Below are 70543 nucleotides of genomic sequence, written 5' to 3'. Positions count from 1 at the left end.
GTTCTGATGGCCTTTGTATCAACAGTTCCGCTAATCATCTATACCTCCTTCACCTTATTACTTTGTTTGTGGTAAATGTGCCTATCCGTGGCTACCAAAAGGCTCCCATGGTGTATGTATGATTGCTAAATTGCTTCATCCCACCTGGTATATGGAAGCTAAAGATATTAAGATAGCTCAGATTCCAGCACACTTCCTAATGAAGCGTGCATCTTTAAAGGTAAGGCAAGAGCTCTCTTTAACTTCCCCTGAGGTAAATAGATGTTGCATTAAGAAAGCCTTTAGCCTTATGTCTAGTATGTTGTTGCTTGATAACATTACTAATGAATATGACAACAGTTTGAAGATAGTAAGTCATGAACTCCAACAATTGAAGAAGGAAGTTCTGCCGCATTGTTTAGTGTTAGATTATCTTCCAGCTAGTCAAGGAGGGTTACGTACAGTTGTAATTACATTGATGACAAGCACCTGGTAAAGGTTTAGCAGAGGAAGGACACCTTTTTAACCAATCACAAGGAACAATCCATCTTCCCCTGGTTGGACCCATCCACATGGTTCCAAGATCCTCGTTTGTGTTGGTGTCATCCTTCTAGTCATCTATTGTCTACCTAACATCATTTGTTGCTGTTGTTCTTGCTGTGCCTCCTTATTGTCTCACTCTTTTCTAAAGGCAAGTTCTTCTAAAACCTGTTCTGGTCTATCCTAAGAACACTAAAAGTCTAAAATTGACTTCAATGAACCACCACAGTGTATGACTATTATATACCAGATGTATTCTCATATAGGTTGTATGCATTGCATTTATAAGGTTTGCTATGTTTAATTGTTTGTTTTGTATTACTGACAAAAGGGAGGTGTTGTAGGGGAAAAGTCTTGCAGGCCTTGCTTGGTCCCCCTTAATGGAGTGAACAGTTTCTAGGTGCCCATGAGGCCCTTCTAGAAACTGTTCAAGGTTATGTGTAACATCTGTGAGAAGGTTCGTATTACTGTTATGTTTTTGTTCTCAGTAACAAGGTGCAATATCTTTGAAGCTCGCACATAGTGGTACTCCCTTTATTTTCACATAACTAGCTAATCACACTGACTTGTACTCCTCCTCACTCCCTATACTCCTTTCCGTACTCCTTTCACATACCATTCCCATGAAGTTCCCCACCAGAGAGTATATAATGTGTGGTCAATCTTTTGTTTCTCAGTTCTGACCTACTTGTGTATCAGAACCCACGGAGCTCGTGTATGTTTATTATATAAATAATAAACTTGGATTATTCCTTTTACCTCGGTGATCTCCGGTCTTTGGATTATTCCCTAACACTATAGACACATCTCTCCCTACTATACCTGCTATCCCACAGTCACACTACCTTCCCAGAGACTATTATCCACTGTTACTATAGGCACCATCTCTCCCTACTATACCTGCTATCCCACAGTCACACTCCCTTCCCAGAGACTATTATCCACTGTTACTATAGACACCATCTTTCCCTACTATACCTGCTATCCCACAGTCACACTCCCTTCCCAGAGACTATTATCCACTGTTACTATAGACACCATCTCTCCCTACTATACCTGCTATCCCACAGTCACACTCCCTTCCCAGAGACTATTATCCACTGTTACTATAGGCACCATCTCTCCCTACTATACCTGCTATCCCACAGTCACACTCCCTTCCCAGAGACTATTATCCACTGTTACTATAGACACCATCTCTCCCTACTATACCTGCTATCCCACAGTCACACTCCCTTCCCAGAGACTATTATCCACTGTTACTATAGACACATCTCTCCCTACTATACCTGCTATCCCACAGTCACACTCCCTTCCCAGAGACTATTATCCACTGTTACTATAGACACATCTCTCCCTACTATACCTGCTATCCCACAGTCACACTACCTTCCCAGAGACTATTATCCACTGTTACTATAGGCACCATCTCTCCCTACTATACCTGCTATCCCACAGTCACACTCCCTTCCCAGAGACTATTATCCACTGTTACTATAGACACCATCTTTCCCTACTATACCTGCTATCCCACAGTCACACTCCCTTCCCAGAGACTATTATCCACTGTTACTATAGACACCATCTCTCCCTACTATACCTGCTATCCCACAGTCACACTCCCTTCCCAGAGACTATTATCCACTGTTACTATAGGCACCATCTCTCCCTACTATACCTGCTATCCCACAGTCACACTCCCTTCCCAGAGACTATTATCCACTGTTACTATAGACACCATCTCTCCCTACTATACCTGCTATCCCACAGCCACACCCCCTTCTCAGAGACGATTATACTCTCGAACTGAGTGGTCGTGTGTCTAGTGTGCTGTGTAAGTGAGGTTTCTCCCAGGCCCTTGCGGGTCTGGGGGGTTTAGTTCAGGGTTGTTACCCTTCCTTTCTCTCTTCCCTTAATTGGGAGTTGTTTTTTTTTGTTTGCTTTGTTTATTTTTCCTTTTTTTTTACTTTTGGCTTAAACATTTCCTTCTTTCCTCAATAATGAGGAAGAAGAGAAATAATACCCCTGGTGATAGCCAGAGATCCTGTTTTGGATATGGAAGGAGGGCTGCTGAAGCCAGTATGGCAGCTCCCTCTGAGCGTAGAAGGAGAAGTACGAGAGCAAAGTCTCCAAAGAAAGAGCCAGCGGGAAATGAGCTGTCCTCATGCAGTGAAGCCGAAGAGAGTAAGAGCTGCGTCTTGGATCAGGCTCCAGAAGTCAGTGTTACTGCGGGGAGCTGCGGTGCAGTGATGGAGGAGCTAGACCTGGAAGTGCGTGAAGTCTCGGCAGCAAGAGGACAGGAGGTACCGCAAGATTTAGAGGCTACTGTGGCAATGGAGACAACGGCTGGAGCAATAGCGCGAAAAGTAGCTGAAACAGCGCTGATGGAATCTTCTGGCCAGAATAATGAAATCCTAACTTCTGAATGTTTGGTGAGTTCTAATATGGAGGAGGCTGGTGAGAACACTGGTGTTACAGAGACTGAGGGGGAAGGGAGCCCTGGGACTGATACAGCTCCAAATGGGGGGCGAGTAGACAATTTTTCTTTTTTTGGAAAGGACACTGCATGTAAGACTGTGAAATCCAACCCTAAATTGGGTCTATCTAACCCTCTGGAGAAAGACTCTGTGTGTGGTGCAGTAATTGAATATGATAAGATTATTACGGCATTGAATGATTTAAAATGCTTAGAGACCAAACAATCTGCACTCACCAAAGGAATTGACGTACTTATAAAAGATCTTAATTTGCTAAAGGGGCAAAAGAGAACAGAGACTATAAGAGACCTGGCGTACTTAAACAAAGATTTAGAGGAGGTTGATATTCAGATTAAATCTATTTTGGAGGTTATTGAGCCATGGAAAGAACTATATTATAACAAAAAACGGTTTGAGGAAATGAAAAGGGGGGGAGGGGATATAGCATCAGAAAGACTATGTAAGATCGCTGAATTACTTAAAGAAAATGAATGTGAAAATGTTTTTTGTGAACAGTCCCAAAATGCAAAAGCAAAGTTATCAGAGGAGAAAGGTGCCTTGTCCATTTCTAAACGAGCCACTAATCCCTCTGCTGCAAATGCAAATGTTCCTAATTGCTCACCTGAGCAGGTAACTGCTGCTGCTTCTCTGGCAATGGGGGGAGGGGCTGATTTGTCTCTCAGTCAATCTGCTAGTGATCTTTCAGCAAAGGAAAATGGGGCTGTTTCTTCTTCTGGGACAAAAGGTAATGTTTCTGTGTCAAAAGGAAAGGTTTCTGATCTCTCAAAGCAGCTGGATAATGTTTGTGAGCAGGCAGGCAATGCTTTTCCTATGAGAGGGGCAGTTTGTGAACAAACAGAAAGTGTCATAACAGAAAGTGTTTCTTCTGAGCAAACTGCTAACATTCCTATGGCAGGTGGGGAGGCTTCTGTGTCTTTTTCTAAAATTGTAGGAAGCAAAATGTCTTTTTCAAAAGTTGTTGCGTCATCCACAAACAAAAGTGATGTTGTATCTTCAAACAGCGAGGCAGGGAATACACAAGCAGGGGGTGTTTGGGGGAAAAAGAATCTGTTTGAGGAGGTAGAGGATGGAGCAGAAGAAGAATATGGCAAGAGAAAAAATGTGGTTAAAATCAAATGGGTAGGTGAAAGGGAGTAGAGATGTCGCGAACTGTTCGCCGGCGAACTTGTTCGCGCGAACATCGGGTGTTCGCGCTCGCCGGAAGTTCGCGAACGTCGCGCGACGTTCGCCATTTTGGGTTCGCCATTGTTGGCGCTTTTTTTTGCCCTCTCACCCCAGACCAGCAGGTACATGGCAGCCAATCAGGAAGCTCTCCCCTGGACCACTCCCCTTCCCTATAAAAACCGAAGCCCTGCAGCGTTTTTTCACTCTGCCTGTGTGTGCTGAAGAGATAGTGTAGGGAGAGAGCTGCTGCCTGTTAGTGATTTCAGGGACAGTTGAAAGTTTGCTGGCTAGTAATCGTTTTGATACTGCTCTGTTATTGGAGGGACAGAAGTCTGCAGGGGTTTGAGGGACATTTTAGCTTAGGTAGCTTTGCTGGCTAGTAATCTACCTTCTACTGCAGTGCTCTGTATGTAGCTGCAGTGGGCAGCTGTCCTGCTTCTGATCTCATCTGCTGACTGCTGCAATAACAGGCAGATTTTTCAGATACATTTTTGCCCTTGATCCCCCTCTGGCATGCCACTGTCCAGGTCGTTGCACCCTTTAAACAACTTTAAAATCATTTTTCTGGCCAGAAATGTCTTTTCTAGATGTTAAAGTTCGCCTTCCCATTGAAGTCTATGGGGTTCGCGAACCGTTCGCGAACCGCTCGCATTTTTGCGCAAGTTCGCGAATATGTTCGCGAACTTTTTTTCCGACGTTCGCTACATCCCTAAAAGGGAGGACTTTCCAGGTAGGAGATTTGTGGCTAGGAATTTGGTCAAACAAGTTCTAGGTTTCACTGCCGATGATATTTATGCATTGATTGGCATTACTGATATAGAATTTGACTTAAACTTTAATCTGTCACATGGGTTAGAGGAATTTTGGAGGCAATATAATTTAAAGAAAAATGCTAAGGAATGGCATAATTTTAAAGTGATTCCAATATCCAAACCAGAGCTCAAGAATGTAACAATAATAATAAAAAATGAGACTGTGCATGCAGAGGACATTCTTATTTGGTTAAGAAGGCAATGCACAGTATTATCTCCTTTGGTAAAAATATATGATGAGGAAGATCTGTGGGTAGGAGGGTATAAGGTACAGGTTAAACTTAATACGGAAGGTTATTCTCAAAAGCACCTACCCACTTCTTTCTTTATTGGCAAGGATAGAGGAGTATGCTATTATGTCGGTCAGCCTAAACTCTGTTTCAAGTGCGGTGCCAGAACTCATTTAGCAGGGAAATGCAGCATAAAGAAGTGTGCTTTTTGTGGGGAAATTGGTCACACTGGTAAAGAATGTGACAAACAGATCATGTGCAATCTCTGCCTTAAAACTGGCCATGCCTACAGGAATTGCCCAGAGGCCTGGCGCAATGTTAAAAAATCAGTTCCCAACATAGAGGAACAATTAATGGAGGACATGGCTGGTGATGTTACAGACTTGCAGGAGGTGCAACAGGTTAATCAAATACATGGTAATGATATAGCCCAGAAGAAAGTGACAACTGTTTCTAGTAAGGAGAAAAAAGCTGAGGAAAAAACAGAGGAATGGAAGACAGTGAGGGAAAGCAGGAAAAGGAGATTCAAGAAAAAAAATGTAGTGGGTAAAATGACTGTTGAGAATCAGAACAGGTACGAAGTACTAGGGGGAAAGTCATGGGCAGAGGAGGTGGAAGAATCAGAGGAGGTGGAAAGGATGGAGGAGGAAGAAGAAGAGAGTGAAAAAAGGAAAAACCAGGTCCAGGACACTAGCAGAAAAAAAAGCAAAAAAGAACTAGATGATGTGTCATTGGATCTAGAATGGGAATCTTTAGACGAACACGAAATGGAAACTGACTTAGGACCTAGGGTTCAAGTGAAGAGATCAGGGGACGGTAGTGTGGTTTCTGGCAAAAAGAGAAATGGATCTGTCAATTAATTTCTCACCATTAATGTGTGTAGTATCAAGAACAGAAAGTCCCGGTTTGTTGCTTACGAATTTTTTAAGGAATTGACAGCTGATATTATCTTTTTGCAGGAGACTAGACTATCATCTCTAAATGAAATCAGGATAGCAAGGAGGGAGTTGAGGGAGGGTCTCTCTTACTGGTCCATAGCCACAGAACCTGCAGGGGGAGTTGCCATACTGTTCAAAGGTGATAAGCAATTTGTGGTCAAGAAGATGGTAGATGTTCAATTAGGCAGGTGTTTACTGCTGGACATATTGATAGAAGGGCAGTTGGTGAGGCTTATTAATATATATGGGCCCCAGGCAATCCCTGAGAGAAGGTCTCTATTGAATGACATTAAACCATTCCTTTTCACTTCAGTACCTATTATTTTCGCTGGTGATTTTAACCAGGTATTATGTGAGAAGGACAGGACAGGGAAGATAAAAAAATATGAATGTTTATTTTTTAGGGAACTAATCAAAGATACTGGTTTGAGGGATTTAGCAACCTGTGAAGGTAGAGAAGGCCATCACACATACAGGTGCGGTCCTAGAAGCAGCAGAATTGATTTTATTTTTGTTAAAAAAGAAGCTTTGTCTTCAAACTTTAAAGAGATAGTGGTTGAGTTTTCAGACCATTTAGGTCTTTTCTTTCATTTTGGTAGGTTGGGAGGTTCAGGCTCTGGTAAGGGTTTATGGCGTATTAGTAAAGGGGTATTAGAAGATGAAGAAGTAAAGATGCGTTTTGGTGTTTTTTTAAAATCACAGATATCAAAAGTGGACTTCTTTGATTCTATTGCAGATTGGTGGGACTCGGCTAAGGATTCTTTCCGGACCTTTTTCACTTCTGCCTCTTTTAAAAAGGGGAGGGCTAAAGAGAAAGAGAGCCAGTCTTTGAGAAGGAGACTTGAAATCTGTGTTTCGAAAAGGGGAGGAGGGGGAAAAATTAAACCGGCTTAAGTATTTGTTGAGACAGTATCAGTACAACCGGCTTAAGTCCCTGGTTCTGGAGAGGGACTATGGAGCCTCGTGCTCTCCGGACCCTTGTCAGAACTGTAAAGAGACTATTAAGAGAAAGCGGGTTGATGGTCTTTACAACCTGCAGGGTAATTTAGAAGAATCTAGGGAGGGTATCCTGGAGGTTGTGGGGTCTTACTATGCTGACCTTTACAAAGAACAGGCTTTGGATGGGGAAAAGATTCAAGCTTTCCTAAAGCCGACCCCTATTTCTAACACTGCAAATTTGGACTTTTCCCCTTTGGTGTCAGAGATAACAGAGGAGGAAGTGCGGCAGGCAATTGATAAACAGCAGAAGAAGAAGGCTCCTGGACCAGATGGTTTAACAGCTGAGTTTTACATCACTTTTAGGGAAGATCTGGTTCCAGTGTTAACCCAAGTCTTTAATGCCTGCCTGTTTGAAAGACATATCTCACCATCTATGCAGTACTCCTCTTTAGTTCTGATATCAAAGGGGAAGGATTCGAGGCACATTGGGAATTGGAGGCCGATTGCCCTTCTCAATTGTGATAGGAAGATTCTGGCAAGGGTGCTTTCACAGAGGTTGGGTATGGTGGCAGGTTTTCTTCTCTCTGCATCTCAGTTCTGCTCAGTGGAAGGTAGAAGTATCTTTGGAGCAGTTCTTTCACTAAGGGAAGCACTAGAAAGGTGTAAGGCTTGGCAGTGGGGAAAATACTTTCTGTCTCTAGATCAGGCAAAAGCCTTTGATAAAGTCAATCATGAGTATCTATGGGCTGTTTTGCTTAATACGGCATTCCGGTTGAATTTATAGATTGGATCAGAGTTTTGTATGAAGGGGCAAAGAGCTTCCCATTGATTAATGGTTGGAAAGGCAAGGACTTCTGGGTGAAATCTGGCGTGAGACAGGGATGTCCCTTGAGTCCGCTCCTGTATGTTTTCTCATTGGACCCATTTCTGAGGAAGCTGCAGGATTGTGGGCTTGAGGGTGTTCCATTTCCACTTGGTCAATCCTTCAAGTCTATAGCATACGCGGATGATGTCACTCTGGTATTATCAAAACCTGAGGAGGAGGGAAAGGTTTTGGAGTGCATCAGAAGTTACTCTGAGGCCTCAGGGTCTCAGATCAACCATGAAAAGTCGGAAGCTTTTTGGGCTTTAGATAAAGAACCAGTATTTAAACTTGAGAATTTTCCAATAGCCCCAGGTGTAGTTAGAATCTTGGGGATCAAATTTGGGAAGGGTGATCTGGCAAAGGTAAATTGGGAAGATAAACTGAATGCAGGTCTGGCAAAGGTTCAGCGTTGGAAATCATGGAAGCTGACCTATAGAGAGAGGATTGACATTATCAAGACTTTTCTGGTTCCACTTTTTCTCTTTGTTTATGTCTTCTTGCTGCCAGAATCTTTCTATGCCTGGATCCAGAGCCTGTTCTTCCAAATGCTTTGGGGGAATAGGCTCAACCCAGTAAAAAGGGGGATCACTTTCCTGCAGAGGAAAAGGGGAGGGTTGGACATGCCTTGTCCTGTGGTTTTCTTTTGCACCATCTTTCTGAAGTTTAACTTTTTGGTGGTGCAGGGGAGAGAGTCTCTGTGGGAAGTCAGTGTTAAGGTGGCCATACACGGATAGATCCGCTCGTTTGGCGATGTCGCCAAACGAGCGGATCTCCCTCCGATATGCCCACCTTGAGGTGGGCAATATCGGGCAGATCCGATCGTGGGCCCTAGGGCCCAACGATCGGATCCTAGCATTCACAAACGGGCGGTCGGATCGCGGGACCGCATCAACGAACAGATGCGGCCGCGATCCGACGGGGTTTTTAAACCCATCCGATCGAGATCTGGCCGACTTTCGGCCAGATCTCGATCGGGGAAGCCCGTCGGGGGCCCCCATACACGGGCCAATAAGCTGCCGACACGGTCTGTCGGCAGCTTTTATCGGCCCGTGTATGGCCACCTTTAGAGATTGGGCATCGCCTTTTATCAAAGACTGGTTACTCGGTGGCAGAGGGAAAGAGGTAAGGATAAGAGGAGGCCTTGTACCCACCTATTTGCGACAAGCAATAAAAATTCTGAAAAAATGGAGTGTCAGCTCTGAGGACCTAAGATCTCTTCAAAGGAAAATTTTGTATTGGAAGATATTAGATTTGCATTTTGTGTCCTCAATAAATATCAGAGATTGCCCGGAGGAGATGTTACAAGAGAGTATCAGATTTCTGAATGATAGGAGAATGCCTAGAAAATTGTGGGACATCACATGGCTGTCATTACAAGGCAAATTATTTGTGAGGAGAAATCTGAGTTATTTGAATATTGTAGACAGGGAATGTCCTTGGGGATGCAAAACAGAGGAGTCACAAGAACACTTCTTACTGGATTGTCAAGTTTCACGCTCCCTGAGAGAAAGTGTGGCTAACCGGCTCAGTCTGAACCTGATTAAAAGTTTAAGTTTTCCTATGGAATCATTGCAAGTCACAGAACTGGGAATCAAGATAGGATGACCCTGTATATTATTATAGCGATTATACGATACCATCTATGGCACATGAGATGCAGGTTGACTACTAGTCAAATTCATCTGTCAGTTGAGACTGTAACCGAGGCGATATACAGAGACATTATGTTTATTAAGACAAGAGAATGTAGATCTTCAGAAACATTTAAAATAATGTGGGAAGGTCTTTAATTTTTGTGATGTTTTGATTTTTTTTTTCTGTATTTGATTGTAACAGTCTGACTGATTGTTTATGTTCATTGTAATTTGAATATTTTAAATAGAATTCTCTCCCTACTATACCTGCTATCCCACAGTCACACTCCCTTCCCAGAGACTATTATCCCACTGTTACTATAGGCACCATCTCTCCCTACTATACCTGCTATCCCACAGTCACACTCCCTTCCCAGAGACTATTATCCACTGTTACTATAGACACCATCTCTCCCTACTATACCTGCTATCCCACAGTCACACTCCCTTCCCAGAGACTATTATCCACTGTTACTATAGGCACATCTCTCTCTACTATACCTGCTATCCCACAGTCACACTCCCTTCCCAGAGACTATTATCCACTGTTATTATAGACACCATCTCTCCCTACTATACCTGCTATCCCACAGTCACACTCCCTTCCCAGAGACTATTATCCACTGTTACTATAGACACATCTCTCTCTACTATACCTGCTATCCCACAGTCACACTCCCTTCCCAGAGACTATTATCCACTGTTACTATAGACACATCTCTCCCTACTATACCTGCTATCCCACAGTCACACTCCCTTCCCAGAGACTATTATCCACTGTTACTATAGACACATCTCTCCCTACTATACCTGCTATCCCACAGTCACACTCTCTTCCCAGAGACTATTATCCACTGTTATTATAGGCACCATCTCTCCCTACTATACCTGCTATCCCACAGTCACACTCCCTTCCCAGAGACTATTATCCACTGTTACTATAGGCACATCTCTCTCTACTATACCTGCTATCCCACAGTCACACTCCCTTCCCAGAGACTATTATCCACTGTTATTATAGACACCATCTCTCCCTACTATACCTGCTATCCCACAGTCACACTCCCTTCCCAGAGACTATTATCCACTGTTACTATAGACACATCTCTCTCTACTATACCTGCTATCCCACAGTCACACTCCCTTCCCAGAGACTATTATCCACTGTTACTATAGACACATCTCTCCCTACTATACCTGCTATCCCACAGTCACACTCCCTTCCCAGAGACTATTATCCACTGTTACTATAGACACATCTCTCCCTACTATACCTGCTATCCCACAGTCACACTCTCTTCCCAGAGACTATTATCCACTGTTATTATAGGCACCATCTCTCCCTACTATACCTGCTATCCCACAGTCACACTCCCTTCCCAGAGACTATTATCCACTGTTACTATAGGCACCATCTCTCCCTACTATACCTGCTATCCCACAGTCACACTCCCTTCCCAGAGACTATTATCCACTGTTACTATAGGCACCATCTCACCCTACTATACCTGCTATCCCACAGTCACACTCCCTTCCCAGAGACTATTATCCACTGTTACTATAGACACCATCTCTCCCTACTATACCTGCTATCCCACAGTCACACTCCCTTCCCAGAGACTATTATCCCACTGTTACTATAGACACATCTCTCCCTACTATACTTACTATCCCACAGTCAGTTCCAATGCTGAAAAGTTGACGCACATAAATGACAATCACTTGGCTGTTGCAGAAAACACAGAGGCTACAGTAGAAGAGAAGGAATGTCAGACAGAAGAACATGAGAGAATCAGTATTTACCCATAAGAAGGTTTAGTTTGTATAATTCCTTCCTGTTTCATAGGAACAGCCGCAGAACAACAAGCAGCCAGTGTTACACACAGTACGACACACAGTACGACACACAGTACAGTATCAGATGTACGAAGTAAAAAGAGTGCGCAGTGAAGGTTTTTATAGCCAGTAGGCGGGCGAAAACTAAGCGCCCAAATAAATGATTGGCTCCGATACCAGAGGGGCGGGTTTGATTATTGAACAACTTGACAGACTTGAGCCTTTATTGGGTTGAGAGACAGGGTGAAGACTGAACGAAGAGGGAATGGGTTTGAAAAGGCATGGAACGCACACTGCGGAAGTGAAACTGATAGAAAAGTCTGCGCGCGCACTATAAATCCGCCTCCAGTCCATCTCTCCCACATTCTGAACTTCCGGAAAAGTCCATAGCTCCTTCCTGTTGCGGAAACGAAGTCTAAGGTCACGTGACGGTTCCTTTGGCCGATCCTTTACAGCGACGAGAGCGAGCGCTTGGCCGGACTATCTGCGATATATTTGTGTGTGAGGTTAGTGATAGATTGTAACAGACTGTACCATTCAGTGTTGTCATAGGGGCGGTCACTGGGAACCTGAATGAGAAAATGTCTCTCAGTAAAATATTTGTGTAAAGTCTGACAGAAAAGATGAATAATGAGTTAATTGTATGAGAACAGGCCTCTCCCTATACTGGGGAATCCTCATACTAAGCCTACAAATTCTGTGTCTCTATTCAGTGTTCCTATTGAAGAACATTAGAGAGCACTGGGCAGGGTGTGCTGGGAACAGTGTAATTAGGATATAATTATAGCAGCAGTGTCACTGATCAGACTAACAGTAATAATGAGTATGGAGTGTTCTACTTGTGTTATTGTGCCAATAATCCTCTATACTAACGTCTTGTAGAAATAATTCATTCCAGCTCAGTCCCTCCCACACGTTCCCCTCTGTAATTCTATTGGGGGATATTGCTGGGAATAATCCTGTATAGAAATGTGTAAGTGCTTAATTCCAGGGTCACTTCCAGGTCAGTCCCTCCCACGAGGAGCCAATGGGAATGTGGGAGGAAGCGAGTGACACAGGGATGAAGGGGAAGGTGGATAAAAACAAGCGGAACAAGAGAATCCTGAATCTGACACTGGAGATGATCTATCTGCTGACTGGAGAGGTGAGGGGCACTGTGACTGGCACACTGACAAGAGACTGTCTGTCTGTACAAAGGGGGTCTCTCTGCAGCTCAAACACCATTCTCTCTTCCTTTCAATATTTAGCACTACATCCCTAGGAAGAAGTCAGATGATGGGGGGGCCCTGCATGCCCCTGGCTCCGTCATACAGAAGGAAAATAACAAGAATGACAAGAAGATCCTGGAACTCATGTCCAACATCATCCAGCTGCTGACTGGAGAGGTGGGTACAGCGGCCCCTTATTGTTTAGTAACAGTGGATGATAATCCCTTTCTCTGGCTGGGGGATGACTGGAACATTGTGTGTGACAGGTTGCCATAAGGACTCATCATGTTTCCATCTATTTTTCCTTGGACGAGTGGGACTATATAAAAGGAAACAAGGACCTTTATGAGGAAGGGATGAAGGAGGATCCACGGCAGCTCCCACCACTGGGTGAGTAATGGGAGCAGGGCAAAAATATCAGAAGCTGGTGTGTAGGGGAACTTATTAAGAGGAACTGTACAAGGGCTGTCTGGGAATAATAGAAAAGAAACAAGGAGGTTAATCCTTGGAGCCACTGCAGTGTATATAGGATTTCTATAAATACTCAAATACAGCTTTAACCAACAGTATTGGCACCTTTGCACTTATTTTCAGATAATGCACCAATGACTCTAAAATGATTAAATAACATTGCTTTAAAGAGATTATACAGTAGGACCCAGTTTTTACATATCTCAAGGGAAATTCAGAAAACATAAAATCCAGGAAGGAATTAATGGAGCACACAAGCTCAGAACTGCAAATAATTAGCAAATCATCTGGGAAAATGTATTATTTGGGGGCTGTAAAATCAAGGTCCCACTGTGTAACTTTCACATAGGTCCCTGCCCAGTGGAGTTACCACACTATATGGTTGATTTTATCAGGAACATTCTGACTGTTGTGCCTCTCTACCTTCCCGTAGATCTGGCCCTGGATCTATATATATGTTTGGAGTGTGGGAACAAAACTGGAGTAAACCCACTCAAGCTTAGAAAGAACATACACACTCCTTGAAGATAGTGCCCTAGCGAATAGAACCTAGAATGCTCGCTGCAAAATTAATTTGTTGTTGACAAAACTTGATTTCCACAATTCCTTATTATTAAGAAGATACAACTTTGAGGATCTAGAAAGGATCTAAGGTCTGTGACCGGGACCCAAATCCTATTTGGAGCTGTTACACTGGATTCAATACGGCATTTAGGAATTGAGTGTTTTCCTTGAAGTCTTACATTTTTCACTGTAAACAGAGAGCTGTTGTGGTTTCCCCAAATGATCTGGTTAAGTCTCAACTGTTCATATAACATTTTCCTAGAAGGATTTTGGGCTTCTTCAGGGATGTTCTGGGGGGACTACATTTTGGCTTTCTTATGTTTCACATGCCAATATTTCTTGTCTTAGATGTATTTATACATTACACTGATACAAACACTCGAGTTGTGTATTTTAGTGATACACATATATTTATATGACTCCATGGGTATCAGGACAGCCTGTCACAGGGCACCTTTCCAAGTGCAAGTTTCACCTGTTACATCTCTAGGTCATGTGATCAATACAGCTCACATAAGTTCAATCATAAGTTGTTAGTGGAGTACCGCAGGGCTCTGTACTAGGTCCTTTGCTTTTCAACTTGTTTATTAATGACCTGGAGGTGGCCATTGAAAGTACTGTTTCTATTTTTGCAGATGAGACTAAATTGTGCAGAACTATAGGTTCCATGCAGGATGCTGACACTTTGCACAGTGATTTGTATAAGTTGGGAAACTGGGCAGCAAACTGGAAAATGAGGTTCAATGTTGATAAATGCAGGTTATGCACTTTGGCAAAAATAATATAAATGCAAGTTATACACTAAATGGCAGTGTGTTGGGAGTTTCCTTAAATGAGAAGGATCTTGTGGTCTTTGTAGATAGCAATTTGTCTAATTCTGGGCAGTGTCATTCTGTGTCTACTGCAGCAAATAAAGTTCTTGTATAAAAAAGGGCATTAACTCAAGGGATGAAAACATAATTATGTCTCTTTATAGGTCCCTGGTGAGGCCTCATCTGGAGTATTGGGGCAGTTTTGGACTCCAGTCCTTAAGAGGGATATGAATGAGCTGGAGAGAGTGCAGAGACTAAGTGCAACTAAACTGGTTAGAGGGAGGGAAGAGTTAAATTATGAGGGGAGACTGACAAGGTTGGGGTTGTTTTCTCTGGGTGATGTTCTGTTGCTGATTCAGTTATTCAGACTATAAGAGGGACTTGGATGATTTCTTGGACAGACATAATATCAAAGGCTATTGTGATACTAAACTCTATGGGGCAAATGCACTAAAGCGCAAAGTGGCTAGCGCAAATATGCCTGTGTGACGTAATTTTGTTACTTCGTCGATTTACTAATGGGTGCTGGTGTAAATACATAAGCGAAGTGGACCTACTCTATCGCTACTTCGCACCCTTACGCCAGACGAAGTTGCGCTATGGCGAAGGGACGCAACTACGCTAATTCACTAACTTGCGGATTTTAGTTAACGTTACCTCTTGCGCCAGACTTGACTTTGCCACCTTAGACCAGGCAAAGTGCAATAACGCTGGCGTCTTTCACTTTTTTAAGGGTGATAGGCTGAAAAAGATTGTAAATTTTTTTGGGGGTTCCTTCCTTCCCCCCTTACATTTCCTAACATATGGCACCTAAACTATATAGTGGGGACATGTGTAGGCCAAATAACAACTCTATTTTATTTTAGGAAATTTTCCCAGGCTTGTGTAATGTTGCTGCTACATATACATTCATTGTGCTTTAACTTGGCCCAGTATGCAATAGAAAACTTCGCTTTGGTTGACGAATTAACGGTAGTGCAACTCTGGAATTAGCGGCGCCCTAGCGAAACTTTGCCTGGCAAAGTGCGGCGAAGACCACGCTGGCGCAACTTCGGAGGAAAGTAAATTTGACCCTATACTTTGTATAGATATGTGTATGGATGCTGGGTTTTCATTTGGAGGGATTGAACTTGATGGACTTTGTCTTTTTTCAACCCTATGTAACTATGTGTCACTATCAGGTTAGCATACAATGTGCGTGTGTATTCATACCAGAATATTCTTTACACTTGTGTTTTTGCCAGATAATGATGAAGAGATTGTTATTAAACCTAATGTGGAAGTTACGTTATGCTGTGATAATGAGCCAAGCAAGACTGGGACTGAAGGAGCAGATTTTTGTGCCAACGGAAATCTCACATACCCTGAAATTCCTCCAATGGAACAGCCCCCACCAGCCAATGGAATTAAAGAGGAAGTGGCTTCACATGAAGAGGGAAACCAATCAGATTGCAGCATTAAGCCACTTACAGAACAGATACAGGGAACAGATACACCTGGATGCAGTCTTAGTGATACTTTGCCAGAAGCCCAAAACTATGGAAGAATATATAATAATAGAAAAAGAACGTTTAAGTTCCAGGGGAAATATGAATATTCCAAGTGTCACAGAAAGTTTAGTAGTAAAAAAACATTTACCAGGCATCAAAGAAGAAACTACAACAAAGAAAAAGGGGTTTCTTCATCTAGTGATGGGAAATTAATGGCAGATCCCTCAAATCTTACGGGACATAAAAGCAGTGGAGACCAATCATTTACTTGTGCCGAATGTGGGAAAAGTTTTACTCGTAAGGGTAGTCTTAAGGTCCATCTTCGGAGTCACACAGGAGAGACTCCATTTTCTTGTTCTCAGTGTGGGAAACACTTTAAGCGACTATCACACCTTACAGTACATAACAGAATTCACACGGGAGAGAAACCATTTACTTGTACTGAGTGCGGGAAACACTTTAAGCGACTATCAAACCTTACAGTACATAATAGAATTCACACGGGAGAGAAACCATTTACTTGTGCCAAATGTGGAAAATGTTTTAATCATAACTGTAATCTTAAGGTCCATCTTCAGAGTCACACAGGAGAGATTCCATTTTCTTGTAGTGAGTGCGGGAAACACTTTAAGTGGCTATCACACCTTAACGTACATAACAGAATTCACACTGGAGAGAAACCATTTACTTGTGCCGAATGTGGAAAAAGTTTTACTCGTAACTATAGTCTTAAGGTACATCTTCAGCGTCACACAGGAGAGACTCCATTTTCTTGTAGGGAGTGTGGGAAACACTTTAGGCAACTGTCAGACCTCACCAGACATAACAGAACTCACACAGGAGAGAAACCATTTTCATGTTCTGAATGTGGAAAATGTTTCACACAGCGTTCAAAACTTCATCGACATTTGAAAACTCACACGGGGATAAGCCACATTCCTGTTCTAAATGCGGGAAATCGTTCAGACAACACTCATGCCTTTGTAAGCATTACAAATGTCACACTGGAGAGAACCTTGGACCTTCAAGTACATAGCAGGATTCACAGTGGGGAAAAAGGTTTCGTGTCCTGAATGTACATAGATCACACCTTAAAAGACCTACCGTATATACTCGAGTATAAGCCGACCCGAGTATAAGCCGAGGTACCTAATTTTACCTACGAAAACTGGCAAAACTTATTGACTCTAGTATAAGCCTAGACACAACTACAGCCCTGTCTCCCAGCAGCGCACATTCTGCCAAAGCGACCCCCCCCAGCGATCAACCGGACTTCTTTGCAAAGTTGATGGTGACAGAGAATTGCCAAACGGATTACTGTGTGCATTGTCCCACTGTCCCACTACCATGTGCAGAGGGTGCTGTTTGATATTGCCACCACTGTTAATCTTTCGTATAACCAACAGAGGGCGATGTGTGATATTGCAGTCACTGTTATTCTTCCATATAACCAACAGATGGCGCTGTGTGATATTGCAGTCACTGTTATTCTTTCATATAACCAACAGAGGGCGCACTGTTACTCTTTCATATAACCAACAGAGGGTATTGTGGGATATTGCAGTCTCTTCCCCAAGTGTACTGTTGGTATAGGAATGATTAAAAGTGACTGAAATCTTAGCGGGTCGGGTACCGCTGACCCGAGTATAAGCCGAGGTAGACTTTTTCAGCACATTTTGGATGCTGAAAAACTTGGCTTATACTCGGGTATATACGGTAACAGAATTCACATGTTAAAAGGGTGGGAAAGCTGTAAATCAGGCCGTAACAGGCATGAAAAATGTCACTTGGGACAGAAACCGTATTCTTATTCTCAGTGTGGGAAATGTTTTACATGTCGATCAGACCTCAGGAGACATTGCATGCGTCACACAGGAGGGAGCTGCCTTTCTTGTTCTTAAAGGAGACATATTGTGTAAAAACTAAGAATGTACCAGTGCATTATACTCTTTTAGATATAGAAGAATTGTGCGTGAAAAAGTTGTGTGAAATTTCAGCAAAAACCCTACTAGTCCTGCCCATTTGTTCCACTTGTTGTTGCCTCCATTCCCAGGCTGTGCAGGGATGCCGGTGGCTCTCGGCTCACTGCACTGTAGGACAGGAACCAATCAGCAGCTAGCAGGACCGGATAGGGAACTGAAGTCTGTCTGTGCTTGTGTGACTGCAGGGCTGTGATTGGCTGTCCCCTCCTACTGTGCTTCTGGCAGGGACACACCCACCCCTCATTTGAAACACAGACAGGGACCAGAGAACATCTATAGGGAGCTCCAATAAAGGGGCTATTTTTAAAGACAATATTAATTTACAGCCAAAAGTAAAAACAACACCATATAGTATATATTATCGTCTACACAATAAGGGGGTTTTGTTTATTCTGTATGTCTCCTTTAAAATTAAATACAAAACTTTGCCAAGTAAAATTTGTCAGTGTCCTATAGAAGTCAATGGCAGGTGCTCTGATCCTATTAGACCATCTTAATTCAATTGAGAATTGTAGAGGTTTTCGGATATCGATTTTCGCTAGAAATTGTCCAAAAAAGGTTTCTGAGATATTCGTTCAGCAATTTTTTTTTTTTCCGTTTTTACTTTTTATAATGGGATCTTTTAATAAATTCAAATGACATTCGTGGTTTTATAGTTTGTGAGTTTAATCATATTTTCAAAAACCCCTTGAAACCACTAAAATTCAACCTCTAATAAATAAGCCTCCACATGATCAAATATTCAATATTTGTTGCTCCTTTTTTTTTTTTAAGCTGGTTGGCACAAAGGAAAAGGTAAAATAAAATGTGGGTTTAGGGGAATATTTAGACATATCTGCCACTTAATAATGGTCATTAGCAACCACTATTGAGATTATTTGCCTACTATAAATTGCCCTTGTTGCCCATTTAAATTTTAGTATTCCCTATTCCTAGTAAATTTGCAAAGGGTACTCATTATGTTGTGTAGCTTTTTCATTCTTTACTTTCATTTTTTAGCTTTCAGATGGGGGTCACTGACCGCAGAACAAAAAAACTTTTGCTACCATTATACTGTTATTGTTACTTTGCATTACTTATCTTACTGTTCAGTCCTTTTCACAGTCATATTCCAGTGTCTCATTTACCCTAGCAACTATGAGGTGACTTGAATAAGACCCTAGCAACCAGATAGCTGCTGCAATACTAAAATGGAGAGCTGCATGACAAAAAAGCAAATAACTGAAAAATCACAAAAAACAAAAACTGAAGACCAATTGCAAATTGTCTCAGACTATCACTGCCCAGAGCATACTCAAAGTTGATTTTGGTGAAAAAACAAATCAGTAGGGTGTTGTTTTTTTCATTTGTATGAGAAGAAATCTGGTTATAACATTTTTATGTCATGTTTGCACTTTATTATTTGACCTTGGTACAGGCCACTCTCTGCTCCAGGTACCAACCAAACAATAGTGTGTGCTTGGAATTATTTTTTTTTTTACACAAAAGAAAATCTGGACTTTTTGTGTACAACCCCCAACTCTGTTAGTCTCTTTGACGTCCCCTAGTCCAATCATAATCCCCTACAGGATTCTATAGCCAATAATGGAGCATGTCCTGCCCCCCCTGTACTGCTAGTTAGTGGTAGGGTAGTTAGCCGAGCAGCTGAGACTCCACCGGGGAGAAAGGAAGGGACCAGTGGAAGAGGGACTAGGTTAGGTAGGGCCTAGTGTGCCTTGAAAGCAAGTCTGACCGCTGTACTGAAGAGAGAAAGAAGAAGGGAAGTAGGAATCAGGGTGGGGCCCCGTGGCCTGGGATACCTTATCTTGGACATATTCTGGTGATGTTTATAGTAACGGGAGCTCCAGAACTGTATTGGCATGTGTAACTAAGTGATTCTGAGTTATTTGCAACATGATGCGGATGGTTTATTCAATAGTAAGGTGTGTTACAAGTTCCCCTGGTTTGTGACAGTGGTGCAAACACCAGACAGTCAAGTGCTTCATGAAGTTATAAGTCACCACCTTACACACGTTGGATTGGATATTATCAATTTACAGGTAATACTGGCCCCAGCTGGTATTTTGTAGGGTAGGCCAGTGAAGTACTGGCTGGGTGACAACCCTATCTGTGCCGATATCTGTTCAGTGTAGCTCCACAAAGACAGGAGGAATGTGGCTCTGCCCTAGGGGTTCAAGGGGTTACAAACATAATGGTTCAGCAGAGCTGTCAACATGCGGGGCAAAAAATACCAGGGGACCAAGTGTGGTGTGTAGTGCGCCACAGATAATTTTCTCAAAACCAGGAAGTGATTTCATGCCTGATGGGGTGCCCCCATAAGTGACATCATGTGCTAATTGCTCCCCTAAAGCCACTGATTTCTATCAATGCACACACTACCAATGGTGCCACTAAATGCTTACTGCGCTTGTGTGCTTGGACTTTAAAGAGAACAAGCACAAAAAAATCGGCAGAATGCTTCAAATAGGGAAATTAGGTAAGATGGTTGGAGACTGGGGTTGGGGGGTTGGTTGAGAGAGCCAAAATTGGGTAACTCCCCAAAAATATAGAGGAGGGATTGACAGATCTGGGGTCTGGTTGGAAGAGGGTAACCTTAAACGTTTACACCGCCACACAGATTGACCTGCTGTACAGTACAGACTGTCAGCCTCTGGTACCAGCCAATCTCTAATGAGTTACTCCATACATCCACTCAAATTAAAAACCAAGCATTTGCCTACAGCCCCCTACTCTATCCATCCCTCCCCTCTGTCCATTCATTCAATAATTCTCCTCTAATGTTTTAATGAGTTCCGTCCCTTCCTGCACCTCAAAATCTCATTGTTTCCCTTAGAGAACCTGCAAGAATAGAAGCTGGGCTGACACTTTCAGGTTTGATTAGACTGCAGGCTCCATACTTGTATAGGAGGTATTTGTCTGAGCCAATAAGTGACTGTTTCCTGCGAACAATATTGATATCTTTGCGCTTCTTTTTCAGATAATGCACAAATGACTCCAAAATTATAATCCACATTTTTTTACAGAAATAATATAGAATTAACATCAGTCCCTGCCCCAGCAGAGCTTGCAATCTAAAGTAATATTTACACACACTATAGGGTCCGTTTTATCAGGAGTCCGATATCCTGACCGTACATGATCTTGTGGAGAGAACATACAAAGTCCTTTCAGGTAGTGCCCTGTATGGAATTGCACTTAGTACCATGTTCTAACAATTTCTCATTTCAGAATTTTGTTATTCTATTTAAAACGTAATATATTCTTTCAGATTTGAAAACAATGACATTGGCAATAGTGCTGTAAACCCGACCTGCAACCGACCCTAACCCGCACTTCACCAACCGTCTCGAGCCGGACTTCCGTTTTAAGGCCTGTGCTGCCCCGCCAATGACGCCACAAAAGGGGTGGGGCAGGAGGAGCAGGCAGTTCCAGGTGGCCGGCGGGGAGAGCAAGAGGAGGTGCAAATGGAGGTGTCTGACCCGTGGGTATCGGGCCTACACATCACTAATTGACAATATAATTGCCCCCCCTCCTTGTGACTTAATATTTGGTAGAAACGTTTTTTGGGAAGAATACCTGATATTCCCATAGCCATGAATGAGCTTTTTAACTTTAATTTTTAGAAAAACTAATTTGAGTCTATTGGGTTGACGGAATAGAAGTGGTGGGGAAGATATCAACTTCATCCTGTGTTCGGTTACCTCTCTCTTCTCGGCTACTAAAGCTCACAAGAGCCCATGGATTTGTGTTTTTTTAGGTTTATACAGCTCTTCTCAGAATAGGATTTAGATTAAAAATCGAGACCACAGTCCCGGATACTCTGCCTCCTTTGTCTTTGTGGTATCCCAGGGATAGAAATCAATTTAGGTAGCAGTTTTGGGACAACTCCACCTCCTCCAATTTTCTATTTCTTGCTTAAAACTTTTAACCTGAGCATTGTGTGTTTTTTTTTAAATGTATCCTATTGATTGTGGTCCTCTTTATATCAACTACCTTATTTATTATTAACTGTTCAGCACTGTTAAGCACTTTATATTTAATGAATTAATCTTTAAGCGGGTATGAATTCATGGTAATTGCCAGTCACTAGTAATTAAACCAGCACTTGAGCACTTTATTTAATCGAGAGACTGCTGAACGAGTGGGAAGCAAGTGGGGTTCTTTTTTTCTCCTTCCAGAATCAATTTAAACTTACTGACTTAGGTCAGACCTCTGCTTCTGCTGCAGGATAAATTTAAGTTTAAGGGATCACCTTGTTTGTGTAAACTGTCTACATCTCACTCTTCTTTTGCAAACTGCTCCAGGTCTCCCAGTTTTATGGATTCCCGTATGCAGTTTCCTAATCAAATTGGTTTAGATACGGAATCATTGCTGCCACTTCAGAACAGTCCATTGTTTTGCCTTTAAAGAAGAAATATTAGATATGTAAAAATTAATGAACAATAATACACAGTGCTGGTTTTACTTGGGGCTAAAAATAGCCCCTTTATTGGAGCTCCCCGTGGATGTTCTCTGGTCCCTGTTTCAAATGAGGGGTGGGCGTGTCCTAATGGTCCCTGTCAGAAGCACAGTAGGAGGGGGATAGCCAATCACAGCCCTGCAGTCACACAAGCACAGAGAGGCTTGGTTCCCTATCAGGTCCTGCTATATCCTTTAAAAGTTAAAAATAGAATATGTGGCCAGAGGCCCCATAGAATATGAAAAAATACATTTGTGTTCAGTGGAACTTACTTCAGGTTCTTTTTCCTTGTCCTTGGTGATGACAGCTTCTTCGCTTTCCTTCGGCTCCTTTTGTGGCGTCAGCGGGACATCGGGTTCAGCTTGAGCACTGTTAAGGGGGGGACCGGTTAATTCAGAAGAAGCAGCACAGCCAGGCCCCCCTTTAGGCCCGGTACAACTGTACCCCCTGTACTCCTCTCACATGGTGCCCCAGGGTTACCTTAAAAAAAGCTGTGAGTATGGCTGCTGGGCAGAGTCAGACTGGGCTGCTGAGACATTAGAAACAATCCCGGTGGGCTCCGTCTCTCCATGTTGAGAATTGTAGGTGCTGGTACCCCCCCACCCTGATGTTGGGCACAAGGAGGAAGTGTAAGGTACACACTGGGTGTCAGAGGGGAGGGAGTGGCACTTTGATGAGGTGAAGCAAATGACTGGGGTGGAAAACCTAGTGGGTCCTTCTGGGAAACACAGACACCCTTAGGGTTCCCACAATTTTGCCAGTGACTAAACCTGAACAAAGGGGCGGAGCAGATAGTATTGGGGGTGTGGCAATGATGCTGAGTGGGTATGATGACATCAGAGTCTGCTGGAATGATGTCAGTGGAGTTATGTTAAAGTTTGGATCCAGATAGAAAGTTTTGAATGGAAATAAGGGAGACACACAAGTGAAAACCACGTCGCTTTTCTCAATTGAACATGACACATTAAACATGAACCAGTTTGTTACACTGCCAGTCTGCCACAGCTTTACCCCTTGTACAGCACAAACCATCAGCCTTAGGTACAGACCTATTTTACACTCACCATAAAACTGAGCATTTGTCAACATTCCCTTACTTCATCTGACCCGCCCCTCGGCCCAGTGAGCCAATAATTACTCTATACAGCTCTCTGCAGCCAGTCAGTCCCGCCCCTTCCTGTACTAAAGAAGAACAGAGAAAGCGCTGACATGTTCAGGTTATGTTGGCCTTGCAGTATGCTTGTTAGTCCCGCCCTCCCTCTCTCAGCCAATCAATATGTGTCAAGCCCCCATTGCGCAACTACAGGAAGCACAACACTTCTCTCACTGGGAATGAGATCTGGGGAGCAGGTCAGGAAGGGACAGAGGCTTTATTATTTGTGTCCTCCTTGTCTGTAATTATGTATGTAACTCGTATGAGTGTGGCTGTAAAGTCTCATTGTCTCCCCACAACAAAGATCTCTGCCATTTCTCTTAAACAGGGGAATTTCATTACTAAATACAGAACTTGTGATTGTGAGTCAATCCATTCCGTGTCGGGTATTTCCCATATGTTCTTAGACATAACAATATACAGAATGCTCTGTTATAAACACATAGTCAATGTTGTCCTGCTGTTTCCTACATACCACAAGGTGACACAGAATTCTGTCCTCTCTGACACTGTCTCACCAAAAGAAGGAAAAGGGCCCCTTCAATGACAGAGACATTTGGGAGACTTAATGGGGGTTCTAAGGATCTGGGCTCCTGTAATTCTATTGGGATATATTGCTGGGAATAATCCTGTATAGAAATGTGTAAGTGCTTAATTCCAGGGTCACTTCCAGGTCAGTCCCTCCCACGAGGAGCCAATGGGAATGTGGGAGGAAGCGAGTGACACAGGGATGAAGGGGAAGAAGAAGAAGAAGGATAAAAATGAGGAGGAGGAGGAGCGGGGGAAGAAGGAGAGAATGGTGAATCTGACACTGGAGATGATCTATCTGCTGACTGGAGAGGTGAGGGGCACTGTGACTGGCACACTGACAAGAGACTGTCTGTCTGTACAAAGGGGGTCTCTCTGCAGCTCAAACACCATTCTCTCTTCCTTTCAATATTTAGCACTACATCCCTAGGAAGAAGTCAGATGATGGGGGGGCCCTGCATGCCCCTGGCTCCGTCATACAGAAGGAAAATAACAAGAATGACAAGAAGATCCTGGAACTCATGTCCAACATCATCCAGCTGCTGACTGGAGAGGTGGGTACAGCGGCCCCTTATTGTTTAGTAACAGTGGATGATAATCCCTTTCTCTGGCTGGGGGATGACTGGAACATTGTGTGTGACAGGTTGCCATAAGGACTCATCATGTTTCCATCTATTTTTCCTTGCAGAGGTTGGAAATTTTAATAAAGGACACTGCCCTTATTACAGAAGAAATGAAGGAGAAACCACAGCAGCTCAGGTGAGTAATGTTTGTAGGTATATAAAATAGGGATGCACCGAATCCACTTTTTTCGATTCGGCCGAACCCCGAATCTTCCACGAAGGATTCGGCCGAATACCGAACCGAATCCGAACCCTAATTTGCATATGCAAATTAGGGGTGGGAAGGGGAAAACATTTTTTACTTCCTTGTTTTCTGACAAAAAGTCAAGCAATTTCCCTCCCTGCCCCTAATTTGCATATGCAAATTAGGATTCGGATTCGGTTCGGCCAGGCAGAAGGATTCGGCCGAATCCGAATCCTGCTGAAAAAGGCCGAATCCCGAACCGAATCCTGGATTCGGTGCATCCCTAATATAAAACATGAACAAGGAACAGGTGAAAATGATAGAAAAGAAACTCTAAAAATAACTATTACGGTGCCTGTGTTATGTGAATCTATTCGCCAGGGGACTTATTTTGTATTATTATCCTATCAGAACAGAGAAGTAGAAGGGACCTGTAACTGTATGAAAAGAAATGTATATTGGAAAACAGAGATTTATATTTGCGGATGAATTGGATGAATTGAATAGGGTCTGTTTAATAACAATAGCAACACAAGAGCTTGGGGGACCATGCCATAGCCCCTTACATTGAAGCGGCCCCTTCAGTATTTAATACAAATTTTTAACTAGATGGATCCGAGGGCATTAATAATAAGTAAACCTTTTAAAATAAGTGAATGAAAAATAGATGAGGGGACTATTCTAAGCACTTTTGCAACTCAAATTCATTTATTTTGTTTTTATTCCTAGATATGTACCAGTGCATTTAACATGTACTGTTAAAGGAGACATATTGTGTAAAAAAATAAGAACGTACCAGTGCATTATACTCATTTAGATATAGAAGAATTGTGAATATTTCTGCAAAAACCCTAATAATCCCTCCCTTCCACTTGCTGCTCCCTGAATTCCCAGGCTGTGCACTCAGCTCACTTCACTGTAGGACAGGAACCAATCAGCAGCTAGTAGGACCTGATAGGGAACTGAAGCCTGTCTGTGCTTGTGTGACTGCAGGGCTGTGATTGGCTGTCCCCCTCCTACTGGGCTTCTGGCAGGGACCGTTAGGACTCGCCCACCCCTCATCTGAAACACAGACAGGGACCAGAGAACATATATAGGGAGCTCCGAAAAAGTGGCTATTTTTAAAGATAATAATTTAAAGCACCATGTAAAGGCAACACCACATATTACTAATAACTGCCTACAAACTTAGGGTTTTTCATTTAAGCTATAATATCTTGGAATAAAAAAATAATTATGTAAATGACAAAAATGCTTAGAATAGCCCCCTCATTCATTTTACATTCACTTATTTTAAATGGTTACTTATCCTTTAAGTGCACCAGAATGACCTTCTTTGCGTCTTTCCTTTTCAGATGGTGAAACTGAAGATAAGGACGATGTTATGGCCAATGCGCAAGCAACGATGCCTCGTAATTATGAGCCAAGCAAGGCTGTGAGTTCTGCTCCAAAAACTTGTGTTTCTTCATCCACAAATACTGAGAATTATCCAGCATGTGATATTAAAGATGAATCAGATTCATGGGAAGAGGGAAACCAATCAGATTGCAGCATTCGCCCAGTTAGAGAACAGATACAGGGAACAGATACACCTGCTCCAATGTTGGAAAGCAGCCTGAATAACAGCTCGGCAGCCGATGCTCTATTAGATAGTATTAAGGAGAAGCTGGCTGATTGGGAAGACAAAAAACTTTCAGGCTACAAAATTGTTACATTTGCAGAACAGCAGGAAACCTATTCAGCAAGTGTCATCATGGGATGCAACCTAAATAACTTGTTAGATGATTTTAAAGAAGAGCCTATTTCATGGGAAGGGGGAAACCATTCAGAGGGTAACATGAATCCTCTGGTACAAGGTATTAATATCTTGGCGCCTCTCGTGGCATGGTCAGAAATTAATGAATATGGCATTAGTATCAATACCAAGTCTACATTTACATCTCCATCAAGTACAGATTTCATGCAGGGGATGTATAACTGCCACAAACCTTTTCATAGTAAGATGTTGCTTCATGAGCATCAGAGAAAGAGCCCTAAAACTGAAGATCCATTGTCTCCTGATTGCGGAAAATCTCCTCTACATGGACCAGATCATAAGTTACCCCAAAAAGGTCACAATGGAGACAGACGTTTCACTTGTTCCGACTGCGGGAAGTGTTTCAAACAACGCTCCAAGCTTTATATACACTGCAGGACTCACACGGGGGAGAAACCATACGCCTGCTTTGTGTGTGGGAAGCGTTTCATACAGGTGCCGGAGCTTAATATTCATTATAGAATCCACACAGGAGAGAAACCGTTTTCTTGTTCCGAATGCGGCAAATGTTTTACGCAGCGCTCACACCTTAGTATGCACCGCAGAGTCCACTCAGGAGACAAACCCTTTTCCTGCACTGAATGCGGCAAATGCTTTAAGCAAAGGTCAGACCTTCACAAACACCACAGAAGTCACACCGGAGAGAAACCGTTTGCTTGCACCGAATGTGGAAAGCGATTTGTACATCGCTCCGATCTCACGGCTCACAATTGGATTCACACGGGAGAAAAACCGTTTCCTTGTTCCGAGTGCGGGAAGTGTTTTGCCTATCGCTCAGCTCTAAAGACACACAAGAGAAGCCACGAGGGACTGAAACTGTTCTCTTGTTCAGAATGTGGGAAATTTTTTAGATCTCTGTCCGACCTTCACAGGCATTACAGATGTCACTCCGGAGAGAAACCATTTTCTTGTTCTGTTTGCGGGAAAAGTTTTAGACGATGCTCTGACCTCACTTCCCATCTCAGGAAACACACTGAGCAGGAGACTGACTCACCTAATACATAATGTAAATATGTTCAACAAAGCTGCTTCCTGGACACTACAAACATCACTGAGAAATAGCCATTCTAAAGGTCCCCATACACGAGCAGATGTAAACTGCCCACAGATTAAGATGGCTGCTTATTGGGTAGTGTATGGGGCTCTCAGACGGGCTTACCTGATCAATATATGGCTGAAAGTCGGGCAGATGTCAATTGGGCAAGTTAAAAAATCCCATTGGATCGATGACCCCATTGGATCCTCGATTCTACTCGTTGTGATCGAATCGTTGGGCCCTAGGGTCCACATTCAGATCAGGCCGATATCGCCCCCTTCAAGGTGGACAAATCTGGGAGAGATCCGCTCATACAGCGACCCTTTATGTTTGAGGCGAAACAGTGATTGTAATTAGAATTTCTATTTTAATTACTATTATTAATAACATGTATTCATAAAGAGCCAACATATTCCGCAGTGCTGTGCAATAAATGGGTTTATCCAAACAACTTACAGAATTATACACACAGTGACCTATAACCGATACAATAAGTGAAGAGGGTCCTGGCCCAAAGAGCTTACTTTTACTATATATATATATATATATATATATATAGTATATAGTTCTGGAGGTAGCCTGCACTCTCGAAACATGGTTCAAATTTGCCTGGGTGCAGTATCAAAATTTAAAAATATAGCAGGTCAAAGAGATCTGCACTCTCAGGTCTTAAATAAATTCATAAGATTTTTATTTAAGGGAGACTAACGTTTCGGCCTCCTCTGAGGCCTTTCTCAAAGTGCATAATACTGTGTGGAAATGCTTTAAATACAAGACATGGCGGGAAAGCTAATCAAATTAAGATGACGTATCAGCATCATCACAACCCAATTACTATTCAGGCTACACACTGTAGAACCATAAGTTAATACCCAATCTTAAAAAACCCTTTCTGCAGGTTAAAGCAATATGTAATCACAACATTTATATTGAACATGTCACTCTAGCTTTAAAACATTAAGAACAAGATACTATGTTACCTAATAAACTCAATTGTCATTTCCTGTTTCTTACACCTTAGTTTATAACTAAGTGGGCAAAGTAACAAATAGTATCATAAACTTGAGTATGTTGGGAGGTCAGGAGCGGTATTAAATTTACTTAACTGATACTTAATAATGTATGAGCCTAACAGAGCCCTAGAGTAAAAACTTAGCACCCATAAGGAGAAAAAAAACAAAAAGCCAAAAAAAAAACTGTATAACCCTCTCATTATGCTAGGATACTACTAAGTCAATTTGGAGCTTAGTTCAGTGAATCTGCTGTGAGGAGGAATTATCTTCCACATGTGAAAGTGCAAAAACGTAACCCTTAATTAATGTCTGATTATCACCTCTAGGTTTTACTAGTATTGGGTACAACACCTTAGTCCCATTATGTTATTATTTATGTGTAACAGTGCACAAATATTCATTCTAAATACTTCAACCATATCATAATTCACTTTATCCTATAATACAAAACACACAAAAATGATATGCATAAAAAATATAAAAAACACCACACCACGGTGTATTATCACTGGCTAACTATGCCGAATATGTAAAACTCCCTCTGCGCTTGGTTCACTGCATTAAGCAAAAAATTGTGGGGTGGTTTTGGTTGGCGAATTCCGGCTGCAAGAACAACAAGTAGCTGCCCTGTCAACGTACAGTGATCTTGAACTGCACTAAAAGGGACATGACGACAAATTCAGATTTTTTGTGGTGTTTTTTATATTTCCAGATAAGAGTCCAGTTAGTCAGATTCTTTAAATAAAATAGGAATACCACAAAGTTATAAGTGCTAAGTTCCAGTAGTCCCAGGCTCCACTCATATGTGGCCCATGTTGTAAGATAAAGGTGAACAAATGTGTTAGTGTGAATCCATAGACACTTAATGCAGGTCATACGTGTGCAGTCAAAGGTAAAAGTGAGGCAATGGCCCATGAAGCAGTCGTCTTTAGGAGATTCACATCATTGCCGAGGTGAGACTCATCCTCCTAGGGCTAGTGATTTCAATCAGGGTCCCAAGAAGTATCGGAAGCTGTTCATTTCATTTAGGCCCCTCTGGGCCATTGTGTCCAGATTAAATAGCCCCACGGTGGGGCAAGCAGGCAATGATCAATTATCATGCATCTTATAGATGCCAATGGATGTCCCTGTATGAGAAAATGTCTGACTACAGGTTTGTCCGATTTATTGCGTTCAACAGCGTCTCTGATAGAGCTACGATATTTAGCCATTCGTTCTCTGAATGAGGTGACAGTCTTGCCCACATAATATAATCCACATGGGAAAGTGATAAAGTAAATCACATATGTTTCTAAATGATTGCCTCTCCTAGAAAATCTTAGATCAAGGAAATCTACCAACACGTTGTCAAAAGTGGCTTTAAGACTAACTGGAGAGGATAATTTATTTAGAAGATCGATCCATTCGTTCAAACTTGTGGTGTCCCCAACCCAAATGAGAAACAGGTCATCGATATAGCATCTGTAAAACCATATTTCATCCCTGTTCATGGTTACCCATTAATAATCAAAAATAAACAGATTGGCATAGCTAGGAGCGAAGTTCGGTGCCATTGGTTTGAAGTAGGGGTGCACCGAATCCACTATTTTACATTCGACCAAACCCCAGAATTCTTCACGAAGGATTCGTCCGAATGCCGAACCGAATTTGCATATGCAAATTAAGGACGGGAAGGGGAAAACATTTTTTACTTACTTGTCTTGTGATAAAAAGTCACGCAATTTCCCTCTCTGCCCCAAATTTGCATATGCAAATTAGGATTCAGATTCATTTCGGCCAGGCAGAAGGATTCGGCCAAATCCGAATCCTGCTGAAATAGGCCGAATCCCAAACCGAGTCCTGGATTCTGTGCATCCCTAGTTTGAAGGTAATACTGACCATTGAAGGAAAATAAGTTTTAAGTCAATACTATGGTAAGTAGTTCACATAAGAAGTGGACAGGGATGGTGTCAAAGTTTTGTGACAGTAAGGTCCTCCTAGTCGCCTCCACCCCCATGTCATGAGGGATAATAGTATACAAGCCGATGGCGTCCATGGTGACTAATACACAGTCAGTGGGTAAGTCTGGGAGAGGTTTGAAGGTCTTAATAAGGTCACCCGAGTCCTTCACAAATGATGGCATGGTTATGACAGAAGGCTGTAATAGACTGTCCAGATATTGTGAAATTGGTTGCAACAGTGACCCCCTAGCTGATATGATAGGGCGACCAGGTTGGGCATTTACATTCTTATGAATTTTTGTAAGAGTGTAAAAAACTGGACAGACAGGGTGTTCAACTTTCAAAAAATCCCTTGTAGTGCTATTTATGTATTTTAACCCATATGTTGCGTTAATGAGTTTATCAATCTCATGTTTAAAAGGAATTGTGGGATCACTGTCCAGCACTCTATATGTGGATTTATCTGAAAGTTGTGACATGATTTCAGCAATGTAGTAGTCACGATCAAGAATAACTATAGCGCCACCCTTATTAGCAGGACGTATAACTATAGTGGGGTCATTCGCCAAATTCTGTAAAGCTTTAAGTTCATCTTTAATGAGGTTGTGCCTCAAAGGTTCCTTGGATCTGGGCTGATTTAGCTCAGTGCCAACCACTCTTGTGTAACACGTGATAGACTGATTAGTCGAAGTGGGCAAGTAGGAGCTTTTCTTGCGAATGTTGTTAATTAGAGTGTCCCCACTATCGCCAAACTCTTCTTTGAGTTTAAGGATACGATTAAATTTAAAAATATATTCTGCTATATCAAAGGGGTGGGGGATGTGGTGGGAATGAATGAAAGCCCACGTGACAATAGCAAATGTTTATGTACAGAAATTGGGCATTTGCTTAGATTGTAGATAGCGAAGAAGCACACACTCCATGGGCTAGTCGATATGATAAAAAGTCTTTATTAAAAAAAACAGCTAAAACAATGAACCTTCTTGCTTAGATTAAATATTATGTCCTCCTTGGTGGTCGGCAGGTGGGTCCCCGTTTGTTTTGTTTGTTGTGGACCTTGTACGTACCAGAGAAAAATCCTGATTGGTATTGGTGGACTCCTGTGTGGAGGGTTCACTGTCAGGGCCTGAAGAGGGGTCTGAACTATCAACCAAAGATGGGTTATGTAGTTTTTAGCTACACCAAGATCTGTTGTAAGGTCTCCGTGGGTGGTCTAAACTTGAGAGCCAGCCATAAACACGTTTATCAATGTAGTCATGTTTAACCTTTTCAAGTTTGTTATTTTTGAATTGCAACAAATCTTGCTTGTGTTTATTTATGGCAGTCTCATGGTTGCTCAGTGTTAGTACTCAAAGTGTCCAGATGTGTGGACTCAATTGCTTTAGTTTCAAATTGATTTAGAGATAAGAGCCTCCCACCTCCTCTACCACCAAAAGAATGAGGTCAAAGGAACACTTATTAAGAATCCCGCACCGTCGGCGGCAAAATTCTGGGATATTGCGGCCAATGGTCGGGATGTTCTTAATCCTAAATCCTCTAGGGATTCGTTTTTGGTGATGATAGTCAGAGAGGTATGTACAGTGTAAAGTTAAATCTATTTCACACTTTTTTAGCTGCAACAGTTTATGGTACAGAGGAAGGGGGGGAGTCCGTACTCACCGTGGCTTCCTCAAGTGGTGCGAACAAAATCAGAGTTGCTGCTTCATCAGTAAATGTCTCGATGTTGGATGTTGCTATTGCCTGTGTAGCTGCTTCCAGAAATTTGCCCATAACAAACAGGAGAAGGAATTCTGCCCTCATCAAATATGCAGTAGAATGCTCACTCTGTATGGTGGCAGTGCCCAGTGACGATCAAGTGATAAGTTGCAGAGGGTGCTACCACTAGTATTGTTAAATATATATATATATGAACGGACATACTCACTTCTGTGTACAGACACGTGGACTCCAGTATTCCTTCCAAGCACTTCTTCTTCCTGATTCTTATAGTTTCCACATGTGGAGGAATAATTACATTTATCTACAAAAACTTGAAATTGTGATCAGACCATTTCCATAGTATTTTATGTTTGCACTGGATTCCTATGGTTTCTTTCCACTAGCGATGGACCAAAACTATTAGATTTAGGCAAATACTGTGTGTTTGAGGAGGTAAATGATGGTAAAAATGCATGTAATGTCTCTTTGTGTAAACTATGCGTGGAAAGCCACTAAGACTGTTCCCTTAGTTCCTTCTCCTGCTACTCCACAATCACACTCCCTTCCCAGAAACTATTACCCCACTGTTACTATAGGCACCATCTCTCCCTACTATACCTGCTATCCCACAGTCACACTCCCTTCCCAGAGACTATTATCCACTGTTACTATAGGCACCATCTCTCCCTACTATACCTGCTATCCCACAGTCACACTCCCTTCCCAGAGACTATTATCCACTGTTACTATAGGCACCATCTCTCCCTACTATACCTGCTATCCCACAGTCACACTCCCTTCCCAGAGACTATTATCCACTGTTACTATAGACACCATCACTCCCTACTATACCTGCTATCCCACAGTCACACTCCCTTCCCAGACACTATTATCCCACTGTTACTATAGACACCATCTCTCCCTACTATACCTGCTATCCCACAGTCACACTCCCTTCCCAGAGACTATTATCCCACTGTTACTATAGGCACCATCTCTCCCTACTATACCTGCTATCCCACAGTCACACTCCCTTCCCAGAGACTATTATACCACTGTTACTATAGGCACCATCTCTCCCTACTATACCTGCTATCCCACAGTCACACCCCCTTCCCAGAGACTATTATCCACTGTTACTATAGGCACCATCTCTCCCTACTATACCTGCAATCCCACAGTCACACTCCCTTCCCAGAGATTATTATCCCACTGTTACTATAGGCACCATCTCTCCCTACTATACCTGTTATCCCACAGTCACACTCCCTTCCCAGAGACTATTATCCACTGTTACTATAGACACCATCACTCCCTACTATACCTGCTATCCCACAGTCACACTCCCTTCCCAGACACTATTATCCCACTGTTACTATAGACACCATCTCTCCCTACTATACCTGCTATCCCACAGTCACACTCCCTTCCCAGAGACTATTATCCCACTGTTACTATAGGCACCATCTCTCCCTACTATACCTGCTATCCCACAGTCACACTCCCTTCCCAGAGACTATTATACCACTGTTACTATAGGCACCATCTCTCCCTACTATACCTGCTATCCCACAGTCACACCCCCTTCCCAGAGACTATTATCCACTGTTACTATAGGCACCATCTCTCCCTACTATACCTGCTATCCCACAGTCACACTCTCTTCCCAGAGACTATTATCCACTGTTACTATAGGCACCATCTCTCCCTACTATACCTGCTATCCCACAGTCACACTCTCTTCCCAGAGACTATTATCCACTGTTACTATAGACACCATCTCTCCCTACTATACCTGCTATCCCACAGTCACACTCCCTTCCCAGAGACTATTATCCACTGTTACTATAGGCACCATCTTTCCCTACTATACCTGCTATCCCACAGTCACACTCCCTTCCCAGAGACTATTATCCACTGTTACTATAGGCACATCTCTCCCTACTATACCTGCTATCCCACAGTCACACTCCCTTCCCAGAGACTATTATCCACTGTTACTATAGGCACATCTCTCCCTACTATACCTGCTATCTCACAGTCACACTCCCTTCCCAGAGACTATTATCCACTGTTACTATAGGCACCGTCTCTCCCTACTATCCCACAGTCACACTCCCTTCCCAGAGAATATTATCCACTGTTACTATAGACACCATATCTCCCTACTATACCTGCTATCCCACAGTCACACTCCCTTCCCAGAGACTGTTACCCCACTGTTACTATAGGCACCATCTCTCCCTACTATACCTGCTATCCCACAGTCACACTCCCTTCCCAGAGACTATTATCCCACTGTTACTATAGGCACCATCTCTCCCTACTATACCTGCTATCCCACAGTCACACTCCCTTCCCAGAGACTATTATACCACTGTTACTATAGGCACCATCTCTCCCTACTATACCTGCTATCCCACAGTCACACTCCCTTCCCAGAGACTATTATCCACTGTTACTATAGGCACCATCTCTCCCTACTATACCTGCAATCCCACAGTCACACTCCCTTCCCAGAGATTATTATCCCACTGTTACTATAGGCACTATATCTCCCTACTATACCTGCTATCCCACAGTCACACTCTCTTCCCAGAGACTATTATCCACTGTTACTATAGGCACCATCTCTCCCTACTATACCTGCTATCCCACAGTCACACTCTCTTCCCAGAGACTATTATCCACTGTTACTATAAGCACAATCTCTCCCTACTATACCTGCTATCCCACAGTCACACTCCCTTCCCAGAGACTATTATCCACTGTTACTATAGGCACCATCTCTCCCTACTATACCTGCTATTGCACAGTCACACTCCCTTCCCAGAGACTATTATCCCACTGTTACTATAGGCACCATCTCTCCCTACTATACCTGCTATCCCACAGTCACACTCCCTTCCCAGAGACTATTATCCACTGTTACTATAGGCACCATCTCTCCCTACTATACCTGCTATCCCACAGTCACACTCCCTTCCCAGAGACTATTATCCACTGTTACTATAGACACATCTCTCCCTACTATACTTGCTATCCCACAGTCACACTCCCTTCCCAGAGACTATTATCCCACTGTTACTATAGGCACCATCTCTCCCTACTATACTTGCTATGCCACAGTCACACTCCCTTCTCAGAGACTATTATCCCACTGTTACTCTCTCACTCCCTACAAATGCACAGGATTACAGACAGAGCTGATAAAATGAGCCGGGCTGAGAGAGGGTGCAAGTGCTGCTTGGTAAAAGTGCTGAATTAAAGCTGAGAGAACACTGCAGAGTGCTCTGCACTGAATGAGCATTTGAGCTTCAGACATAAAGAGAGTCTGGTTTCTGTCTCCTGCTTCTGGATACTTTGGCCATGTGTTATTCCCCAGGGTGAGGGCAGCTCTACTCATATACCTGCCACATGGGGGCAGCAAAGTCCAAAGGGAGAGGTACTTTGGGGGCAGGTAGCGCTACCTAGGGACATGTGAGCTCTTGGGGAAGGGACATATTGCCAAGGACTGAACTGTGTGTAGGGGACAAGAGGAATCCTTCTCCTGTGACAACATCCAGCCCAGTTATAGGCTGGAGAGCGGTCCGATTGGCTGGGCACCCCAGTGCATCCTTGGGAGAGAGGGTGTGCCTGACTTTGGAGCCAAATGTATGGGGTTTCCCAGAGATCTGAAAAGAGCCAGCACGAGTAGCTGTAAGACACGTACAGAGAAGCTTTAAATCTGTGGAACCTGTGGAGGTACAGATTGAACCCAGCCTGTGCCCTGTCAAGCTGCTAGAGACTCAGAAGGAGAAAGGTGCCACTTGTGAGATTGATCCTGCTGCAGAGCTGCCTGTAATCTCCAGTGTGACTGCCTCTGAGAGCACTCGGTGAGTGAGCCACCCAAGGGAGGATACTGGCACGGATACAAGCGTGGGGCCCCAAAGTGAAGACAAGTCTTGTGTATTTACCTGCTACTAAATTCCAAAGGGAGAGGTACTTTTGGGAAATGGTAGTTACCTAGGGAATAAGAGCTCTAGGGAAGGGACATTTTATTTAAACTGATTGGTTATTAACCCCTTCCGGGGGATTGGGACTTTGATATTAAAAAGTACTGTGTTGGAGCAACAGTTAAGTACCTAATAGTGATTTAGGTAGTGTCCCATGTGTCCCCAGTGTAGGAGTGCATGATGTATTCGTTTTCTGCAGTTTATATAAAGTTTATATTTATTTATTTGCAAACGGTGTGTGTTTTATTATTCCTAGTGGAATCCCCCTGAGGTGTGTTCCTCAGTGTTCACTAGGTGGAGGCACTGTGCTGTAATTCCCAGTTCCTGGTACTTTTCATATGCAAAAGGGACGCAGGGCCCCTGGACTGCCAAGGGTAAGTTGCTATTTAAAGAGACAGTAACCAAATTAGGGTTATATGTGCTAATTAGCATTTTTCAGTGGAGCGTAGGACTGTGGCATAGCTTGCACTAACATTTATTATTTCTTTGCTGTATGAAATTATAGTTGGTTTTATTGCAAACTGTGTGTTTTATTTTTCTAGAGGAATTCCCCTGAGTTGTGCTCCTCAGTCTTACTAGGAGGAAGCACTGCACTGTAAATCCCAGTTCCCATTATCTTTCATAAGCAAAGGGAATTCAGGGCCCAGGATTGCAAAAGGTTAATGCTGTTTAAGAGAGTGTGCCAAAATAGGGTTATAATTGGAAATATCATTGCAACATGATTTCCAGAGTTTTCTGGATTTACTGTATATACTATTTGAGCCCCTACACCATTATGGAGCATGTTAATGGTTGTCTTCCAGGTGTGACTCAACTACAACTTCCATCATCCCCTGCCAGAAGAAAGCTTTTTAGGGATTTGGGGGCTGTAGTTCAGCAACAAGTGTAGGGAGTGCCACAACAGGTTGCCCACCCTTAAACCAGTGAACGCTGCACCAGCCAAAGCTGTAACAAGAGCGGTAACACTCTATACAAGAGCAATTCATCCCCTCAGGTTTCTCAGCATGTGCTTGTTGTAACCCAGTAATTTATTGTATAGATTTCCCTTTTGTTTGTGTACATTTCCATTGCTAAATAGGGAGCAGAGCAGACATTGAGCAGCTAACGCATGTCTCTCCCAGAAACCTGTAGATGGATCAGAACTTGTTTTCTTTCTATAAGGATATAGTAGTGCCAATTAAAGAAATGGCCGTGCTTCCAATGGAAATGGGCTCGGTTTCCTTGCAAACATATGCCACGTATGCGCTGGTACTTCAGTTCCAGATTGTCACCAGTGTCACAAGTGCTTGGGTTCAAATTGGGGAAGGGCATAAATGGTGAACAGTGGCAGTACTGAGTCAGACTGCTCGGGGCTAATGACTAACCTTGTATTTTTAACCAAATGTCTGAATGAACTACAAGTCCCAGCATCCTAGACTATATAGAGGCCGTGGTATGATGGGATTTGTAGTCTGGAAATGCTGGGATAAATGTAAATGCTACTGTTAAAGGAGACATTTTGTGTAAAAAATAAGAATACACCAGTGCATTATATTAATTTAGATATAGAAGAATTGTAATTGGACAGGAACCTATCAGCAGCTAGCAGGACCTGATAGGGAACTGAAGCCTGTCTGTGCTTGTATGACTGCAGGGCTGTGATTGGCTGTCCCCCTCCTACTGCGCTTCTGGCAGGGACCGTTAGGACACGCCCACCCCTCGTTTGAAACACAGACAGGGACCAGAGAACATCTATAGAGAGCTCCAATAAAGGGGCTATTTTTAAAGATAATTTTTAGCACCATGTAAAAGCAACACTGTATATCACCTACAAAATTAGGGTTTTTTAATTTATCCTATAGGTCTCCTTTAATAATTCAATAATGTAGTATATTTCATTTGTGTCCTTTATTTAAAGGGTTTATTATATATAACTGATTGCCTTTGGGAAATCGGACTGACCGTAGGCTGCTTGGGCCTACGGATGTTTGTGAGGAATAAGCCCCCTCTGGTCTCTTTCTTCATGTGCTTAGTGGTCTTTATTATTAATTTTTTGTCCTTATCAGTTACATAGAGTGCTGCACAGTGATAAAGATGGAGATGTCTCCAAGGCAGGGAGTCCCTATGATTACTATAGGGATCCAACTGCTCCTGTGCTGGACACTGATTCCATGGATATGTTGCAGGACTGGGAAGCCCTACTCTGTGGCATTAGCTCTCTGATGGTTTGTCCCATAGGAGTCACAGCTTCCCCTCCTCCAGCTGAGCATTCTGGGAATATCAGTACTGTCACCACACTGGTCAGGCTGAACGTGAATCCATTTGACCCGTCGATCTTTGATTCTGCTATGTGGATTTCTGTGACAGGCGCCAAGCTGGGGCTGGCAGTTACCGTATATACTTGAGTATAAGCCGAGGTACCTAATTTTACCTACAAAAACTGGGAAAACTTATTGACTCGAGTATAAGCCTAGGATGAGAAATGCAGACACTACTGGTAAGTTTCAATAATCAAAAATTGAGGCATGAGTGGGTTATATGTTTTTTGAATACGGTATTTATTTCATATAAAAACAGTAAACTACCGTAACCCTGTAAGTGAAGAAAGGGTCAATATGGTATCAACAATGATACCTTAAAAGTACAGCCTTAGCTCAAGCAGCAACCAAGCTAAAACACAAAAAGTTAAAATCCTTCAAAACTGGATTCCTCCTCATCATCTGTATGTCCAAACTGAGCTTCAATTTCAGCTGGTGTGAGGACGTCAGCATAGACATTGTCATCATCACTGAGTTCGCAGTCATCACCATCACTGCTGTCATTCTCATACAAAGCACAGTCCTTACTGCCACATTTCTGGAAAGCGCGTTGCACCATGTCCTCTGGAATATCTTCCCATCTCGAACCCACTTTGCTATTAATTCTATGTCTTCGTTAGATTTCCAGCTTTTGTCAGTTTAGCTTGACCAGATGACATCCATTCATGCCACATCTGTCGCAGACGGTCTTTGAAAGGTTTATTTAAAGACACATCGAGGGGCTTCAATACAGATTTAAGCCCACTTGGAATAACGGCCAAAGTAACTTGAGAAGACTTTGCCAACTGTTTTATGTCATCAGATGTGTGGGCTCTGAACTTATCCCAAACTAGCAATGAGGGTTTCTTTTTTAAGGCTGCTCCTGGTCGTCCATTCCAAATTTCTTCCAGACATTTTTTTTATTCTGTCTTCATCCAACCAACCTTTAACATGTGCATGCACTGTAATTTGTGGTGGGAATTTGACCTTTTTAGGCAAGGTCTTTCTTTTAAAAATAATTACAGACCACAGCTTAGTTCCATTAGCTAAACATGACAGAATGACAAAATTCCTTACTTGCAATACTGTTATTGCTTGTTATTGTGCTCTTGACACAACCTTCAGTTTGAAACCAGCTTCGTATGACCTGCATTTTTGTTTTGGTCTAGGATTAGTGGTATCGGTATCCATTTCTAACAGGATAAAAAAAAGAAGTCAGTCCCCCCATATATGCAGTAAAATAACCATATAAAACAGCCCATGTACGGTACAAATTTGTGTATTCAGTTGGTGGGTATGAGATTTCTAATGTAATGCCTGTTGCTAGTTAATAACTTGTAATGCGAGATTGTTCAGAAATGTTGGCTTCAACAATTCTGAACTACGGTAACAAAAACATAAACATGTTGCAGTGATGTTACGCTAAACTTTTATCAGCTGTACAGAACATAAAGATAATTGGTCAATTTTCCCATAAATGACATTCCACATTGAAGGGTTAACATGCCTACGTGCCGACCCTTGTAGGCCTCTGTACTTGTTTTTCTGTACGACGCTGTACTGTCTCTTCTTAGACAACCTTGCATAAGTATCATCATGTACTATAAACAATATTATCAGCTCGCCAAAATATCTTAGCTAATACGCATGCACACATTTGTCTGTTATTTCTCTTTTTCCCATCCTGAATGCTGAACCTATTACAGACATATACTATGCTAATAACTATGCTGATACGTCACTATATTGGGACGTCTTTACTTATAACCTATATAAGCCTATGTTTGACCTTCAATAAACTGAACTTGTTTGCAACACACAAACGTATTGTGTCCTTCTTGCAAGTTCCCTGATCAGCGCGCCTGGAAGGAACAATATCAGATGGTCTGCCGGTACACAGGAATAAATCGAGTCGACTCGTAGCTGCAGGGACAGTGCAAGGAAAGCACAGTCAAGGTTTTTTCCCTAACACACATTTATTCAGAGCAGAGACTGCAACTCATACACTGTGTGCATAATAAACTCATAATAAACTCAGCCAGCGTACCAGTCCCTACAAGCTGGCATATTGTTTGCTTTGCATGGCACAAGGGTTCACACAAAAACACTTATAGAGCCCAACACAGGTAATAAAGTATCTGCTTGAATACCTGCTAGGCATACACAATGCATACTGTGGCTGCTGAATATCGCTGCAAAATCAGTGTCCCCCAGTTTTGCTGATCAGTATGTGAACTTCTCTCTGATACAAGCTCTCATGAGGAGGGACTCCAGGCGTTACGTGATTGGCTGCCTCCTGAGTCCTGCCTGAAACGTTGAATTTACATGCAGGTGCAGGCACAGTGCGGACAGTCTCTAACAGCAGAGCAGGGTCCTCAGCAGCTATAGACAAAAGCAGAAGTGACCGAAAAGGGCAGCAAGGGGCAGTGGGCTGTGCGGCGCCCAGAAGAGAGCACTAGCCGCAGGTGCAGGTCAGAAGCGCAAACATCCGCTTCAGGGAAGAGGCAAGTCCAGTCGATCAGCTAGGTACCGTATGTTTTTTACTGACTCGAGTAGTAGCCGAGGTAGACTTTTTCAGCATATTTTAGGTGCTGAAAAACTTGGCTTATAAGTGTATACGGTACTAAGTCTGGGGAGGGGACACTTACTGGCGGGAGTCTCTTCTTGGATAAAAGGAACAGGAATCGGCGTTTGCAGATAACTGGCTCTTTTTGTTTTGCAGGTAGAGGGGCAAATACTAATATGAACATCACTGTATTGCACATCAGCAGCAGTGGAAAGTGCAATGACACAAGTTGTGTAATGAAATATTATGTCTCTATCTCTGGCCCTAAATCACTGCTGCTCCAGAGCAAGTGAGTACAAACTTTATGTCCACAAACCCACTGGCACAATGTGGCACCATCACTCCCACACAAAACCTCACTGGCACAATGGGGCACCATCACTAGCACCATGACACTTTTCCTCTTCTTCACTATTGCACATGCACAAAAAAAGTGACTCCCCTGACCCCAGACACGTTGTAGATGATGCCGCACTCACTACTCACAGTCAACACTCCCCACTCAGCACACACACTCACTGGCGCATACCGATGCACAGTCACATACATACAGTCAAATACAATCAGAAAATCATATATTCTTGAACTAAGTGATAGGGGATTATTTATTAAAGTCAGATTTTTTTCTGGTTGGACTTAAAGGGGGAAAACTATTTTTTGTAGGAAAAAAAACTGCATTTTTCGTGATTTATTAAACCCAATGGTGTTAAAAAGTTTGAATAAAAACATGCTCCATCTCAGACCTGCCAATGTTGAAGTCAATGCTAGTTTTCCCGTTGACATTTTGAAGATATCTGATCTGCGCTGGGTTTCGTACAATAACCCGAAGATTTCATGGTTTTCAGTCGATTATCGAAAAAAGTCAGACTTTTCAAAATCTCTCCTTTATGTCTATTTGAAAAACAATGTATCCAGAACCGCTGGTTTCTAGCGCAGATACAGCCTAATAATTCAGAGTCATATATTCAAACTTGCAGACAGTTTGTTACTTGATTAAAGCTAATTAAATAAGAGAAATATACCTGTAACGGCTCTTTCATTTAAACATCTATTTCTCAGGTATAAAACAGTATTGATTTAAAAGTGAAACTCCCTTCAACAACAAATAGAAAAACAGAACTGTTTTATGTATATAAATAATTCCTTTGAAAAATGTAACCTAATTCATAACAGTAATGGCGAGGTCACATGGGGTGTTTTTTAAAGAGCGTAAATATGGCAATAAAACCACATGCGCATGATAATGTGCGTTTTTCAGACTATAGTTTTCTTTTCCCAACATGTTGTTTTTTCTTGTTCCCCGCAATTCTGCTTGGAAGAATTTTATTAAACTTTTGTGAATCGCCATCGGACTGATTGTCAATACGCAGCGTAATTACATCACCAGCAAATATGTATATGTGCAATCCATCTTGCGAGAGTTTGGCCGCCATATTGAAAATGTGCCCCGTATTTCAAAACCTGCGGTCCCATAGAGCTCAATAATATGCATTTACTTGGCATATTGGTGTTTCTGATGAAAAACACAAATACTGGCGTCTCCTGATGGATGTTGGCAAATGCCCAGTGGGAATTGCTATAATACGTATTCCATTATTTTCAACAGGGCTTCATATTTAATCTCTGCCGTTTTTTTAGGGATGCACCAAATCCAGGATTTGGTTCGGGATACAGCCTTTTTCAGCAGGATTTCGATTAGGCCGAATCCTTGAGCCTGGCGAACGGAATCCTAATTTGCATATGTAAATTAGGGACAGGTAGGGAAATCATGTGACTTTTCATTAAATGAAGAATTTTTTCCACTTTTTCCTCTCCTGACCCTAATTTGTGTATCCCAAATAGTAGATTCGGTGCATCCCTAGTTTTTTTTTTTAAAAATGCAACCTAAAAACTCCCTGTGTGACCTGGCCCCTAATTATAATTTGCACATTTCTTTTGCTTTTCCTTTTTCATAGAGGTTTACGGAAGATGGCTCACCGCAAGTTTACAGTCTTGATTTACACCTTCTCGGGTCTACATAATGGAAAGTAAAACCTCCATGTGTGGCTCGTGACAACAGCGAAAATTTCCAGATCAAAATATATTGGATTCATGAAAGCGCGTGACTATTCTGCTAAGGACATGGCACTAGAGACTAGTTTACCTAATGTTTACAGTTTGTTGGCAACTTTAGAACCCGACTTAATTCTGTTTTGCACTTTTTTTTATGTCTCGCTCGTTCTTTATACAAGTTCTACAATTTAGAAATATTGTCTGTATCTCTCTTTTTTTTTGCTCTCTCCCTTTCCTTGTCAATCCCATTTTCTCTATCAGTCTTTCTCTCTAATTATTTCTGTCCAATAATTTGTTTTGTTTTTTATCCAAGTGGGGCAACACACACACAAATATATATTAGCTCCAATACTACAATAAAATACGTTGAGAATCTGAAACCATGGTAATACATATGAATCCAAGACAAGATGTAGAAATGATATATGAAACACAGCACATCCTCTTCTATCATCCTCAGTAATATTCAATAAGCAGAGAGAAGCAATCCATACGCTCATGTGGCCATGCCCTAAAGTTATATAAATGCATCTTATTTTCTATGTTTCCAGTAGACAAGCAGACTGCCAATACCTCTTCCCATTGTTGTTCAATATATAGTGAATAAAGTACCCCCTTTTGTAAAATATAAGGATTTTATAAGTTACCGAGGAGTTTCATGACCATATAAAAACACGTGGCCGAAGGCCGAGTGTTTTTATACAGGTCAGGAAACTCCGAGGTAACTTCTAATATCCTCATATTTTACAACTGGGGGTACTTTATTTATTATAATACACAAGTTTCGGTGAGTCATGTGACAGAAATGACATCAGAACTCACCGTTTATAACTGATGACATCAGAACTCACCGTTTATAAGGATATAATTTACAGGATATTCATGGCTTTTGTGTATTATACAGTAATAATAACAACACTTATGCTATCACACATCAAGCTTATCTAAGAACGGTAAATCCAATAACTGGACTACTTTCTCAAGAGGGCATCTGTATTTCTACTTCGCTTCTAAAACATCGAGACAAATGCTTAGATAAAACCAAACTCTTTTATGGGCATTCAACGCTATGTTTTTGGGCTTTTCACTTGAAGTGGAAGACCAGCCATGTTTCAATAGTCCAGTCAAAATCTTTATATCCCCATGTGTCACCTCTGTCACTAATTATTAATCTCGTAATGTAGCATTCAGCCCTTCAAAGTAGTAAAAAGGGATTTTTCAGGTTTGGTTGGCAGGGCACACTGAGTTTTCCCTCTCCTGACAGAAACACAGCAGCTGCATTCTTATCCCCAACCAAAGGTGTGAGCTAATAGAGCCCACATTCGGGTTGGGGATACAAGTAGTTTTTTTTTTTTCTTTTTAAAATGTACCCCACCAGCACTACGTTACCTGCACTGGGAGGGAGTTCCCGGTGCGAGCAGCCATGTTGTGTCACTTGCATGCGCGTCATGAACAATTCCGGGCAGATTTTCATTATGCGCATGTGAGTGACCAGACATGGCTGCTTGTACCGGGAACTCCCTTCCAGTGTTGTTAGCGTGGCGCTGGTGGGGGGCATTAAAAAAAAAAATACTGTTTTCCCCAACCGGAATGTGGGCTCTATTGGCCCGCTCCTTTGGTTGGGGATAACATTTTTAGCCAACAGGTGCCCTTTAAGAGACGGTTATCAAACTGCAATTTTGGCTTTCTAATGCAGAGAACAAAACTGAGATGTGGATCCCCCGGACCTAGAAAGGTGAGAGCAGGGGCTCCTTCAGTCACAATAATATGGATACTGATCCTTGTCTAATGGGATTGTTCACCTTTAAATTAACATTTAGTATGATGTAGAGGGGGATATTCTGAGAGAAATTGCTATTGGTTTTCATTTTTTATTAGTATTGTGGTTTTTGAGTTGTTTAGCTTTTTACTCAGCAGCTCTACAGTTTGAAATTTCAGCCTTTAAGTTGCTAGGGTCCAAATTCCCCTAGCAACCATACACTGATTTGAATAAGGGACTGAAATATGAATAGGAGAGGCCTGAATAAAGATGAGGAATAAAAAGTAGCAAAAACAATACAGTTATAGATTTACAGAACATTTATTTAGATGGGGCCAGTGACACCCCCCCCCCCCCATTAAAAGCTGGAAAGATTCAGAAGAAGAAGTTAAGATAATTTTAAAAATAATTAAAAATAAATAATAAAGACCATTTGAAAAATTACTTAGAATTGGCCAGTCTATAACATAAGAAAAGTTAACTTAATGGTGAACCATCCCTTTAATATTGAGCCTTGGGGATACATGAGCAGACTTGCTGGGTTGGCAATGCAGACACCTAACCTATAAGCCACTTCTGTCACTTGTCTGCTCTACTGTAGGGATCTCAGCTGCACACACAGCTACACACTTTCCATCACACACACTTCTGGACACTGAGCGCACTCCAATGTTCCTTGCTGCACCTTCCTGTCCCATGGCCATCTTAAAGGAAAACTATACCCCCAAAATGAATACTTAAGCAACAGATAGTTTATATCAAATTGAATGACATATTAAAGAATCTTACCAAACTGGAATATATATTTACATAAATATTGCACTTTTACATCTCTTGCCTTGAACCACCATTTCGTGACTCTATCTGTGCTGCCTCAGAGATCACCTGACCAGAAATACTACAACACTAACTGTAACAGGAAGAAGTGAGGAAGCAAAAGGCAGAAATCTGTCTGTTAATTGGCTCATGTGACCTTACATGTGGTTTGTATGTGTGCACAGTGAATCTTACGATCTCAGGGAGCGGCCCTTATTTTTTAAAATGGCAATTTTCTATTTATGATTACCCAATGGCACATACTATTAAAAAAGTATATTATTATGATAATGGTTCATTTACATGAAGCAGGGTTTTACACATGAGCTGTTTTACTCAGTATCTTTTAATAGAGACCTACATTGTTTGAGGGGTATAGTTTTCCTTTAAACGAAGAGCATTTTAGTTTTTTAGATATAGAATGAATGTACTTTAAAAAGTTGTGTTTCTGGTTACTTTATTGTAAATTTCTGCAAAATCCCTAATAGTCTCGCCCATCTGTTCCAGCATAATGCACTGGTACATTCTTGTTTTTTTGTTTTTTGTTTTTTTTTACAAAAAATGTCTCCTTTATTTTTGAAATTTGGCTTAGTGCTACACACAATGTCCATTTCCTAGGTGCCCCCAACCATGTGACTGTGCGCTAAAACTTCTGTCACTCTTTAGGACAAAGACATACGTGGTGATTCGGGGAGATTAGTCGCCCATGGACAAATCGACTCTTCTTCAGGCGACTAGTCTCCCTGCAGTGCCCTCCCGCCGGCTAGAATCTAAATCGCCAGAGGGTTGGCACTCGGAGCAATTTGTTTTCCAAAATCATCCGAAGTTTCCTCCATCCTGCCGCTGATTTGTTTTCTGCCGGCGGGAATGCAGTTCGGGGAGATTAGTCATCCAAAGAAGAGGCGATGTGTTGCAGGGTGACTGAATCTCCACGAGTGGCTCTGCTCTTACTGCTATACTACACAAGTTGATATTACCCCAGCAGCCCATCAGCTGAACAATGGGTAACTAAGCAGATATCAGCTTCCCGACACCTCTGCTGAAGGATTTGTTTGCACTGTTAAAAGTCCCTAGCCCCACCTAGTGGTACACATGAGAATAGCACCAAGCAAGAAAAATCCTGCTTGAAGTACAATGCAAACAATCGCTGTCTCAAAGCAGTTTCATCCTGAAGTGCCGTCTCCTTCTCAAAGTTCAGAATCAGGCACAATATACTGAGATGGCGCTTCCACAACAATATTAAAGCAAAAAAAAAAATAAGTTTAAATGGTAGAGTGAATTATGTGCAATGTAAATGAGAAATTCTGCCTCAGATGATCTTTCCCTGTTTAAAGCTTGTAAGCCTTTGACCTCAGATACACCTTAAATAGAATTTATTCCTCTGCTTCTCATACTGTGCTTGGTTTGGCCACATCAGCCTCTCTCTATTTTACTGGCCACTTGTTCTCATCCCAGTTAAGTGTGAATTACTTGTGGGCCTCTTTTCAACATCTTAATACAAGCTTCACAGCATCATTCCTGTCCATGTAGCTCAGCCATGTGCATTCACACCAGAACCAAATGGTTGAAACAGAAACCGACTGATAGCTTTATTTGCTGAGGCAATGGAATTGTTGGTTGCCTTAAAACTATACTTGCCCATGATTCTGCTTAATGATCTGTTTTATCAAAAAAAAAGGCCTTTTGGTTAAATCAGTCCTATCAAGCCACCAACATATGAGCCAATGTAGATACTGGATCCATTATCTAGGTTTCTAGTTTTAAACACAAAATGTATCCATTAACAGTGAATCATCATAATTTGGTAGCATCATAATTGCATGTTACTCACTCTTCACGGTACAGTTATTGTCTGACAATGGTTTCTCGCTTGTGTGTAGCTGGGAATGTGCAGCAAGCAGGGAACGTCGTGCAAAACATTTACCGCATTCAGTGCAAGTGAATAATTTGCCTCCTGTGTGAATTCTGAGATGTTCGTTTAGGTTTGAGATACGGGTGAAACATTTGCCACATTCAGTACAAGTGAATGGTTTCTCTCCTGTGTGAACTCTAAGGTGCACTTTAAGGTCTGAGGCCCAGACAAAACATTTCCCACATTCAGAACAGGAAAATGTTTTTTCCGCCGTGTGCATTCGCCCATGTGCTTTAAGATGTGAGTGATCGCTGAAACATTTCCCACACTCGGAACAAGAGTTCGGTTTCTCTACTGCCTGAACTGTGCCATGTACAGGAAGGTCTGAGACACGTGTTAGTGGTTTCTCCCCTGTGTGAATTCTCTGATGCATTTTGAGGCTCGAAAGTTCTTTAAATGTTTTCCCGCATTCAGAGCAAGAATAAGGTCTCTCCCCAGTATGGACTCTCTGATGTACAATAAGCTGCGACTGGTATTTAAAACATTTCCCACATTCGCTACAAGGCAGCAGTTTCTTCACTTTATGACTTTTGCGATGTGCAGTGAGATCTGAGCGAGACGCAAAACGTTTCCTACAGTAAGAGCAAGTGAAAGATTCCCCTTCAGTGTGTTTTTTCTTGTGCCTATTAAACTGTGCGCGATAAGTAAACATTTCCCCACACAAGGCACAAGAAAACGGTTTCTCCCCGGTGTGAGTTCGGTGATGCTCAGTAAGATGCATGCGCTGAGCAAAACATTTACCGCATTCGGTGCAAGAGAACGGTTTCTCCACTCCGTGACTTTTTTGATGCGCAGTAAGAGCTGAGTGAGATGTAAAATATTTCCCACATTCAGGGCAAATTAATGATTCCCCATCTGTGTGGATCTTGCCGTGCCTCTTTAAGAGTGAGCGATATGTAAACCTTTCCCCGCATTCAGAACAAGAAAACGGTTTCTCCCCTGTGTGTGTTCGGTGATGCTCGGCAAGTTTCGAGCGCTGAGCAAAACATTTGCCACATTCGGAACAAGAGAATGGTTTTTTCACTCCGTGACTTTTTTGATGTGCAGTAAGAGCTGCGTGACACGTAAAATGTTTCCAACATTGAGAGCAAGAAAATGGTTTCTCTCCTGTGTGTACCCTGAAGTGTCTGTTAAAGGTTGATTGATATGAAAACTTTTCCCCACATACGGCACAAGAATACGGTTTCTCCCCTGTGTGACCTCTTAAATGATCAGTAAGGTTCGAGCGACGAGTAAAACATTTTCCACATTCAGGACAAGAGAACGGTTTCTCTCCTGTGTGACGTCTCTGATGTATAATAAGTTTTGCATTGCATACAAAATGTTTCCCACACACAGAACAGACACATGGTTTTGCTCCTGTGTGGGTTTTCTGATGCTTGTGAAGACCGGTCTCAGTTCTGAAGTGTTTATCACACTCAGAACAGTTGTACATCTCCATGTTGGGAGTAGGAGGATCTGTTCCTTGTATCTGTTCGGTAAGTGGATTAATGTTGCAATCTGATATGTTTCCCTCTTCACATGAAGCCGATTCCTCTTTAATCCCATTGGATGCATCACTGTCTAACAAGCTTGTATTTAGATTTTCCATCATAGAAGTAGGGGTTTCTATTCCCATACTAGGAGCAGATTTATTGGCTTCCTGCATTGATTCTAAAACAATAAGGTTTCCTTCTTCTTTACATGGAGCCACCTCCACTTTTATATCATCTGATATATCACTGTCTGACAAGCTGTTATTTAGATTGCACCCCATGATAGGAGCAGGTGGATCTGTTCCCTGGATCTGTTCTGTAAGTGGATTAATGCTTAAATCTAATTGGTTTTCCCCTTCCCATGAAGCCACTTCCTCTTTAATCCCATTGGCCGGTGGGGGCTGTTCCTCTGGAGAAATTTCAGGGTGTGTGAGGTTTCCATCTGCACAAAAATCTGCTTTTTCAGCAACAATCTTGCTTGGCTCATTATTATAAGATAATGCTCCTCCCAGATTAGCTGGAATATCTCTTTTAGCTTCATAATCACAGTCTGGCAAAGATACAAACAGGAGAAATCATTATCACATGTTATATATATATATATATATATATATAGGGATTAATTGTGTCAGAAAATGCAGGAAATGCAGTTAAAACACAAGATTGTGCCAGAACATTAAAGGAAACATTTTGTGTAAAAAAATAAGAATGTACCAGGACATTATAAGAATTGTGCTTAAAAAAAGTAGTGTTTCAGGCTGATTTGTTGAATATTTCTGCAAAAACCCTAATAATCACTCCCTTCCCTTCCTGCTCCCTGAATTCCCAGGCTGTGCACTCAGCTCACTGCACTGTAGGACAGGTACCAATCAGCAGCTAGCATGACCTGATAGGGAACTGAAGCCTGTCTGTGCCTGTGTGACTGCAGGGCTGTGATTGGCTGTCCCCCTCCTACTGTGCTTCTGGCAGGGAACATTAGGACACGCCCACCCCTCATTTGAAACACAGACAGGGACCAGAGAACATCTATAGGGAGCTCTAATAAAGGGGCTATTTTTAAAGATAATATTAATTTTTAGCACCATGTAAAAGCAACACCATATATTACTTATAATTGCCTGCAAAATTAGTTTATTTTCATTTATCCTATATGTCTCCTTTAAACTCTTTAAGTTATAGAAGGAATGGACTTGACAATGTTTTTGGTTACTTTATTGCAAATTTCTGGAAAATCCCTACAGGTCCAGCCCATCTGTGCACTTACTGCTGCTTCCTTTCCCAGGCTGTGCAGGAGAACCGGTGGTACTCAGCACTGTAAAGGAGACATATGGGGTAAACATTTTTTTAAGAAAAAAACCCTTAATTTTGTAGGCACTTTAAGGGTGTTGGTTTCACATTGTGCTACAATTTATCTTTAAAATAGCCCATTTATTGGAGCTCCCCATAGATGTTCACTGGTCCCTGTCTGTGTTTCAAATGAGTGGTGGGCGTGTTCTAATGGTCCCTGCCAGAAGCATAGTAGTAGGGGGACAGCCAATCCCAGCCCTGCTGTCACACAAGCACAAACAAGCTTCAGTTACCTATCAGGTCCTGCTAGCAGCTGATTGGTTCCTGTTCTACAGTGCAGTGAGCCGAGTGCCTCCAGCTCTCCTGCACAGCCTGGGAAAGGAGGCAGCAGCAGGTGGAACAGATTGGCGAACTAGTAGGGATTTTGCATAAATTTTCAATAAAGTAACCAGAAACACAACTTTTTTAAGCACATTCCTTCTTTAGCTAAAAGAGTTTAATGCTAAGTTTAATGGCCAAGAATTACAAACAAGAACAGCAATGGTGCTGACAGAGAAGGAAGAATGAGACTGACAGGCATTGCGGAGCTACCAGCCCACCCAGCTTGTGATTCTTGGGAGATCTGCCGGTATCTAAATAGTTATATCCCCTTGGGACATTTTTACCATCCCCAGGTAAACATCTAATGGTATTTTCTTATGCACAAACTGCTCCTTAGTATCCTGTCCCTAGATCAGCAGTATTACTGTGTAATCATCATATGTAACTCACTGCTCCTGCTTTACTGTCAGCAGCTCATTTGTGTTTCTGATGTTCCCACACATCCCTTGTACTGTTTCTCTTAAGGCTAGGGCCAGACCAGTTGAATCTTGGCTTGTGGAGAAATGCAGCTCCTCCACTGCTGATTGTCTGCCCGTTGTATCTGCACCAGGAAACATCACCTCCACTTGGGCCTGTGTTTCTCTGCAAGCTGAGATCCAACTTGTCTGACCCTAGTTCACTTACACACCAGCTGTTATTATTTTGTGCCCTGCTCCCATTACTCACCCAGTGGTGGGAGCTGCTGTGGCTCCTCCTTCATCCCTTCTTCATAAAGGTCCTTGTTTCCTTTTATATAGTCCCACTCGTCCAAGGAAAAATAGATGGAAACATGATGAGTCCTTATGGCAACCTGTCACACACAATGTTCCAGTCATCCCCCAGCCAGAGAAAGGGATTATCATCCACTGTTACTAAACAATAAGGGGCCGCTGTACCCACCTCTCCAGTCAGCAGCTGGATGATGTTGGACATGAGTTCCAGGATCTTCTTGTCATTCTTGTTATTTTCCTTCTGTATGACGGAGCCAGGGGCATGCAGGGCCCCCCCATCATCTGACTTCTTCCTAGGGATGTAGTGCTAAATATTGAAAGGAAGAGAGAATGGTGTTTGAGCTGCAGAGAGACCCCCTTTGTACAGACAGACAGTCTCTTGTCAGTGTGCCAGTCACAGTGCCCCTCACCTCTCCAGTCAGCAGATAGATCATCTCCAGTGTCAGATTCACCATTCTCTCCTTCTTCCCCCGCTCCTCCTCCTCCTCATTTTTATCCTTCTTCTTCTTCTTCCCCTTCATCCCTGTGTCACTCGCTTCCTCCCACATTCCCATTGGCTCCTCGTGGGAGGGACTGAGCTGGAATGAAGCAGATAGACATTACAATGGAAGATTATCAGGGTTGAATGACTGTTACATTTTGGACTGTTCGGGGCAAAGGAACAAGAGGCAAACGAGACAGAAGACAATGGATCCCAGGCTGCGGCAGTTCAAGCTCATTCAATGCAAATGACAAGTGTTCCTCAGAGGCTCAGACTGAGATTAGAGAGAATCTTCTGCATTTTTATTGCACTGAGGTCCAAACAGAGTGACACAAATACATAGTTAAGGCCTATGAGAGATTCAGCAGCATTTGCAAACCCAGTGGTACCAACAGCCCATTTCCTTCCTATACAAACAGGAAGGGGCCACAGAAGTTGCTGAACTATAAGAGGAAGGCTGCTGGGAGTTGAATGCTGTAGAGTAACTGAATGCAGCAGAGACTCCCAAAATCTAAGGAAAGAGAAAGGGAGGAGCTTATAAGCGTTGGGTTTAGCGTGACTGAACCGTGTACACTAACACTCACCCGCTCAGGCAGAACTGAGACACACCGGAAAACGTCACAGACAAATACTTCCGCTTCCTAACACTACACTGCGAGTAAGGGAATAGGACTACGCTAAAAGCCACTTCCAGGTACCGGGGATGCTGATATACGTCACAACTGACGTTTAGTCCTGCTCGGCAGACACTGGGATCAGAACTGAAGGCGGAGACATTCGAGAAGGTGTTTTACTGTCTGTACTCGCCTCACATGCGATTGTTTTATCGTCGGGACTGACCCACACCGGCTCCAGTAGAACAGCCACCTTCACTAAGTGCGCGTGTATTTCCCTTCCTGCCGGGGAGACAAATGAGGTTTTTCCTCTCTCGGACCTGGAAATCACGTCTGTAAAATAAGCGGCGTTGTGATTGGCTGCGGTGGCACCCAGTCTCCTCTATATAAAGTCTATAGAATTCCTCCCGTGCAAAGAATAAGCCCGGGGCATCGCTACTGTGAGTTTATAGGGGCGGGTATAACAGAGCAAATGGGAACTGTGTGGTGTTAATACAAATGGCTGTGCTCAAGATTTATACTGAGGATACTTACTATACAGCTTGTTACAGTTTCTTACTGTTGTGTAATGGCTGCATGAGTCTGCTAATAAAGCACAAGTGGCCATACGCAACATCGCCAAACAAGCCCATCTTTTCCCCATATGCCACTAAAGGCAGGGCTATTTGGTGGGTAATCTGAACGGTCAGCCATATATCTGAACGATCGGATTATGACGAGCGCAACGGGCTCCCACGCAGGGTCAAGCCAAGGTATTTTGGCATCCTAGGCAAGGCCTTCAATCAGTGCACCCCCACCCAACCCTACATTATCATTTAACATCTTACCATTCATACTGCCCCCTGTACCTGTGCCAGGGCCTATCATATTACCCCTATTTGTACCTGTGCCAACGGCAGTCAATCACTCAGATTACCCCCAAGCCCCCAATCTGTACCTGGGCCAGCATACGACAAAACATCCATCATAGTGTTACCCCCAGTCTGTAATTATGCCAGCAGCAGCCAAAAAATCCATCATATTGCCCCTAATTTGTACCTGTGCCAGCAGGAGCCAAAAAATCCATCATATTGCCCCTAATTTGTACCTGTGCCAGCAGGAGCCAAAAAATCCATCATATTGCCCCTAATTTGTACCTGTGCCAGCATAAAATAAAACATCGATCATAGTGTTACCCCCAGTCTGTAATTATGCCAGCGGCAGCCAAAAAATCCATCATATTGCCTCTAATTGTTTGTGCCAGCAGAAGCCAAAAATCCATCATAATGCCCCAAACATCTGTGTACCTGTGCCAGCAGCTATCGTATTACCCCCATTTGTACATGTGCCATCAGCAGCCAATCCTTCATATTGCCCCCAATCTGTACCTGTGCCAGCAGCTATCATATTACCCCCATTTGTACGTGTGCCATCAGCAGCCAATCCTTCATATTGCCCCCAATCTGTACCTGTGCCAGCAGGAGCCAAAAATCCACCATATTGCCCACAAATATGTAGCTGTGCCAGCAGCAGCCAAGAGGGAGGTGGGGAGTGCCCACAATACAAATCACGGGCAAGAGGGGGTTGGAATAGGCGGTTTATAAAATTGAAAAACGAATAAAGGCCAATTAAAACAGGGTTTAAAAAAAAGAAAACAAAATCCCCCTAAAAGTGTGCCCCCCCCATCATTATTGTGCCCTAGGCGGCCGCCTACTCTGCCTACCCCTAGTTCCGGCCCTGCAAGTCCCACGGGTCGGTCTGAAAAAAAAATCAAACCTTCCCGATCGATATCGTGTCCAGATATCGATCGGAAAGACCTGTCGGAAGCCTCCATACACGGGCAGATTAGCTGTCAAAATGGTCTAAACCAGTGGTGTAACTTCGGATGTCAGGGCCCCCCTGCACAAAATAGTGGGAGCATTTCATGTATAAAATCCCCAGAACTATAGAAGGATGGTAAAGTGTCAATTTCACATATAAATACCCCAGAACTACAGACGGATGGCAAAGTGTCAATTTTTCATATCTCTCTGTAAAGCCTATGAGCAAACTCAGGGGCTGTTACTGCAGAAGTAAGATCATGCCCACTTTGAATATAGAGATAGCGAGGCATTTATTTTAGCTCTTCTTCTAAACCTCTTCCTATAAATCTCATTGTTCTGAAAAAAAGCCACTCATGCAATTTCATTTATAATGCCCATCAAACACTTAGCAGAATGAATGCAGTGGCAACTTCATGTAAAATACCCTCAGAATTCATATCAAGATGGCACAGTAGCAATTCTATGTATAAATACCCCCAGTACTCATAGCAAGACGACACTGGATTCATAGATAATAACCTCAGCACATATATTTAAAATGAATATCAAATTTCCATGGGTTAAAAATTAAAATGGCTAATGACAGCAATGAAATAGTTCAAATCCAATTCCTTACCGGTTAATGAGCCAACAATTAGCTTTTTAGCAAGTCCATAGCCCATCTTACAGAGCCAGTGTGGGCGGGAAATTCACATCACTCAGGGGCAGCGAGTCTGTCACTGCTTGGCTGGCTCTTCTACTGGCCTTGCTCCTGTCAGCCCCCCACTCCCCTTGCTCTACCCAATGCAGCCTGGACACAGGAGGTTCAAAAGCCGGAGACTCTGACTGACAGGGCCGGATTTACAAAGTGGGCGCCCCTAGGCCCACTGCCATTCGTCACCCCTGTGACTGTCCCCTCCAGGGGGACAGGAGCAATGGGGTTTCGTTCACGGGAAATGTAAAAAATTATTGTATCTCCAGTGCATCCCCAGTGTTTTTGAACCCTAAAATTCTGCCGCCATAGGCCCGGGCCTAGGTGGTCTTTCCACAAATCCGGCCCTGCTGACTGAAGGGTAACGACTAGTTCCTAAATTCAGAAAGAACCGTTTCTGTGCTGTCCAATTTCTTTGCTACCGATGGGCGAATTTATTGCAGCGAAATGTTTCGCTGCAAAAATGATGCCCATAGACTAGTATGGCGTTGTGCGTTAAAAAAAAAGATGTGCGTCAAAAAAATTTTGCCGCACGTCAATTTTTTTTTTTACACCTATTGACTTTAATGGGGGTTCGCGACGTTTTGCCGACGGCAAATTTTTGGTGAAACAAAAGGGGTCAAATTCGCCCTTCCCTACTAAGGGCCCAAATTTTTCTGGTCTACATGGTGGAGGGCCAATAATGGAAATTAAGAGGCAAAGTGTTCCCCCTACAGAAATTCTGCCTCATCATCAATCACTGTGTGCGCTCTTAAAATAGCCAAACTTTGTATGGTACAAAATGTTACCTCACCTGCTGTTGCACAAAGCTTTGTTTTTAAGAGCACACACAGTGATTGATGATGCAGCAGGTCTGGCTTGGATCACATCTTCAGAGATTCTTCTGCTTTTAAATTTTCTGTGTGGAGCAGTGGCGTAACTACTTGACGGTGGGCCCTGGTACAGGATAGGCATCCGGGGCCCTCCCCCTATGAATCATGTGCTGCCCTGCATGCATGTAAAATCTCGCCCTGTCCAGCCATCCTCGATAACCATCATCGAAGTTCTGGCGGGCTTGGGTGCGTTCGCACTCCCGCAGCCCTGGTAGTTGCGCCACTGGGCAAAACTTAGTCTCTGCGTCAAATATATAATGAAGCAATAGAATTCTTCCTGAATCAGATGCAATTTGAGTGTAGGAATGGACAGATATGGGATGACTTTGACGCCGTTGGCCAGGTTAATTATATTGCAATATATGGACAAACAATCCCTGTTTTTGTTTAAAGGGTACGTGGGTTTTTTTTTTTGCTTAAGGCACAAAATATCTCAATGTCTTAAATGTATCTTTAATGGGTTGAGTGCAGAGGACTTCTTGTATTTGTCTGAAAATGTATCATTATTACTAAAGGGGTAAACATTTGAAAGTTTGCCTCACACAAGTGAAATAACTATGTCACATGAACTATACAGCTGTATGGCAAGATACATGTGGAGTATCAATGAGTATAGTTGACATACAACAATGGCGCACTTACAGTCATAAGTGCAGTACACTAAGCGCACACAGTGCAACATGGCCTGCCTGTGTCCTACACTCATCGGTACTTGTCACCTGGACCCATAACACCTCCGTACCACCATTGCGTTTTCCTGAATAAGGTAGAAGGTGGGGAGTGAACACGCAAACAAAAGTTGAACATTTCCAGGTCTCGGTCTGCGTTCACTTCCACATGCACACAGCTAATTGCTTGCAAATCGAATGATTTAATAGGTGCTAGAATATGGAAAGCTCACACTTACCACTGTGTTTTGGAATACACATATGTACCTCTATATCCAAAGCATGCTTCTGAAAGTAACAAAAGCAGGGACAGAGTTGACAAAGTTGATAGCAGCTTTTGGCATTGCAGCTTGTGCAGCAGCACATTTGCCTTTTATTTTTCTTTTTTTTTCTTTTTACCCCTCTCAGAGTGAACCAGGGATTCCCACAAGAAAATAAACCGTTAACATACTGACCAACGTAAACAACCTGTGCTTGTGCACAACTGGTACTTGCGTCTTGCTGTAAAGTAAGAAGTGAAGAGAAAGAAAGGCGACTGCTAGGAAAGTAGAAGCAGCGGGTACGGAATTCTTTGGTAGATTCAAGCTTAGCCTGGCACCAAAACAGCACTAACGTTTTCGTAGCGTCGGCAAGTGGAGCGCAGAGATGACTTAAGAAGGCAAAAATGCCGTTACAGTTAAGCCAATACTTACGCCCTGGCCTCGACAGCCTAAGCACAGAACGCTGCTAAACATGCTATGTGAACTTGAATTAGATACATCAGAGGCAGTTAAATAGACAGGGCCAGGCAACTGATTCATTGCTGGAGTTTTGTTTCTCAAGCAAAGTCCAAAAGCTGTGCTTAGCAAAAGAACGGCAATGCCGCTGCTTGCAGCGCCGGATTCGCTGGGCGGCGCCCCTAGGCTGTGCGCCCCGCGTGTTCCTAGCGCCCGCCCGCACTACCACGCGCTGGCGCAAAAGCGTGCGAGCTGGCGCAAAAGCAGGCTCCCCACAGAGCGGCTGGGCGGCATGCCGCCCTAGGCCCGGGCCTATGTGGCCTCGCCACAAATCCGGGCCTGGCTGCTTGGGAGACGCTGCTCCTGGTCTGGTCACTTTTTTTTTACTATTCCTCTTTACCAGGAGACAAGAAAGGCATGGGAAGCTTCCTCCGGGCCGCTGAAGGGCATTAAGTTACCCCAGGCTGGCTGTTGCCCCCTCCTTCCTGCGCTCCTGCCCAATATCTCCGGGTGTTCAGGAGGAAGCGGCAGACAGTGGCGTTGACCCAGGAGGAGCCCAGTGAAAAGTTGCGGTACCTGAGCAGCACGGTGACCTTGTGGGGTGGGCACGAGAGGAGGGCTGCACGGCAGAGGCAGTAAGGCAGATCTGGGAGAGGAGCAAGGGTGGAAGCCGGGGGCCCCACGGAGAAGCTGTCGGTGATTAGTGAAAGCATCAGAGTGCCCCCCCTCCCCGGGAAGGGCAGCAAAGCCACCGACACTTGCCATCTGCACCAAATCACTCCCTGCGGTACCGACAGCGCCCACCACCCCCTGCTCCTCTGCTGCTGGTTGCTCACGCATGACGCCTGGCAGGGCCCAGGTGCGGATTTGCACACGCCTGGACTTCCGGCGGGCCCCGAGGGGGTGCGGGCCCCGGTGCAATCACACCTCCTGTACCCCTGGTGGTTCCGCCACTGGACAGGAACCAATCAGCAGTTAGCAGGATCTGATAAGGAACTGAAGTCTGCCTGCGCTTGTGTGACTGCAGGGCTGTGATTGGCTGTCCCCGTCCTTCTGTACTTCTGGCAGGGAACGTTAGAACACACCCACCTCTCACTTGAAACACAGACAGGGACTAGAGAACATCTATAGGGAGATACTATAAAGCTGCTGTTTTTTTATAAAAATGATATTCATCTTTAGCACCATGTAAAAGCCACATCATATATTATAATTGCCTACAAAATGAGGGTTCTAAATCAATCAATCAATAAATAAAAATGTGCTAGTGCATTATATTGTTTTACATGTAAAAGGAATACGCTTAAAGAAAAAAGGTTGTTTTTTTTTTGTTTGTTTCTTCTTTTTTTTTTTATTTTTTTTTTTTTTTTCTGGTTGCTTTATTGAAAATATTTGGCAAATCCCTACTAGCCCTGCCCATCTGCTCTCCACTAGCTGCTCCCTGAATGTCCAGGCTGTGCAGGGGAGCCGGCAGGAACCAATCAGTAGGCTGTGATTGGCTGTCCCCCTCCTACTGTGCCTGACAGTGATTTCCCTGGGTAGATACTGCAAGTGGCCACAAGGGGGGCAACATTGAGCTTCCATTCCAATTGGTGATCCAATAGGAATCCACAGCTCAACTCTAATATGTAAATACACTGTACCCGAGAGGAACCTTGGATGGGCCCAAATTTAAAAGAGACATTTTGTGTAAAAAAAAAAAAAAATAATAATAATAATAATAATACAAAAATAAAAAAATAATAAATAAATAAAAATAAGACTGTAGCAGTCCGTTATACTCATTTAGATACAGAAGAATGGTGCTTGAAAAAAAAAACAAAAAAACAAAGTAGTGTTTCAGACTGATTTCTTGAATATTTCTGCAGAAACCCCAAAAATCCCTCCCTTCCACTTGCTGCTCCTTGAAATCCCAGGTGGTGTTCTCAGCTCACTGCACTGTAGGGCAGGAACCAATCAGCACCTTGCAGGACCTGACAGGGAACTGAAGCCTGTCTGTGCTTGTGTTTGACTGCCGGGCTGTGATTGGCTGTCCCGCTCCTACTGGGTTTCTGGCCGGGACCGTTAGGACACGCCCACCCCCTCCTCATTTGTCACGCAGACCGGGAGCAGACAACACCTCTCGGAAGCTCCGATGGAGGGGCTATTTTGAAAGAGAATATTCATGTTTAGCACCGTGTAAAAGCCACACCATGTATCACTCACAATTGCCTACAACCTTAGGCTATTTATCCTAGAAGTCTCCGTCAAGCACCATTCTTCTATATCTTAATGAGTACATAAGGCACCGCTACGTTTTTATTTCATACACAAAATGTCTCCTCTAAAGGGGCCTCTCCCTACGCACAATATCAGCAGCGGCGCAGCGGCTCAGTCCCGTGACACGTAGCCTTTTCCTGCGCTAAATTTAAAAGGAGTCGGTCGCGGCGCTTTTTGGAGGTCACCGCACCGTTACAACAGCCAACGAAAAATTCTGTTTTCTGTGTCTGGCCCATTCTGTTGCCCTCCCGCCATGTAATACGAAATATTGCCCATCAATAGCACATTAAGTGGCGCCTCCTTGATGCCCGGCTCACTTGCTATAGTTATTTTACTGCGGACCAAAGGCCATTTTACGCCGTTATAACTGCCTGCCCTAATTTCATCCTGTTCTCCTTTGTCATTGGTTCACTATGGACATACGTCACTTGAACTAGTCCAATCAGTTTCAGTGCTGGAAATACTTGTCAGTCATTGGCTGATTTAATCTAGGGTAACAGTTTTCCGTTGGTCCGCCAAAATAACGGAAAAAAAAATAACGAACTGCGGGGGTTCGTTTTTCAAGTGAATGACACCGGCTTGGTGACCCTGCAGCCACACAGGGGCGGATCTATGAGCCGTATTGGAACCACGGCGGGCACAAGTCGGGCTTGATATCCCTGGGAGTAGAAATAAGGGGCGTGTGGCACAGTTCTCTTTAGCCGGTGTGGGGGCGGCTCTGAAAAGAGCCTTTGTGTTGTTCCCTGATGGGGGCGCTGGGAGCGGGCACTTCACTCGCTCTCGGCCGGCTTGCGCGACACCACCGACCCCAAGGCAAATTCTCTTCTAAGAGCCCCCCGCCTTCTCCCGAAAACATCTGTCGCTTCCTATTGGTTGGTAGGTGTTCTGTGTTCATGACGCTATTCTCGGAGCAACATTCATTCTCATGAAATCAATTGTGTCCTAGGGCAGAACAAAGGGAGATCAACAGATCTGGTGCTACGGGGTAGATCAAAGGAGACATATAGGATCCACGAAAAATAGCCTAATGTTGTAGGCAATTGTGCGTGATACATGGTGCGGCTTTTACACGGTGCTAAACATGAATATTCTCTTTCAAAATAGCCCCTCCATCGGAGCTCCCGAGAGGTGTTGTCTGCTCCCGGTCTGCGTGTCAAATGAGGAGGGGTGGGCGTGTCCTAACAGAAACCCAGTAGGAGCGGGACAGCCAATCACAGCCCGGCAGTCAACAGCCAATCACAGCCCTGCAGTTAAACACACGCACAGACAGAAGGTCGCCAAGAAAAAGGCGCCGGTAGCAGCGCCCACAGCCAAAAAAACAGTGACCAAGAAGGCAGCCAGGTCTCTATAAAAGCACATGATGGACTCTGTGGCCTCCAAGAGCCCAAAGAAGGTGAAGAAACCCGCAAAGGCGGCGGCAGCAGCAGCAGCAGCAGCAGCAGCAGCAGCAGCAGCAGCAGCAGCAGCGAAGAGCCCGAAAAAGCCCAAAGCCGCATAGACCAAGAAGGTGGCCAAGAGCCCCGCAAGAAAAACCTTCAAACCTAAAGCTGCCAAAGAAAGAGAACTGCCCCCAACCCCAAGAAGAAATGAGCTCGGTCACTAGTGGCCACAACTGAACCAAAGGCTCTTTTAAAAGCCACCACATCCCCCTGAAAGAGTTTAGAACTTCCCACGTCTGCTGCTTCTGCCTCAAGTCTTCCTCCCTAACACTTTCTTACTAATACGAGTACAAGTTCCCACATGTTGTTGTTTAGTGAATCCGCGAGTAGCAGCTCAGACACTGGCAGATTAAACGTTCTATTCGGAAGGAGAAGAGACGTAATGGACTGACAGGCTCTCGTTGCCGGGAAGCATAGAGCGTCTTTGAGGAGAAAAAAAAGTGCTGAATTGCGGGCGCGGGAAACTTTGTTGCGAGTTGTATCTGTGCTGCGAGAAACGTGGCGGAAATGTCCCAGTGTAACAATGTGGCAAAGCGCTAGTGTGTCAGCTCATTACTGGAAATCTTTAGAAAAGTAACAAACGGCCAAAGGAACATTGAGCTCAGCTGAGAGGATCATTGGCTGCCGCCTATTAGTGTGGGGGTGGGGCAAGTAAGCGACAAAGGAGCAGATTATACATTTAGTGATTGTGCCGCAAAGTTGTACCAGATAAATGAAACCTGCACAAAGTCTATCCCAGCGGAGGCGATTAAAGTCGTATTGAATCACACGGCAGAATGCTGGGGCCAAAGCTGCATCTTATGTTCTGTAACCAGTTACCGCAATCATTGTGGCGGGCAGCCGTGTTCAGTTCAAAATCACATGTCAGCCAATGTCACGTGATTCCTTTGCAACACTAGGGAGGAGGGGGTGGAGTCAGTGAATACAGTTCCCTATCAGGTCGTGTCAGTCTGTGGAGGACCGGGGACGAAAGCGCGGAAGAGGTTAAATTCTCGCTTCTGATCAAAACGGGCCTTTGAGGGTCACCCACGTATTTCTTGAACAGGCTGTACCCCCTGTATTAGCTCTTGTATTTCCTACATATCCATAAACCTTAGTCTCTTGTCTGAAGCATTAGGAAGGCAGACACGGGCTGTACATTGTGTTACATGGAGCACAACTAGAGAGCAGCTACAAACCCGCCTCTACTGCTCCGCTTCTTATCGGACAACAAAAGAAATCCTCGTCTATTCGTCGGAGAATCCGGATTAAAGGCAAAACGGATTTAGCTATAACTTCGGTCGTAGGAATACGACGTGTTGAGGTTTAACTTGAGGGAAGAATTCGTTTGTGGATTCAAAGAACCAACTCAGAAATATGTACGTGAAAAGCACACACACAGGGCAGAGGAATGGAGCGACCAGGTTTAAGAAGAGCTTGACTTCCAGCGTAGTTTCTAAAATAAATACGGTAATGCCATTGGTCAGGCAGCAGGGGCGGCTTTGAAAGGATTTCTTTCCTTGGGACTCTGTGCCGTGTCTTTCTTTGTAGAACAGGTTATTCGCGGGCTGAATAAACGCAGCTACGAATGGAGTTCATGGCTAAGATTTTTTAAAAACAAGTTTCATTATGGATTTAGATCTTTTTGTTACTTATGAGATGAGCCAAATGGTTAAGGCAAATACCGGAGGCTTCAGACCCGAAACTATAACCCCGTGACCCTGAAATCTCGCTTTATAGATATAAAGGGTGTTTTGTATGTGCAGCCCTTGTACAGAAGAGATGGAGGGGCTCTTAGAAGAGCCTTTGTGTTGGGATCGGAGTCGGGCAGTAGCAGCAGTTACTTGGCGCTGGTGTACTTGGTGACAGCCTTGGTGCCCTCGGATACGGCGTGCTTGGCCAGCTCCCCAGGCAGCAGCAGGCGGACCGCGGTCTGGATCTCCCGGGAGGTGATGGTGGAGCGCTTGTTGTAGTGAGCCAGGCGGGAAGCTTCCCCTGCGATGCGCTCAAACACATCGTTGACAAAGGAGTTCATGATGCTCATGGCCTTGGAGGAGATGCCGGTATCGGGGTGCACCTGCTTCAGCACCTTGTACACGTAAATGGCGTAACTCTCCTTCCTTGTCTTCCTGCGCTTCTTCCCGTCTTTCTTCTGAGTCTTAGTCACCGCTTTCTTGGAGCCCTTCTTTGCGGCTGGAGCGGACTTAGCTGGATCAGGCATAATTGTACTGCTTCTCTCTCTCTCACACTAGTAAAGTATTTCTTCCTCCCGCCGGGCTCCTGCTTTTATACCACTCCCATGCAAATAAGGCAGTCCGGTATCTTATAATATTACTGGTAGGTTTTGTCACATGGTATAAAATGCTCCCACCTACAGGTTCTAGCAGCTATCGATTGGCGTTCCCATAAGCATCTCTGTGATTGGCTGCAATAAAGGAATTTAAGAATGTATTTAGAGCAATTGATTGGTTCTTACTAAACTTATAATGTCATTGGCTAGATCAGAAATCACCCAATTAAAGAAGAGAGGTGTGTCCTTTGCTGCCTACAAATAATAGTGCTTGTGGGTACGGGAGTCATATTCTACAATAGTTGTCAGTAGGTCATGTCTGGAAGAGGCAAACAGGGTGGCAAGACTCGCGCTAAGGCAAAGACTCGCTCATCTCGGGCCGGGCTGCAGTTTCCAGTCGGCCGTGTTCACAGGCTCTTGAGGAAGGGCAATTATGCCGAGCGGGTGGGAGCCGGAGCTCCGGTCTATCTGGCCGCAGTGCTCGAATACCTGACCGCTGAGATCCTGGAGTTGGCCGGCAACGCTGCCCGGGATAACAAGAAGACCCGCATCATCCCCAGGCACCTGCAGCTCGCTGTGCGCAACGATGAGGAGCTCAACAAACTGCTCGGAGGAGTCACTATCGCTCAGGGCGGGGTCCTGCCCAACATCCAGTCCGTGCTGCTGCCCAAGAAAACAGAGTCCAAACCGGCCAAGAGCAAGTGAAGTGCCCACTCCCAGCGCCCCCATCAGGGAACAACACAAAGGCTCTTTTCAGAGCCGCCCACACCCGCTAAAAAGAACTGCGAACAGACACGGATGGGAGGGAGCAAGTTACATGGTTACAGATTTGCTTTATTATATAAACAGTAATTACATTGGTCCAGTGGTTTCTATAAGGGACGTTTCTATGCAGTTCGTGGGGAACGAAGGAATATCTGCCCTGCCATTTAAAATTAAGGGAAAGTCTCTTGTGTAGGGATAAAGTAGTGAGGATTGTGTTGCCCCATAACCTGCTGAGGCCAAGATGTCCCGCATGTACAAACGCTGCTTATCGATTCAGAATTCGCTCCTGATACGATATCTCGCATTTCAGATCACCGAGTTGTGCGCGAGAAATGATATTTGTACATTAAATCCTTACACAGTTACAAGATGATCGAGGATTCACAACTGTTTCTGGATATAAAACAGCGCAGCAACTTAAGACTATGAATTGAAAGACTTCCAATGTTTAGTTCTCACTATGAAAACTGATATAAAATAAACAGTAACAGCTCTGAGACAGACTTTGTGGGGCGGCTCTGAAAAGAGCCTTTGGGTGCGAGTGGATCAGTAACTTGGAGGGAGAGGAGCAGATTTATCCGCCGAAACCGTAGAGAGTGCGGCCCTGGCGCTTGAGAGCGTACACCACATCCATGGCGGTAACGGTCTTCCTCTTGGCGTGCTCGGTGTAGGTGACGGCGTCCCGGATAACGTTCTCCAGGAAAACCTTGAGGACCCCACGAGTCTCCTCATAGATAAGACCAGAGATGCGCTTGACTCCCCCTCTCCGTGCCAGGCGGCGGATGGCGGGCTTGGTGATGCCCTGGATGTTGTCTCTGAGCACCTTTCTGTGCCGCTTGGCGCCTCCTTTCCCGAGTCCCTTTCCTCCTTTGCCGCGTCCAGACATAATCAATGAAGCTCTTCAAACACTATATAACGTGTCAGAGCCGTTCAAAGTCTATATCTGCAACTGGAGAGGACCTGATAGAGAACCTACAATATATGGGCGGAGTTTGTCAGAGGCGTGCTTAGTCATGTAATTTCTGATTGGCTCATGGAAACTAATTACGATTTCTAACAGTGTCCTAGTTTAGATTTCTCCCATTTCTATTACTATAATTATTGTTTCTAGTTACAGAGGCGCCAGTATCTCAGGGCACATCATCTGGATAAGCGGCAACATTGTGTCACTTGCAGTTACTTGTGTTACTGGGAGCTCGGGAGTTACTGATTTCTGTTCGGACTTTTTGGGCTCTACATTCCCGAGAAAGTTCAGCAGCAATACGGAATCTACTCACAGGGCTTTATTACCGATCGCTAACAAATTTTTCCCGCGCTCATAGAAACAATATACATTGAGGGAATGTGCAGGGAAATAGAAAGTACGGAGTGACATATATTCAACTCATTTGACTGGAGATTTGGTGGCTCTGAAAAGAGCCTTTGTGTTGTGCTGCTGGGACTAAGCCCTCTCGCCCCGGATCCTGCGGGCCAGCTGGATGTCCTTGGGCATGATGGTGACCCTCTTGGCGTGGATGGCGCACAGGTTGGTGTCCTCAAACAAACCGACCAGATAAGCCTCGCTGGCCTCCTGCAGAGCCATGACGGCCGAGCTCTGGAAGCGCAGGTCGGTCTTGAAGTCCTGAGCGATCTCCCGGACCAGGCGCTGGAAAGGCAGTTTGCGGATGAGCAGCTCGGTGGATTTCTGGTAGCGGCGGATCTCGCGGAGAGCGACTGTGCCGGGCCGGTAACGGTGAGGTTTCTTGACTCCGCCTGTGGCCGGAGCGCTTTTCCTGGCTGCCTTGGTGGCCAGCTGCTTGCGGGGAGCCTTCCCTCCGGTGGATTTACGTGCGGTCTGCTTAGTACGAGCCATCCTAATGAAATAAAATTGAACAAACCAGCAACCCAGATTTATATAGGCGCAAGCTGAAACTGATTGGCTAATTATAAACACGCCTCTACCTTCCAAACAAATCTTCTTTTCTTTATGGAATACTGCGTAAATGCTTCTCTCTCATTGGCTAATTTAAATATATCCCGCCTCTACTCCTTACAACCTATTATCTCACTTCTGTTCGATCTACTTGCAGTTATATTTCAGTAGCAGGGTCACGTGACGCTTTCTAAACACACTTCTATAAGTTATAGAATTGATCCACTTTTCCCATTAATGTAAGACGATTTCGACCAAGACAGACAGAAGAACTGGGACCTGCAAAGAACCTCTCTGCCAGAATCCCATAGAGACACAAATATCTCAGCAGTGCAATAGCGGTATATAAATATATATATTCTCCAGCAGCAGAAGATTTCCTTATAAGCTGGCAGGTCCTACAGACAAAACTACCCACCTGCTGCCTAATCCGATCCAGAAACACCCAGTAACTCCTCCCACTGGTGCGGGAATTAGAAATCATTAGCCCGGGGGTGAGTGGTGGAATGAGCCTCTGTGTTTAGTGATTGGGCGACACCTAGTGGTGGTTTTGGATTTTACAGTGATCAGATTCAAGGCAGGAGACCTGGGAGAGGTTACGGCGCTTGCACAGACCTGGTCTTTCCTTCTGTTGGGCAGACAATAAAAATGGAAGTTGAAAATCACGTCTGTAAAATAAGCGGCGTTGTGATTGGCTGCAGTGGGACACTTTCTTCTCTATATAAAGTCTATAGAATTCCTCCCATGCAAAGAATAAAAATAAATGAGAGTAAATGAGATTAGATGGGAGCAGGGTTGGTAGTGATTGTTATGGGTCGGTACAAGAGGATACGGGCCCTTCTATTAACCCTATAATCAGTCACAGGTATCGGCTCTTTAGCTGGAGGAGGTGGTGGCTGAAAAGAGCCTTTGGTGCAATGTGCGGGGCCCCGGGGCCACATCACTTCTTAGGAGCGGCCTTCTTTGCTTTAGCCGCTGCTTTGGGTTTGGCCGCCTTGGGTTTAGTATCTTATTAGCCTGGCTCTTGGCAGCTTTGGGTGGCCTTTTTAGGCGGGGGCTCTTGGTCGCCTTCTTGGCTTTAGTAGCTTTGGGCTTCTTGGGGCTTTTGGCGCTGATCGCCGCCGCTTTCTTCACCTTCTTGGGGCTCTTTGCCGAGACCTTCCTGGGCCTTTTAGGGGACTTGGGCGCCTTCTTTGCCGCTGGCGGTTTGTTGGCTTTGGGCTCCGCGGGCTTGTCCTTCCCCTCCAGCTGCTTCTTGTTGAGCTTGAAGGATCCAGAGGCTCCGCTGCCTTTGACTTGGGTGAGAGTCCCCTTAGTGACCAAGGTCTTGAGAGGCAGCTTGAGGCGACTGTTCTTGTCCACATCGAGGCCTCCGGCAGCCAGAGCCTTCTTGAGAGCGGCCAGGGACCCCCCGCTGCGCTCTTTACAGGCGGACACGGCTTTCACTAGGAGGTCGGACGCGCTGGGACCGGAGGGTTTCTTGGCTTTAGCCGCTGCCTTCTTGGGCTGCTGCTTCTTCTTGGCTTTAGCGGCGGGTTCAGCCGGGGGAGGAACAGGAGTGGACTCGGCCATTCTAAAATATCAACTCGTACCGATATACAAGTGAATCAGATTATCTCTCAATCTTCTGCCACATCCTCCTTATATTCATATTTCCTGTGCCCCGATTGGTCACTTCTCTGTATATCATTTCCTTTCTATTGGCTGATTCTTATTTCCCCGCCATCTTGTGGAGAACCAGAATTGCCAATCAGGAAAAACCTGAACCTGAAACATGAACAGACTCCGTCTACTAAAGATAAAATGTTCAAATCGTCAGTTAAAACAAACCACTTGTTCCCGATACTTGAGGTAATAAAGAAAAACATGGAGTCCGAACAGGGGTGCTTCGCCAATGAGGCAAGTTGAGGCAGTCGCCTCAGGCGGCAGAACCCCACTAGGTACCAGGGGCAGCGAAAATGCTGTTTCTTTTACTTTAAGAGCGAATTTCCAGGGGAGGGGGGGCAGCAGCAACTGCGGCGGAGGGGCCAGGATCGGCCCTGAGTCTGAATGGGAAACGCCAGATAGAAAACAAGTAGTGATGGGCGAATTTGCGCGATTCGCCGGCAGCGAATAAATTTGCAAAACGCCCGCAAAAATTCGCGGCAAAAATTCGCCGGCGTCAATTTTTTTTTTTGAAAAACGGACGCCGGTGTAAAAAAACAGGCGCCGGCGCCGTTTCGTGAATTTTTCGCCATTTCGCGGCGAAGCGAAACGCCGCAAATTCGCCCATCACTATAAACAAGATCTGGATCAACGAATTGGAAAACGCTATAAAAACTGGGGTAGACAGAGCCAAACTTCTTGAAATGGTCCATGACATCAAGGTGGCAAATGATTATTCAGCAGAAGCTTCTCTAGGAAACGTGAAGTTGGCAGCCAGAGCCATGGAGTTAGCAGTGTCAGCAAGAAGATCTCTCTGGCTAAGGCATTGGAATGCAGATTCCCAATCCAAACACAACCTATGCTCGTTACTAGGGATGTAGCGAACGGCAGAAAAAATGTTCCCACCCTTGTCTATTGGTTGCTTTTTTACGCCCCTATTGTGCCCACTGCCATGTGTAAGGAACAGGAAAATGGAAAATCAATAAATACTTACCGAGATTTTCTTTTCCTGGACTGGAACATAGCAGTGGGCAAAGCTTCCCAACCCTCATTTTGGGGGAGTTTAATAAAGTCCAAAGATAGCGGCGGAGGGGAGCTGTTTTTATTTGTTACTAGTTCATGTTTCGTCCACATGACAGGAGGAATTAACCCTATTGTGCCCACTGCCATGTTCCAGTCCCAGAAAAGAAAATCTCGGAAAGTATGTATTGATTTTCCATTTTTTCAAAACGCATCAGTTAATTGTGCTACTCCAGCAGAATTCTGCACTGAAATCCAATTCTCAAAAGAGCAAACAAATTTTTTTATATTCAATTTTGAAATCTGACATGGGGCTAGACATACTGTCAGTTTCCCTGCTGCCCCCAGTCATGTGACTTCTGCCAGCACTTTAGGATGGAACTGCTTTCTGGCAGGCTGTTGTTTCTCCTACTCAATGTAACTGAATGTGTCTCAGTGGGACTTGGCTTTTACTATTGAGTGCTGTTCTTAGATCTACCAGGCAGTGAAGTACTTGAGTCAGCACACACTCCTTCAAGTTGTCCGGTGCACGCTCCAATAGTGGCCACAATCCACCAAATTCCATCCAATTTCAGAAAAGGACAGCACCGTATCATGGGTAAAAAGCCTTTATTGTAACTTGGCTACGACCAGAGACACAGTTACGTTTCAAGCCACATCCTGGCTCTTTATCAAACTAGATTAGATCTACCAGGCAGCTGTTATCTTGTGTTAGGGAGCTGCTATCTGGTTACCTTCCCATTGTTCTGTTGTTAGGCTGCTGGGGGGGGGTGATAACACTCCAACTTGCAGTACAGCAGTGACTGAAGTTTATCAGAGCACAAGTCACATGACTGGGGGCAGCTGCAAAACTGACAATATGTCTAGCTCCATGTCAGATTTCAAAATTAAATATAAAAAAATCTTTTTGCTCTTTTGAGAAATGGATTCAGTGCAGAATTCTGCTGGAGCAGCACTATTAACTGATGTGTTTAAAAAAAAAAACTGTTTTCGCTTGACAGTATCCCTTTAAATTTCGGCTTGGTCGGGTTAAGAGCCCATGTGCGTTATGTAAATATCTGATGGAAACCTATCCAAATTTTGAAAGATGATGTCACATTGTGATGGTTAAATTGGTGCACAGGCAGTAGTGTGTAATTGTTGTGGTTCAAGCTCGATTAGATTACGGTAAATACCCATAAGCAACTTTTTGTGCTCCATCAAACGGCCAAGTTGTCATTCAAAGATGAAATTGCAGTGTAACAAACGCATGCTTTCTTGGAGTCTACACCATTTGTGTGGGTGCTTGCCAATCTAATTCCGGATAATTAACAATCCTCATTAGAGGAGCTTTTCAGACCGTATGTTATGTCCTACCGCCACATCTAATGGCTCAGCACCTGGCCTCAGTAGAACACTCTTACATTGTGTCTGTCTCGCTCACCTGGGGCCCCACAAAATGTTGGAGGACCATATGTGCACAATAAAAGAATGAGGTTATAAAGATTATTTTATAAAAAAAAAATGAATGAACAAATAACCTACCAGTATGATATCAATAAACAATGTGGCAGATGAGTCTTCAGTGGTATAAAAAAGGATAACAAGTCTACAAATACTTAGGTAACAATGCCCAAGGTATTGGGGTCCCTGTTCACCAAATTCACTATAGGTGCTTGTCTCCTTACACTCCACAGCTTGATACTGGGCCTTTAAATTCCTGGCTCCCAGCATATACACCCCTGCTATTAGGTGGAGAGCAAAGAGCTAG

At 43.7% G+C, this 70543-nt stretch overlaps 7 protein-coding genes, 1 long non-coding RNA gene and 1 pseudogene across 10 annotated transcripts in view; 4 read left to right on the top strand and 5 right to left on the bottom strand.

Moving 5' to 3' along the window:
• Nucleotides 1-11547, bottom strand: part of LOC121393046 (E3 ubiquitin-protein ligase TRIM39-like) — a 27346-nt gene extending 15799 nt beyond the window's left edge. Inside the window, exon 1 of the mRNA XM_041579048.1 lies at nucleotides 11403-11547. Coding sequence (XP_041434982.1) covers nucleotides 11403-11443 — 41 coding nt within the window. The 5' untranslated portion in view covers nucleotides 11444-11547. The remainder of the gene's footprint in view (nucleotides 1-11402) is intronic.
• Nucleotides 11548-11669: 122 nt separating this feature from the next.
• Nucleotides 11670-12742, top strand: LOC121399136. 2 transcript variants are annotated; one of them, XR_005964768.1, is made up of 3 exons: nucleotides 11670-11941; nucleotides 12427-12579; nucleotides 12683-12742. It is a non-coding gene; the product is annotated as an uncharacterized LOC121399136 (long non-coding RNA). The 2 variants fall into 2 exon arrangements; XR_005964769.1 differs by having other exon boundaries at nucleotides 11671-11941; nucleotides 12439-12579.
• Nucleotides 12743-12791: 49 nt separating this feature from the next.
• Nucleotides 12792-17204, top strand: LOC108705735 (gastrula zinc finger protein XlCGF28.1-like). Its single transcript, XM_041579056.1, has 3 exons — nucleotides 12792-12820; nucleotides 12910-13033; nucleotides 15735-17204. Exons 2-3 carry the CDS (start codon nucleotides 13000-13002, stop codon nucleotides 17051-17053), a joined length of 1353 nt encoding a protein of 450 aa, XP_041434990.1. The 5' UTR covers nucleotides 12792-12820; nucleotides 12910-12999; the 3' UTR covers nucleotides 17054-17204.
• Nucleotides 17205-24398: 7194 nt separating this feature from the next.
• On the top strand, nucleotides 24399-28763 carry LOC108704269 (zinc finger protein 501). Of its 2 annotated transcripts, none has more exons than XM_041579053.1 (3): nucleotides 24399-24415; nucleotides 24791-24861; nucleotides 26265-28763. In XM_041579053.1, exon 3 carries the CDS (start codon nucleotides 26294-26296, stop codon nucleotides 27728-27730), a length of 1437 nt encoding a protein of 478 aa, XP_041434987.1. In that variant the 5' UTR covers nucleotides 24399-24415; nucleotides 24791-24861; nucleotides 26265-26293; the 3' UTR covers nucleotides 27731-28763. The 2 variants fall into 2 exon arrangements, with proteins under 2 accessions (XP_041434987.1, XP_041434986.1); XM_041579052.1 differs by lacking the exon at nucleotides 24399-24415 and adding an exon at nucleotides 24598-24656.
• Nucleotides 28764-38874: 10111 nt separating this feature from the next.
• LOC108704243 (oocyte zinc finger protein XlCOF7.1-like) lies at nucleotides 38875-58325 on the bottom strand. The gene is made up of 7 exons (XM_018240714.2): nucleotides 58062-58325; nucleotides 57383-57418; nucleotides 57009-57057; nucleotides 51811-51863; nucleotides 51598-51721; nucleotides 47708-49813; nucleotides 38875-39876 (listed from the first exon to the last, which is right to left on the bottom strand). Exons 1-7 carry the CDS (start codon nucleotides 58323-58325, stop codon nucleotides 39782-39784), a joined length of 2727 nt encoding a protein of 908 aa, XP_018096203.2. The 3' UTR covers nucleotides 38875-39781.
• Nucleotides 58326-62949: 4624 nt separating this feature from the next.
• LOC108704304 (histone H2B 1.1-like) lies at nucleotides 62950-63527 on the bottom strand. The gene has a single exon (XM_018240811.2). It carries the CDS (start codon nucleotides 63381-63383, stop codon nucleotides 63003-63005), a length of 381 nt encoding a protein of 126 aa, XP_018096300.1. The 5' UTR covers nucleotides 63384-63527; the 3' UTR covers nucleotides 62950-63002.
• A 104-nt stretch (nucleotides 63528-63631) lies between these two features.
• On the top strand, nucleotides 63632-64216 carry LOC108704300 (histone H2A type 1-like). Its single transcript, XM_018240809.2, has one exon. It carries the CDS (start codon nucleotides 63768-63770, stop codon nucleotides 64155-64157), a length of 390 nt encoding a protein of 129 aa, XP_018096298.1. The 5' UTR covers nucleotides 63632-63767; the 3' UTR covers nucleotides 64158-64216.
• A 512-nt stretch (nucleotides 64217-64728) lies between these two features.
• On the bottom strand, nucleotides 64729-66233 carry LOC108704306 (histone H3). Its single transcript, XM_018240813.2, has 2 exons — nucleotides 65741-66233; nucleotides 64729-65116 (listed from the first exon to the last, which is right to left on the bottom strand). Exons 1-2 carry the CDS (start codon nucleotides 66067-66069, stop codon nucleotides 64792-64794), a joined length of 654 nt encoding a protein of 217 aa, XP_018096302.2. The 5' UTR covers nucleotides 66070-66233; the 3' UTR covers nucleotides 64729-64791.
• Nucleotides 66234-66430: 197 nt separating this feature from the next.
• On the bottom strand, nucleotides 66431-67764 carry LOC108704293 (annotated as a pseudogene).
• Nucleotides 67765-70543: the final 2779 nt, after the last annotated feature.

Source organism: Xenopus laevis, chromosome 9_10S (genome assembly GCF_017654675.1).
Source record: "Xenopus laevis strain J_2021 chromosome 9_10S, Xenopus_laevis_v10.1, whole genome shotgun sequence".
NCBI lineage: Eukaryota > Metazoa > Chordata > Amphibia > Anura > Pipidae > Xenopus > Xenopus laevis.
Note: the sequence above shows the minus strand (reverse complement) of the source record. Positions and strands in the feature narration are given on the sequence as shown.

Excerpts from the sequence above, each read along its gene's own strand:
- LOC108705735 (XM_041579056.1), top strand. The coding sequence starts at position 13,000 with ATGAAGGAGGATCCACGGCAGCTCCCACCACTGG. Across the intron at positions 13,034-15,734 it reads ACGGCAGCTCCCACCACTGG|ATAATGATGAAGAGATTGTT; the intron begins GTGAGTAATGGG and ends TGTTTTTGCCAG.
- LOC108704269 (XM_041579053.1), top strand. The coding sequence starts at position 26,294 with ATGGCCAATGCGCAAGCAACGATGCCTCGTAATTATGAGCCAAGCAAG.
- LOC108704243 (XM_018240714.2), bottom strand. The coding sequence starts at position 58,325 with ATGCGTGAGCAACCAGCAGCAGAGGAGCAGGGGGTGGTGGGCGCTGTC. Across the intron at positions 57,419-58,061 it reads AAGGTCACCGTGCTGCTCAG|TCATCTCTGCGCTCCACTTG; the intron begins GTACCGCAACTT and ends TGCCTTCTTAAG. Across the intron at positions 51,864-57,008 it reads GTGTATTCCAAAACACAGTG|ACAAGAAGATCCTGGAACTC; the intron begins GTAAGTGTGAGC and ends ATAACAAGAATG.
- LOC108704304 (XM_018240811.2), bottom strand. The coding sequence starts at position 63,383 with ATGCCTGATCCAGCTAAGTCCGCTCCAGCCGCAAAGAAGGGCTCCAAG.
- LOC108704300 (XM_018240809.2), top strand. The coding sequence starts at position 63,768 with ATGTCTGGAAGAGGCAAACAGGGTGGCAAGACTCGCGCTAAGGCAAAG.
- LOC108704306 (XM_018240813.2), bottom strand. The coding sequence starts at position 66,069 with ATGGCTCGTACTAAGCAGACCGCACGTAAATCCACCGGAGGGAAGGCT. Across the intron at positions 65,117-65,740 it reads TTGTTTGAGGACACCAACCT|AGCTTCATTGATTATGTCTG; the intron begins GTGCGCCATCCA and ends TAGTGTTTGAAG.